The sequence below is a fragment of the Populus nigra genome, chromosome 9, assembly GCF_951802175.1.
Source record: "Populus nigra chromosome 9, ddPopNigr1.1, whole genome shotgun sequence".
NCBI lineage: Eukaryota > Viridiplantae > Streptophyta > Magnoliopsida > Malpighiales > Salicaceae > Populus > Populus nigra.
In genome coordinates this window covers 5,733,820-5,794,767 of record NC_084860.1, presented here as the reverse complement: position 1 = coordinate 5,794,767, position 60,948 = coordinate 5,733,820, and the positions used below count along the sequence as shown (strand labels likewise).

General features: G+C 31.9%; 5 protein-coding genes across 11 annotated transcripts; 1 reads left to right on the top strand and 4 right to left on the bottom strand.

Moving 5' to 3' along the window:
• Positions 1 to 226: 226 nt before the first annotated feature.
• Positions 227 to 4,672, bottom strand: LOC133703975 (probable LRR receptor-like serine/threonine-protein kinase At3g47570). Its single transcript, XM_062128727.1, has 5 exons — positions 3,676 to 4,672; positions 3,347 to 3,418; positions 3,202 to 3,273; positions 1,003 to 3,003; positions 227 to 849 (listed from the first exon to the last, which is right to left on the bottom strand). The coding sequence occupies exons 1-5, from the start codon at positions 4,580 to 4,582 to the stop codon at positions 482 to 484; spliced, it is 3,420 nt and encodes a 1,139-aa protein (XP_061984711.1). The 5' UTR covers positions 4,583 to 4,672; the 3' UTR covers positions 227 to 481.
• Positions 4,673 to 13,800: 9,128 nt separating this feature from the next.
• Positions 13,801 to 20,018, top strand: LOC133703917 (O-fucosyltransferase 8-like). 6 transcript variants are annotated; one of them, XM_062128661.1, is made up of 10 exons: positions 13,801 to 13,819; positions 15,348 to 15,437; positions 15,528 to 15,624; positions 15,771 to 15,841; positions 17,260 to 17,348; positions 17,664 to 17,784; positions 17,880 to 18,023; positions 18,606 to 18,940; positions 19,037 to 19,277; positions 19,393 to 20,018. In XM_062128661.1, exons 2-10 carry the CDS (start codon positions 15,393 to 15,395, stop codon positions 19,699 to 19,701), a joined length of 1,452 nt encoding a protein of 483 aa, XP_061984645.1. In that variant the 5' UTR covers positions 13,801 to 13,819; positions 15,348 to 15,392; the 3' UTR covers positions 19,702 to 20,018. The 6 variants fall into 6 exon arrangements, with proteins under 6 accessions (XP_061984645.1, XP_061984644.1, XP_061984643.1 ...); XM_062128660.1 differs by lacking the exon at positions 13,801 to 13,819 and adding an exon at positions 14,089 to 14,705 and having other exon boundaries at positions 19,374 to 19,591; XM_062128659.1 differs by lacking the exon at positions 13,801 to 13,819 and adding an exon at positions 14,103 to 14,705 and having other exon boundaries at positions 17,664 to 17,727.
• Positions 20,019 to 21,602: 1,584 nt separating this feature from the next.
• Positions 21,603 to 25,559, bottom strand: LOC133702971 (nucleobase-ascorbate transporter 2-like). The gene is made up of 13 exons (XM_062127343.1): positions 25,111 to 25,559; positions 24,906 to 25,003; positions 24,566 to 24,742; positions 24,055 to 24,155; positions 23,873 to 23,948; positions 23,650 to 23,709; positions 23,223 to 23,407; positions 23,040 to 23,136; positions 22,820 to 22,965; positions 22,648 to 22,739; positions 22,485 to 22,562; positions 22,229 to 22,389; positions 21,603 to 22,078 (listed from the first exon to the last, which is right to left on the bottom strand). Exons 1-13 carry the CDS (start codon positions 25,202 to 25,204, stop codon positions 21,866 to 21,868), a joined length of 1,578 nt encoding a protein of 525 aa, XP_061983327.1. The 5' UTR covers positions 25,205 to 25,559; the 3' UTR covers positions 21,603 to 21,865.
• A 9,289-nt stretch (positions 25,560 to 34,848) lies between these two features.
• LOC133702710 (uncharacterized) lies at positions 34,849 to 39,905 on the bottom strand. Of its 2 annotated transcripts, none has more exons than XM_062127038.1 (8): positions 39,388 to 39,904; positions 39,245 to 39,281; positions 38,457 to 38,695; positions 37,733 to 37,934; positions 36,156 to 36,287; positions 35,945 to 36,036; positions 35,746 to 35,855; positions 34,849 to 35,086 (listed from the first exon to the last, which is right to left on the bottom strand). In XM_062127038.1, the coding sequence occupies exons 1-8, from the start codon at positions 39,763 to 39,765 to the stop codon at positions 35,020 to 35,022; spliced, it is 1,257 nt and encodes a 418-aa protein (XP_061983022.1). In that variant the 5' UTR covers positions 39,766 to 39,904; the 3' UTR covers positions 34,849 to 35,019. The 2 variants fall into 2 exon arrangements, with proteins under 2 accessions (XP_061983022.1, XP_061983023.1); XM_062127039.1 differs by having other exon boundaries at positions 35,043 to 35,342; positions 39,388 to 39,905.
• A 13,250-nt stretch (positions 39,906 to 53,155) lies between these two features.
• On the bottom strand, positions 53,156 to 56,233 carry LOC133702947 (calmodulin-binding receptor kinase CaMRLK-like). The gene is made up of 2 exons (XM_062127291.1): positions 54,698 to 56,233; positions 53,156 to 54,006 (listed from the first exon to the last, which is right to left on the bottom strand). Exons 1-2 carry the CDS (start codon positions 56,100 to 56,102, stop codon positions 53,363 to 53,365), a joined length of 2,049 nt encoding a protein of 682 aa, XP_061983275.1. The 5' UTR covers positions 56,103 to 56,233; the 3' UTR covers positions 53,156 to 53,362.
• Positions 56,234 to 60,948: the final 4,715 nt, after the last annotated feature.

Below are 60,948 nucleotides of genomic sequence, written 5' to 3'. Positions count from 1 at the left end.
TAAGAGGGGTGCCATTGCAACTTCCTCTTCAGATAGAGAAACCATGTTCGTTGTTCTAGTGTTGACCCGTCCTAGATTTTCTATAAATCCTACATTTACCGCATCAGTATCTAAATTTGATACAACACCTTTCTCTGCAAGGCGACAAGGCAGAGTATATCTGCAAGGCTTCATCAAAGACTTAGGTTTTACCTGGAAAAGATGTATGCATGTTATTGCGAAGAGCGAATCATAAACTTTTTCCATTGATACCATTCATTTGAATCATACAGTGATTGCCATGCTATGAATATTAACCTTTCACAAATCTGATTCTGAATGGTAGAAGCTCTCGGCAATCCACTCAGACAGCATGCAGTATCGTTAATATTATTTGTAACAAAAAACTTGCAAATACCTCGACTCTTCAATGCATGCTTTCTGGACATTCCTTGTGAGGGTTGCATGATTACATCTTCTAAAAACATGATAGAAGAAAAGATCAAACATAGCTGGAATAGTACCGCTCAACATCTTTCTTGTACTTTAACTTGATCTTCTCCAGAGCAGGAAGAACATCTCGCATGCATATCCTCTCTCCTGGCAGATCTGCAGAACATTCTAGGGCCAAATTCAAAATGGATGTTATACAATCCTTTTTAGCTACAAAATGTTCTTCCTCAATCAGCAAATTGGCATCAATAACTTCAGTGATTGCTTTGGGTAAGGATTGTTTGACCCAATTCTTCAAGCTCATTTCTCCTACAAACATATCATCTGTGGGCTTCTTTCTTGTAAAAGTTTCCATCAAGAAAATACCATAGCTGTAAACATCACCTTTCACAGACACAATCCCTTCCAATCCATACTCTGCATTCCGATTTGGGGTAATTAATTCAACCATCTTAATATTGCTTGAAAATATAAGATATGCTTGAAGTTCAAAAGAAAATATAGAATCATTGAACATGTAATTGTCTATGTAAAAAAGGTAAGTTCTGAAAAACAAAATAGAAAGATCACCTGGTGCCATATAACCAATAGTGGCTAGAGTCAATGTTTGTGTCACAGCATCCCCTTCTCCTAGAAGTCTTGAAATTCCAAAATCACTCACGTGTGCAACCATGTCTTCATTTATCAGGACATTACTGGGCTTTAGGTCACAGTGGACTACAGGTCTAGTACAGCCATGATGAAGATATTCCAATGCTGATGCCACATCTATCATAATATTCAGCCTCTGTAAGATATCAAGATAATAGTTGTGAGAGTACAACCATTTCTCAAGGCTCCCATGAGGTATGAACTCCAGTATTAAGGCTTTAAAATCAAGATTACAACAGCTGCTAATGATTTTGACAAGATTTCGATGGCGAAGCATGCGCAACACTTCACACTCAGAGTCAAATCTCATGAGCTCCCCTTCAAGCTGCAAATGGAAAACCTTTACTGCAATGCACAATCCATCTGAAAGAGTCCCTTTGTATACTGATCCACAACTCCCAGTGCCTAGCAAGTTGGTTTCGTTAAATCCTTCTGTTGCTCTATAAAGCTCATGGTACGAAATTTTTCTCCATGTTGCAGGAGGTAACGGATCTTCTTGAGTACTCAGTTTCCTTTTATGGCTTCTTCTGAAGATGATAACTGCGAGGGCAAGTACCAGAATTATGAATGCAATTGCTGGTACAATGTATCTTATTACAAATTCACGAGGCCTCTTAGATTGTCGATGAGCATTGATGCTTTTGCATGGCGGGACTTGCATTCTAATCGGACCACATAATGCTTCATTGTCCATAAATGATCGGAAGGAGAAGTTTGCAAATGGTCCCCCATCAAGAATTTCTCCTTGCAATCGATTGAACGACACATTGAAAGTTTTAAGATGTACAAGTTTCTCTAAGGACTTGGGGATAGCTCCAGAGAGACTGTTTCTTGATAGGTCAAGGAATTCTAAACTTACCAAGTCACCAAATGATGAAGGAATAGGACCCTGCATTCTATTATCAGATAAGGAGAAGTGAGCTAGATTTTGAAGGTCCGCGATGCTGGTTGGGATATCGCCTGACAGTTGATTGCTTGAGAAATCGATAACTGTCACAACCTTCAAATTTCCAATCTCTAATGGGAGAGTACCAGTTAGAGAATTGAAAGATAAGTTTATCTGTAGCAAATCCTTTAGGCTCCAAAAGGTAGTAGGTATTGATGTGAATCTATTGGAGCCTAAATAGAGTTCTCTAAGAGATGTAATGTTACTCAGGCATGCAGGCAGTGATCCAGAAAACCCATTTTCTAAGAGATACAAGTAGCTCAATCTCTCCAAATGACATATCTCATTGGGAATATGTCCTTGCAATTTGTTGCTTGCCAGAGAGAAATCTTGCAGATGTTTTAGTCTTCCAATTTCGCTCGGAATTGCTCCAGTCAGTTCATTCTGTTGTAGGATTAAGCCTATCAAATTGCTTAAGTTGCCGATTCCTCTGGGAATATTGCCTATAATTCTGCAATCAAAAGCATACAATTCTTCAAGAGAAGCAGATAAATTCCCAATGGAAACCGGAAGCCTACCCCTCAATGGATTTCCATTGAACCTTAAATAAGCTAAACTCCTGCAATTTGACAAAGACGAGAGAAAGCTTAATTCTGAATGTAAAGACTTGCTGGTCAAAATGTTTTCTGCCAAATTGAGTTTCTGCAGATTTCTTAAATTTCCAAGCAAATCAGGAATTCTGCCTGAGAATGAATTGTAGGACAAGTCTAAGACTATCAGTTTTGAAGCATTGCTGATAGAATCTGGGATTGGTCCACTAAGTTCATTTTTCTCTAGGTAGAGCTCCTCAAGATTTGGAAGCCCGAGACCTGTGTTTGATGGAAGATGGCCTGAAAGGTAGTTGTAAGCCATGTTGACTCTTCTCAATATTGAGAAGTTGAAGAAAGTAGATGGAATGGAGCCAGTGATATTGTTAAAGCCCAAGTCCAGTTCTTGTAGTGTATGCAAGTTACCCATTTCATTCGGTATTACACCTGCCATAAGAACAACTCTTCCCTATCAGACCCCTATAACATCAACATAATTCATTTAGAGAGCTTCCTACCAGAAAAAAAAAAAAATTTGATGCAGTGCAGGAAAAGTATGCCTCTGGCCGCAACAAAATACACTCGTGGAGATAAAGATGAGTAACAAGAATCTAACGCTACAAGTAAAAACGCATAGTATGGTACCTGTTAAATTGTTATTGTCCACGTGTATTTCCATGAGACAAGTACAATTGCCAATCTCCCGCGGTATGTTTCCTGTACTTTCACTATCAATTAGTACAGGCACTTCTCTAGTGTTAGAATGTCAAAACAAAGATGTGGAAGATACCATTTAATCTGTTGACTTCTAAGCCCAACTTTTCCAGGCTAACAAGACGCGCAATCTCACCAGGAATTTGACCTGCAATGTCAGTGTTAGCAGCAGTGACACTTGATCTAATTATAAAACGGTCTGAGGGAAAATTACTGGCCTAAATAACATATCAAAATACCGGAAAAGATGGAAAAGTTCGTCCCTCTCTTTATTTTATACAGTCTAGAACAGGAAACTACAGTACTAGAACGCTACTAAAGTATTTGAATTCTTGTAGCAAGAGAAACACTTGTAATTTAACATGAACTGAACGCGCATAAGGAATGTAGTGGAATGGTACATACCGGTCAAGTTGTTTTTACCAAGATATAGCTCCTTGAGCTTTGTAAGAGTACAGATTTCTTTTGGAATGCTTCCTGTTAATCTGTTGCTTTCAAGGTCTAATACACGAAGTTCTGTGCATTTATGCAGATTAGATGGAATTCTTCCATGTAACTGGTTGTAACCCAGATTAAGCACTTCCAGGGCGGAAGGGATGTTGCTCATGATCATATCCACTTGAAGAATGCCAGATAAACTGTTAGCTCGGAGATTAATTAACTGTAGAGAAGGCATGTTGAAAAGTATGGGAGAAATGACACCAGAAAAGTGGTTGTGTCCCAGGTCTAAAATCTTCAGGTTAGAAAGATTCCTGATTTCCTCCGAAATATTTCCTTCAATGAAATTGCCTTCCAGGTTCAGTGTCTCCAGTGCAGTGACGTTAAAGAGAGATGATGGAATGGAACCTGCGAGAGAGTTATTGGTGAGAAACAAGTGTTGAAGTTGTGGTAGCATTGCAAACCAGCTGGAAGGAATGTCTCCACTAAAGTTGTTGTATGCCAAATTCATGTCTTTCAAGCGATGCAAGTGTGGTAGCTCACGGGGCAGGTAACCATGGAAGCTGTTGTTGCTCAGGTTCATGGAGACTAGAAATGAGAGATTTCCCACCTGAGGAGGGAGGGTGCCCTCAAGCCTCATGCTAGAAAGATTTAAGCTTGTGACTCTTTGGTGGCCAGCACTGCAAGTGACTCCAATCCAACTGCAGAAAGACGTAGCGGTGGACCAATTATTTGCCAAGATGTTACCAGGATCAAATGTGATGTGTTTTTTCAAGGACATGAGTGCTAATTCATCAGTTGTGTTGGTATGGGGAATTGCCAAACAAACAATTAAGCGACTTATCAGTAATAGAAATGCCACCGCACAACCCATGATGATGATGATGTTATGTTTAACAGTGACAGTTTGTGTGTTTCAAGCTGTAGGTAGTTGAATTTGGTGTATAAAAGTAAGAGCAAATTAATGGCGTTCGTTTATACAAGGAGATTGGGCTCCATGAAACCTCAAAATAAGCTAAAGCACAGTCTCTCCACAAAAAAAAAAAAAAAAGCAAAGAAAAAGAAAAGGAGGGCTCATGGCAATACGTCAACACAAGTGTTGTTTGAATGCGGAAAAGAAAGAGCTAATTGGGATTTTTTACCAAACCACCTACAAGAGAAACCTTGTACTCTTGTGTTTTTTTCTTGACAGTTGACGAAATGTTTCTCTCTCACGGTCGACCAAGGAAAAACTATAGAGCGATACAAGAAATGATGGCAGTCAACAATGGAGGAATGGATTGGTATTGTATGACTTTCCCAGGTAATAGCTCGTAGTTGAGGATTGTATAATGATGTGAATTGTTCCCAATTGAAATAAATATTTTCACCATTGTCAACAATGGAGGAATGGATTACTCCTCTGTTTTCCACCAAACTGCACTTATTTTTCCCTCTAACCAGTATCATGGATTAACACATGTTATTTTTAGTTGTTCTTTACTCTACAAAGTCTCTCAATGCGATTGTTCTATCCAAATTCCTTCCAATTTAATGATAAGTTCTGACAAAATGTTTCTAATACATGCAAAATTATGTGTCAAGATGGTAGATTGAGTGAGAATTGGATGGAGTAAACTTATCAAGATATTTTATCAATAAGAGGGACGAATTAATTAAGTTTTAAGAAAATAAAATGATCCTAAAAATAATAACTCATTATTTGAAGGATGACATTGCATAAAAAAAATGAGAGATGACTAAACCAGAAAGAAATTGATTGATTAGAGTCTACCAACTAAATTTGATTTTTATATAGTACGAGTGTAAAATCATTTATTTTGTAAAATATTTTTTTCTTAGAAATATATCAAAATAATATATTTTTATTTTTTTAAAATTATTTTTAGCATCAGCATATTAAATGATGATAGTGCATAAGAAAAATGATAAAGGACTAAAGCACATAGATAAATTGATTTTTTAGAGTCTACCCGCTAAATTTTATCTTATATATTTGAGAATATGATAGTGTTTTTTTTAAAGTACTTTTCATTTAAAAATACATTAAAATAATATATTTTTATTTTTAAAAATTTATTTTAAACATCAGTATATTAAAATGATATAAAAATAAAAAAATAATAATTTAAAAAAAAATTAATTCTTAAAAAATATTTTCAAAACATAAAAATAAACAAATTCTAATTTTTGTCTTTATATATAGGCCTATAGTCTTAAAAATGATTCGAAGAATATTCAGTCGTAAATGCAAATGATAGAGTGAGCCCCACAGCCACATGTAATGAGAACAAGTTTTTCATGCAAGAAGAAGCGATCGTCAAAGTATTTAGTCTCTTACTAGAGAGAGAGAGAGAGAGAGAGAGAGAGAGAGAGAGAGACAATGAAAGGATTAGGCTTCGTTCCATCCAACACGCAGATGTATACAGTTGCGTGACCGATGACTTGACTTGAGATCGAGTTTGAATTTTGTAAAAGTTATTTTTTTTAAATATATTTTTTATTTTTTAAAATGTATTTTCATATTGCCGAATCAAATTAATTTTAAAAAAATTAATTTTAAAAAAATATAATTTTTTTTTAAAAAAACATTATCATACTAAATACGCGTTTAACATTTTGATCCCCTACTGGATACGGTATGAATTGATAGCGCCGAAATCGATGAAAAAGGAAACAAGTGAGGATGACTAATTAGGTGAATGACAAGCCTACTCCACCCTCAGTCAACCATATATATATATATATATATATATATATATATGTCAATACTTAACATATTGAATTAACGACAGAAAAAATTATTGAAAGGTCAATAATTTAAGTAGATAAAATTAAAAAAAAACTAAACATTCAGATATAAAAATAATGAAATACTTTACATCAAATATAAAAATTTTCAATTTAATTATATTATAATAAGAATATATGTAATGCACATTAAACGAACAAATTTTAAATTATTATTTTATAATGTCATAAATTTCATTATTTTTATTTCTATTTTCACATAACAAATACGATATTTTTTTATCGTCTTCATCAAATCATTTAAGGAGATAAAAATGCTGGAAGATAAATCTTTTAATGAGTTTTATACAATATTAAACGATATTGTAAATCCAAGGTTTAATATTGAAGAAAATAATAAAGGACTCGTGAAGATTTTATGACCCATGCTTGAAAGATTTTGGCGAAAGGTAACGTACATAGAAGAAAGCAAGGATTTAGACATTATACATGTTGAAAAATTGGTAGGTTGCTTACAAACTTATGAATCTATATTGTCTCATCAAAAGAAAGATAAGTTCATTGCATTTAGATCTGTTAAGAAAGAACATGATTATTTTTCTGATCAGTGTTTTCCTTTTGTAATCAAATAACTTGTTTATTTAACTTTTTCACACTTATATTTATATTTTTTTAATTACTGATAAATGTTTGCATAGTATTATCAAATTATTTCTTAACAAGAACAAAACAAGATTGTCATTGATTTTTTTGTGAGCTTTAAAATTATGATAGATGTCACTGAGACCACATTAAATTAAGATAAAAGTTGCTGAATGAATAATGTGTTTAGTTCCAACCATTATTAGGAAAACAATTAGAAACTTGATGGTTGAAAAAGTAGGCTATCCTTTTCTAATTAAAAAAAAAGAAAAATACTACTATCCTTTTCTTTTGCTAACAGTGAAATTTAGTGAAATAATTATGCTGTGATTATAAGAATTTTCTAATATTACTCCTGCCAGTCATGAAAATCTTGGAGGTTTGATTCAACTGATTAATGGATATACTCCTTGTAAGTTGTATTATCATCCAAGGTTAAATCAGAAGGATGGAAATGGTGGAATAAATTTTATGAATATAGAAGAGGTGGAAAGAACTAATACGGAAATTAGATTTATTGAAGGAAAGTAAATTGAGAGTGTCAAGCATGCTTGCATATGAAAAGTAAAAAAAATAAAATCAAAAGGATAATCTTACAAGCCCTACAATATGAATGTGGGAGTGTTTTCTCGACTTAAATGCTCCTTTATTTTTCTATTAAATTGACTTACATATATACCCTTATTTCTACTTATAATGATATATATGTTTTGGGTAAGTAGTAAATGTATATTTGCCATCAATTCCTTTGACAAAATTTCTTTGAGCATTTGTATTGATAATGTTGGGTTTTCTAAAACACATAGACTCAGTAGAAATGATAAATTTAAATTTTTCTAGGAGCTCTAAGAATCTCGTTATACAATCTAGGATCGTTTATGATTTTAACGAAGATTACTTGAAGATTAGATCTTCTTTTTGAGGTTTAATCAATTTCTTTAAAGCTGAATTATCACAAACTACAAGTCATTCAAAAGTCTAGCCGTTAATAATAAATACAAGAACTACTAGTGAGAAATCTCCTAAAACCTTTTTTTATAAGAAATAGATTGTTATGCTTCTGAGTGCTAACTTTTTCTATTTTTATGTTTTAAGTGTTTCTCTATATGTATGTTCTGTAACATTTGTATAACTCTCACTTAAAACACATAAATATAACATTCTATTATTTGAATAATAGAAATTTCTCAGTGTAATGATTATCCCTTCATTAAGAAATTTTTAATTTAGACATTATGACATATAATGTGTCTACTCTGTCAAATTATGTTTGTTTTTAACACTATAGTCATTAATTATTTGAATAAAATTTGAAACTCTTTTCAAATCTTATTTCATATTGCGTAAGAATTTCACAATCAATACTATTTGAGAACATGTGAAATATTTTTTCTAATTCATATAGGGTGATGAATCATCTGTTGATAATGTAATTACCTTAATATAGTTCATACTATATCCAATATTTTTCTGTTAGTTACATTTGATTAGGACAACATCCAGTCAGCATCAAAACGTGACATTATCTATATAAGATAACCTAGTAATAGTTAAAGGATCATTTACACAACTATCATGTGAGCCTTTCCATAAATACATGTGATCTTTCCATATAAAGTACTCATATGGGTCGGTTCAGTGTACATATAATCTGACAAGCTTATAAATATTAGTTCCAAGTATTTTTCATACCTCATCTTATGAGAACAATTGCTCTTTTTCATAAAGAAAAGAACATAATATATATCAATCTCAACAACTCTAATTAATATTTAGTGTAAGTTGTATGTTCTAGAACTTCAAACTATTATTCTTTAGCATTATAAGAAAGTTTTTTGTATGGAAATTTCTACTTTCTAATAACAAAGAATCTTATTGAAATAAAAGCAAGTTTCCAAACTCTGACAATCAATTAATAAATCTATTCTTAGAAAATTTTACTTCATAGAAATAAATCTCATTGAACTAAAAAATGCATCTATTAAAAGGTTGATTGTGAGTTAAGTCTCTAATGCTTCATTTATCGTAAACACCATTGTCTATATAAACATGATGCATATATGAGTTTGTAGGAATAGATCTAGGGTTTGGTTTGCCCAGAAATAAGTCTTTGAGTACATCTCTCTTCTCATTATGATTTTTGTTTGTGCCTCCCATTAGTTGAACTAGGTGTTCCAAGCAATTCAACATCGTTGTCATTGTTTACTCTAAACAACCTACCTTTCGTGATTGGGTTTCTTGTACTGCCTTTTGTATCGTGGAATGAGTTACTGCTACTGTCTTCTTCCATCAAAAAGCCAATTTACTATGATACTAATGGCGTGGCATGCAATATGAATAAAACTAGAGTTCTCAAATCCTAAAGTTACATCCCAAAATAATAGAGAAATAGAAAGAAAACTCCAATATTTTCTGAAAAGTTTATCATTCAATGATCTTCAATGAAAAGTAGCCTATAAGATTGTTTTTATACACACACACACACAAAACATTCTAATTAGTAAATTATTAATTAAATTAAAAGTTATAATTTAAATAGCAAAAAGAATACGGATACAGTAAAAAAAATAAAAAAAAATGTAACTTCTAGCCCTCATTTAGCCATGGTCCGGGACTTGGATGAAGTTGTTTTCTTAATCTTTACGGGAACAAGGTTGATAGAATGGTTTCACAAACTTACAGCTCGATTGGATAAAATATTAAGCCATGTATTTAATTAAAAAGTTTATTTGACACTTCTAGACTTCTTCATACGCTAGGATTTTTGTTACGCACCCTGCCTCAGAAATTCCAATTTGATAAACACAGAACCTAGAAATATTGAATCCAAAGAACAATGTATATCCTCTGTCATGAGGTTGGCCCACGACTGCTGTGAAGACTCACCTGACATGACGATCAACATTCAAGATGCCCTTCAAAGAATGAAGAAGATCAAGGACAAGTTTATAGAGAGCATCTTGAGGGGCTGCTGACTGCAGCACTATCCCTAACATCAAGTTGACAGTGTGCTCGATTCGCTCTTCCATGTCAAGGACAAGCTTGTTGAAGCATAAGCTCGACCATGTTTTGCAGCATATCATCTAGATGATATATACACATTGATGATTGTTCTGCCCTATCAATCGACCTGTTGATGATCAGGAAACCAACTGGCTCTCCGGTTGATGATCAGGAACTGGCTCTCAAGCAAAACAAATGAGGTTTTGTTGAAGTAATTTCTTGTCGTAAGATTTATTATTTCTCATTGTTTCAATGTCCAGGATATCAGCTCGTAATTGCCAAGCTAACTGGCAAGAGACTGGAAAGAGAACATACACGCATCTTCCTCTGCACTGCTCGGCCAAGACGAAGAAGCTTCCAACGGCGCAGCCACCCCTGCAGATGTGTTGAATCTACTTTCTGATGTTACTTTTAAAATGCACCAGCTCTGTATTCTTGTCCATATCATGGCGCTCAAGCATTTTCATACTCCTTATTTTTTCTTCTTTTGTAGAAGTCATGGTCACAAGTGGTGTTGAGAATAAGTAAAAGATTGTTATCTTTTTCTGGTCTTGGAAGAAGAAGTCATTTTCAATCTCTCTGCATCCGTTAAGCTATATGATATTGGTTTGTACTTCTCTTCTTGCGTCTTTACTCCTTTCAGTTTGATTTATCGGACTGCGCTAAGCTATGAATGGATTAAAAAAATAAATTGAACATAAAATTATTTTATATAATAGAAAATTATTTGATTTGTTATTAAATTTGATCTAATCAGTAAATTTTAAAATTTTTCAGCGTGTTATCTTATCTAACCTAGATTTAAAATTAAACTATATTGATTTAATGTAACTTAGTCGATTTCACAGGTTCATAAACAACCGATAAAAAACATAGTTTGATTTTAAAAAAATTAAAATAATATATTGTTTAATATTAAAATAATAATATATTGGACGTATTCGAGCTTTACAACTTAACACGTCAAACTCGTAAGTCAAGTCGTGAACTTTATTAAGTTTAATAATTTTATTTTTTAGAACTATTTTTTATTTAATTATATTATAACAAAAATAAACAATTATAAATTAATTATAAATAAAATATTATGAATTTTATTTGAAACTATAATAATTTTAAAGATAATAAACTAAAGCAAATTATGTTTTCTATAAAAAGGTTTCAATGGATGTTTTCACCAAGGATGAGTGGTTTCTTTTATTGAATCTTCGTCGGGCTTATGAAGATAAAACAATGGTTTTGTCACTTTGAGTATTGAATTTCAAAATTTTATTTTTTTACAAAAACAGTTAATTTTAAAAATATCATTTTGACTTATCAAACAAACAAATAAATAAAATGAAGCTCACCTTATTCCTTCTTACAAGATGATTTAAATACAATGATGATAATGCATGTGTAATGTGTTTATTTTATGTGAGAAAGTATGTTGTTTTAAAATATATTGTACTTCAATTATTTCTTTTTCCTTGATAAGAATCCCATTATATTATTTTATTGAAAACCAATAAATGATTTTAAGATTTATTGGACAAAAGGTTATTTTTTAAATTATGACTTTATGGCATTTTTAATAGTAATATAAATATTTTGGTAATTATCTTAATCATATAGTGTTAGAAATTTGTTTTCATTAAACAAATTAAGGATAAATAAAAAATTAATCTTAAATAACCCTTAATTTTTCAACTTTTTACCTTCCAAAATTCACAATAAAAGGAGAGTAAATGGATAGTTTTGAATTTGTTTTTTTTTTTCCAAATATTTCCATGTTTTTTCTCATCTTATTTTTAGTGTATTAATTTCTTTTTATTCTTTGATTTTTCTTCCAAATCTAGAGTTTAGGTTTATTTTATTAAGAGATATTTGAGTTACATGATATTTAGTTCAAAAATCTTGTTTAAAAGTGTATCTAAACCAAAATGGTAGAGTTAAATTCTTGAAAAACACATTATAAATATTCTAATTGCACAAGTGAAAAGCAATAAAGTTTTAAGAACTGTTAAAAAACCAATTCAACTTAAAAACTTAAACTGTTATGTGAAGTTCTAATATATAATTTATATTATTTAAAAAAAAACAAATAATTTATCATTGACAACAACAAAATATTCTTTACTTTAAAGTATTTCAACAAGTACACTTCTTGTTTTAATTTATTATTATTATTATTATTATTAATATGTATGTTAGGACTTTGATCTTATATATATTGCAAGTTTGAATATATACTTATGTATGCTAGAGTTTTATTATTATTTTTGTGTTGAAAACATGTTTGTTTTTAGTTATACTTGTAGTTTTAAACATGTATAAATTCTAGCCCTTTATTGGAAATTTTTTATTTTGCAAGCTTTTGTGATGATATATATATATATATATATATATATATATATATATATATATATATATTTGCAAACTTTGAGTTTACATATAGAATCTTAGTGCTACATAGATATATTTTTTTATAATAATAATAATTGAATTATCTATTTTTGAGGAAAGAAAGAAAAATATTCCATTCCCATGTTAAATTTATCAATCTATAATGCATAGTTTCAAAGTATTAATGATAATAAAAACTCTAAATTGAATATACATTTAAAGTTAATTATTTAAAAAAAAACTTCCTTGCTACATATGATTTATAATGAACAATAATTTCTTATTTATTAATTATTTATCAATCCGATGTGCATAGTTTGAAATTAATTTTACGTGTGATAATTTAAAATAGATCATAATATTGAAGATCCAGAAATTAAACATTAATCAATATAGCGTTTGTGTTTTACAAAATATTCTTAATCATTTATTATTATTATTATAATCGTACCTTAAATGTAAATGATCAAGTTTTATTAGGCTATTAAATTAGTTGTCTATGTTAATTTAATATTCATTACTCTCAAAATTTATTGAGTATTTTTTAACACTGAAAAGACAGATAGAAAATCTTTATTCGTTTTTTTTTTTTTAGCATTTCTCTTTGCAAAAACAATTAACCCAATGGATTTATGGCATGGAATAAATAAATAAAATTATACTTTTGGAGTACTATAGTTTTAAAACCCAGCCTGACTTGATGGGTTGACTTGAAACTCGATTGATCCGAGACTAAAATCAAGTTGAATTTTAAAAAAATAGAGAAAGTTAAAACCCGGGTTGACTTGGCTGCCTCCAGCAAGATCCGATTAAAAACTCAATTATAATTTGTTAATTTTTGTTTTTACTAAAACAATACTATTTTAATTTTTTAAAAAATCAAAATTAATCCGGACAATCTAATCATATGGTCAAAACCCAGCAACCACTTGGCTGGATTTAAAAAATTTGGGTACTACACTTGACAATTTTATAAAAGTGATGATAATATAAATTAACTTAACAATTAAAGTATTTATCAAGTTAACGTAGAATCAGATTTTTCTTACAGTAGAGTCAATATTTTTTTAAAAGTTAGTTATAATTTTAATTATAAACAGTATTTCCCGACGGTTTCCTCTACCGTTAGTTATGAATTTGATATAGCATCCGCCAAATTGACCAAACCTCGCAACTTTCATTGCACCCCCACATATGATTCTATCTCTTCTTCTTCTTCTTCTTTGTATCTGCACAAAGACAGGAAAAAGCTCCAAGAGAATGTGCTGCTGCTGCTGTAGTTGGGTTTGGTGGCAAGTAGCTGTTGCAGATATGAATCTTCGTTTACAAGGTAATCAGTTTGGAAAGTGTTGCTGGGTTTTCAGCTCTTATATCTCACTCATCCATGGATACATACAACCACTGTCACCAACTCCTTGGCTTCGCTTTTAATTTATTTCTGGATGTTCTTGTTTCATCGATCACCAATTTTCTAATTCACGATTTCAATGCGTCACCGAACTTGAACTTCGTTTATTTCATATAATGCGTTGGTGGGTCATTGTTAAGAGATAGACGGATGCAGGCGTAGAGAGGGTTTCTTGTAGTTGTCGTCTTGAAAGCAATTTATATTTTGCGGTTTCTTGAAAATAGAATTTTATACTTTTCAACATTGATATTGATGTGAACGTAGGTTGCTCAGGTTTCTTGTAATGGTTGCTTGGGAAGTGATTTTCTCTTAATCGGTCAATTATCAAGAAAATTAGATTTCTTAGTCGTGTTGTGCGTGTTAGAGATTGTGGTGGCATCTTGTTATTACTCTAACTAGTTAAGCTTTATTGAGATTTGAGAGAGGTGATGCTATAATGGGGAAGCAAGGATCCCCGAGAAGTCCACGTCCCGACGTGGTGAATGTGAAAGATTATCACACAAGAAGCTCAGAATGCTTGCCTGGTAGTGATCCTATCCTTGGGAGGAGATTGTCAGGAGGGGACAATAATTGGAAAACAAAAGTTGCCTTGCTTCATGATTTGAAACATGAGTATGGAAAGCTTGGTTCTTGTAAGGCAGTTTATGTTGGGAAAAGGCATTTGTGGTTCCGTAAGCATGTTAAGTCAATTGTTTTTATGTTTGCATTGATGGGGTCTCTTTTTCTGCTTGATTCTTTCATGGTGTCACTTTTTGATTCGATAAATCTTCAAAATAGTTCACCCTCAAGGACATCAAGTGATCTTAAGGTATGATGCTGTGTTCTTATAGCACTGAGGTGACTAACACACTGCATTTTCAAGTAACATAAGGATTTGAGCCATGACGGTGTTGGAAATCTGTTCATACGAGTTGTTTTCATCATTTACAGCAGTAATTAACCAATTACTTCACTTAATGTGGTCTATACAACTCTACTCATGATCATTCACAGTTTACAGCATACAATTCATTGCATTGACATTCCAATTCTGCTATCAGCTAACATAGCTGGGGAGCCTGGGACTAGTGGTAATGTTCAAGTTCATGATTTGCAAGTGAACTTCTGTATACATTTAGTCATGCAAATATTTTTTTTTTCATGATTATATAAGTGCACCCATGGCCATGGCTTCTTCCATCACATAATGGACCATGAACCTTTTATTTTTCCTTTTTCTTTTTGGACATTCCTTAGAGGGAAAAAATCTCGTAGGCTATCATTAAATCTGAAAGATTTAATGTATTTTTAGTTAGTTCTCTGCATGTCAAGTTCTGCATGTATCGCATACGATCCGGCACAAATTTTCTTTTCTAGCTCCCAACATGAAAATTTCCGTAAGTTAAGAGGTCATGTGTTTGAGACAGTTACCTAAAGGATACTAATTAATTGGTAATTCTTGAATCTAAAGGGAGGTAGAACTGCCTACGCCAATGGAGAAGAACCACCAGTCCAGATGTATGGCCGTCTCCAAAACTTGGCTTACAGTGCCCTAGCAGAGGTTTGCTTCCAAATTTTTATATTCACCAAATTCATGTTAGATGAGTTTTTGAAATATAATGTCATAAACCTGAAACGTCCTCTGCTTTAGAAAGAGTTAAAGCAAGAGCCCTCAAATTTCTGGGAGGAACCATGGAAAGCATCTTTATGGAAACCATGTGCAGATAGAAAAGAATCAGAGAAATCAGGTATTAAAATCTTTTCTTTTTTGTGTTCATGTGTGTGTGAAAGTAATGTTTGGTGTATGATGAAAGAGAGTGACAGACTGACAGTATAAAATCTGGGAAATTAAATGACCAGAAGTACCATAATTAAGTATAATTTGTGGAGACAGGGCAACCTGACAAAAGCAATGGATACATAATGGTCAGTGCAAATGGTGGTCTCAATCAACAAAGAGTAGCTGTAAGTGTCTAAACCTTTCACACACCTAGGTTCACGTTGTTTTAATAATTTACTTCGTGAAGTGTCTTATTTCATTGTTGATGCATCTCAATTTGTTTTCAGACTTAAGATTCATGTCCATGATGATTTTTATCTCACTGTAGAGTCCTGCATGGATTACAGTTATTTATGGCAGGATTCTTAATCATTTAGCATTATGTATTTGCTTATGAAGTACTCCCTGCTTACATTCTTCATGATAAAATGACCAATAACGTTTGTACTAAGCTTCTCTGATCCTGGAGTTGTATTTTCATGTAAACATCACACGATCTACAATTCATTATTGTCTTCGTATGACAAATTGGTGAAGCAGACAAAGAAAAACAATGAACAAAATCAGAGATCAATAGGCATATATATGCTGAAACAGTTTGATTAGATTTGTAAGGCAAATAAACATTATTGCAGTTGTTAGATTCTCGCCACAATGTGCCATGTTTTAGCCACTGCTACAGAGTTAATTCGCAATTTCCCAGAAACAACTGAAACAATTTGAATACATACTGGGGAGAATGACTTCTAGAGAAAAAATAGGAAAGGAAAATAAAAATTGTTCGTATATTTTTGTATCTTTGTAGGTATGGTCTTAGAATCAATGAGAATACAGGAAAGCGTAGTAAATGTAAAAAAGTTAGCAGATATTTTCTCCTGCGTAAGCAAAGATGAAGATAGTCAATGAGAATACTTGGTTGCAACCTTTTCTTGTGGCAATTTTTTTCTAAAAAAGTATACCTCATTGGATAGGAAATCTCATCTTTCGGTGACTAGCTCACATTAGAGGTATATCCACATGAAGTTACGTTCAGTTAATGGATTTCTTACTTATCCAGTGAAAAATCTCATTTTGGTGAGCTCACACCAAGTCTAAATCCACGTGAAGTTTGGCTCAATGAATATGATTTATGAGGATAAAATAGCTTGCTTATTTTTTTTATCTGTCTCCATTTTTGAAACATATAAAAGGTCTTGTAAATTGCAACACCATGGATAGGTCTTGGATTTTAGTACTCGGAAAATGAGTTATAAGTTCCATCAGGGGATTTAACTTTTTTTCTCTTGGACTTTCACATATTAGAAGAGCGGAATTTGTGGATATCTAAAGGTTGGAAAGTGTTCAGGGAAGAACCTAAAGCATGCCTTTGAAATGATTTGGAACTTATGTGTGTATGGGTATCGTACGATGTCGGATTTACCTTCAAATTCTCCAGTAGTTAAGAGGGAACTCATGAATTATATCTAGTGTTTGAGTCATCCATGAAGAGGAAACCATAAAAAATTGTCTGGAATGAGCAATTATTAAGATGATGTTTTAAATCTTACATAGTTGTTGTTCTTAATCCTTGTAAATTGTCTGGAATGACTATTGTTACTCGCAGATATGCAATGCCGTTGCCTTGGCATCTTTACTAAATGCAACCCTAGTTCTTCCCAGATTTCTTTACAGCAATGTATGGAAGGATCCGAGGTCTGATATTATCATACAAATTGCTTCATCTAATCTGTATTACTGACTTCTTTCCATGTTATATCTGAATGTGGCCGCTGTTCATATAATCTGTTCACAAGATGAGTGTTAGTCTATTCTGTGTTTGAAATGCAGTTTGCTTCATTAACTACCTTTTCTTTCGTAAAAAGCTAGCTTATATTATTTTTAAAGGGAAGCTAAGTTGTTGTTCAATGATATTTAAACATCTATATCCCTATCTTCTTCATGAGCTTGAACATGGCAATTCAGTATTATCTGCAAAAACCTCACCTCTTTCACTTTATGGAAATGCAGCCAATTCGGTGATATCTATCAAGAGGATTATTTTGTGAATGTCATGAAGGATGAAGTGAATCTCGTAAAGGATCTTCCTTCTCATTTGAAGTCGTTGGATATTGAAGCAATCGGTAGCCTAGTGTGTGATCTTCTTGGTTTCTACATGCTTACTATGAAGGCAGCGGCTATTTATGAGCATTACCTTACATCTCTTTTTTATCTTGCTTTTGTTAGATAACTGATGCGGACATTGTGAAGGAGGCAAAGCCCATTGATTACCTTACAAAGGTACTTCCTCTCCTGCTGCAAAATGGAGTTGTCCACCTTCTTGGATTCGGAAATCGGCTTGGATTTGATCCATTACCTTCTAGACTTCAGGTAAAGGCAATTACTTGGAGATTTAAATATTACAGGAAAGATATTAGACACAAAGAGCTCAATGTCAACAAGAATCTCCTCACAATGTCTTTGATGTGTTTCAAGTATTCCGAGATACTGCTTCACCTTCTAGGCAAGGTTTTTTCACAAGTGTGACACCCGAAAACCAGAAAATAACATCGAATACAAATAGTGATTTCTCTACGAAGTTTCCAACTAATACTGAATTAACAAGATAGCTGGTCTTTTTTTCTGAAGCATGTTGGTTGGTTGTAACCTCTCTATAACGGTCGAAAATAGATTACATCAACAACTGAAGGAGGCATGAGGCATTTTAAGGCACACACATCACGAATGAAAATGATACTGGAGATCAGAGACAAATTCTGCAATCATTCAAAGAATATGACAGATAGTTGCTCGCATAGTCACTTACTACGAAAGTGTTCATTTATATGAAAGCAAACGTAATTTAGTTTATATGAAAGTAGCATTATTTATAGTTTCATTATTGCATTATATGAAAGCAGCATCATTTATAGTTTATTATATTGCCTTTGTGATAATTGAAATATTGTCCAGAAATTAAGGTGCAAATGTAACTTCCATGCATTGAAGTTTGTGCCAAAAATCCAAGAAGCTGGTTCACTGTTGATCAGAAGGATAAGGAAGTATGATACTGTACAGAGGATGTTGGATAAACAACTTGTTGGAGAGTTTCTGCCTGGCAGTCCCTCAAAAAAACATGATTCAGAAAGAGGTCCATCCAAATATCTTGCTTTACACTTGAGGTTTGAAGTGGATATGATTGCCTACTCCTTGTGTGATTTTGGAGGAGGGGAGAAGGAGAAAAGGGAACTCCAAGCCTACAGAGAGAGTCATTTCCCTCTGCTCATGGAACGCTTGAAACACTCCAAGTACGAATTTCTTCAGCTTTTTAACTCACACGTACTCCCTCTAAATAGATAATCTTAATCTGGAATCCATCTCTTTCACATCACTTATGTTTGCAGGCCCATCTCTTCATCAGAGTTGAGAAACTTAGGGAGATGCCCATTAACACCTGAAGAAGCGGCACTTGTACTTGCTGGTCTTGGATTCAAACGTGGAACTTACATTTATCTTGCTAGTTCTCGTATATATGGGGGGGAATCTAGGATGCATTCATTTACGAGCCTCTATCCCAACTTAGTCACAAAGGAAACTCTCCTGACACCTAGTGAGCTTGCACCTTTTCGGAATTTCTCTTCACAGGTATCCAACTATTCTTTGGGCATGTTCAACTTGAAAATACTTAGCAAATTTCTGCGTGATAAGTGTTTTGGAACTATTTATTCATTGAAATTTTAGAGAACTGCTTTGGTTGCAGCTAGCAGCATTGGATTTTATCGCCTGTGCAACTGCAGATGTCTTTGCCATGACTGATTCTGGGAGCCAACTCTCATCCCTAGTATCTGGATTCCGCACTTACTATGGTGGTGGCCATGCCCCCACCCTGCGGCCTAACAAGAAAAGGCTAGCAGCAATTTTGTCAGAGAATGACACCATAGGCTGGAATAGTTTTGAAGATAGAGTAAGAAAGATGATTGAGGAAGGTCAGAGTGTCTTGATACGGGGTTTTGGTCGAAGTATTTATAGACAACCGAGGTGTCCAGAGTGCATGTGTAAAACCCAGTAGCATGTTCCCAGGTGCAAGAATTTTTCAACGCTCTATTGTTTTGAAACTGATTTGCATATGCCCAGAAAAGCATTCCCTGTAGGCATCCCAATCAAGGCGTGGCTCCTCAGTTGTTGATCATGTCATCAGGAATGAAAATGACAATGCTGATAGGCTGCTGTATCATTATTCATTTGTTCAAATCTTTATACAACAGTATGTTGTAGTTGTAAATTTTCTTCCCTTTGGCTCTAATTCCTTTGATTCTTTCCATTTGTATATAACAATACACACGTTCAATTCAATAATATGCATTCCTGATATTAATATTAATATTATGATAGGGGTCTTGTGTTTTCTTTTTGCTGTATGAATTGGAAGGTTTCTATGTCATTTCTGAAACAGCACAACTTGCAGCAGCTGCTCCGCCCCTCCCTCCCCTGTTCCTCGTGAGCGCAATACTGCTGTGAAAAAACAATCAACGTAAAGTGGTTACAAATGAAATACCAGCAACTACACAATAGCGAATCCCTTAGTAAGTGTTACTTCTTGTTACGTGCTTGGTGTGATTTGGGTTGCACTAGATAATTTATTTTATTTTATATTTGATAGACATTAGATGGATTTAGTGGAAACGAGGTCTGAACTGGTTCGGGTCTTAAGAAAAAAAAAAGAAAAAATTGATCTAGTTAAAATCTAATGTCAATCTACAATCCAGTTAAACAGAGATAAAATGTGGGTAAAAAATCAATTGATTTATATATATATATATTTGCACAAAACAAGATTGCTTTGATTATTATTTTTTAATTTAGGTTAACCCGGGTTAACTCTCCTAACTCATGATTCGGGTCTTATTTCGGGTTGACTCCCGAGTTAAGTTTGAAACTATGATAACTATTTTTATTTTTATAATGTTTTGGGTCAACTCAGGTTGACTATCTTGACTATTACATGAGCCTTGCTCTGGATCGACCCTTTACTTAGATTATAAAATTATGATAATAACAATTTATATTTTTATACTAACCCACAATTTATATTTTTATATTAACCCAGGTCAATAGTCAACTCGAATCATGACTTGGACTTGATTGATAAAGCCTAGCTAGCCTCAAGTCGATCCCTGAGTCAAGTTTTAAAATTATGATAATAATCATTTTTATTCTAAGGTTAACTTGGGTAAATGATCATCCTGACTCATGACCCAGGATTGACCTCAGGTCAATCCCTGAATCAAGCTTTAAAACTATGATAATAATCATTTTTATCCTTATATTGAGCCAATAGTCAACCCGACCTATGACCCGAGTTTGGTGGATCAGGTTTAACTCTAAGTCGACCTTCGAGTCGGATTTTAAAACTATAATAATAACTATTTTTATTCTAAAGTTAACCTGGGTCAATAATCAACCCAACTTGTAACCCGAGTTTAGCCTCGGGTCAATCTCTGATGAGTCAAGTTTTAAAACTATAATAACAATTATTTTTATTTTTATGTTGACTTGAATCAATGATCAACCCGATCCGTGACCCGAGTTTGGACTTAGATCGACCTCAAGTCAGATTTTAAAAATATAATAATAATAACTTTTATTCTTATGTTGACATAAATTAACTAAATTAACCTTTATATAGAGTATTAAACAAGTTTGTCATACCTTTTTTAATACTAAAATTTCTCCACATAACAACTTTAAATAAAATAAAAATTAATTTTTATACTGTACAAAAGATATATCAAACAACCTCGTGAAAAACATTACGATACCCTATGGATCATTGCCCAGCATACCAAACACTAGCTTAGGTTTTCTAGCAACTGATAAGTGGTAGCATCAGAGGAATCCTTTCCAAACGAAATTTGGTTGAATGTTGGATTCATTAGGGTAAGTGATTCCTTTCTCTCAAAGCACACTATATGGATCATAAAATAATGAATTGAACTGATGAATGCAAGGGACAATGAATTAGTTTTATTGTAATAAACCTGACCTACCCAAGTCATACACATAAAATAAATGAAAACGAGAGAAGAGAAAGCAGAGGAGTCATTCTCTGCCAGCAAAACCATATGGATCATTTGTTTCACTCTTCTTCGCTATAGTTGTTGTAATCCCCGGTCCCCCCTTGAACTGGAAATGATGTTTTTCCTCTAACATCGTTCTTTGGAATTGAAGTTAGCTCAAGATGGAGGGAAGAAACGATCAAGGTTGAAAGGAAGGGTGTAGAATTCCTCATTCCTGCTGTCTCCTTTAAATGTCCGAAACTTAACCCACCATGGCATTCCTCTATCTCTGGCACTTTCCTTGTAATCAAGTGTGTTGTCTAAGAAGACAGCGACTATCAGTGCAACAGTTGGGGATGAGAAGAAGATAGTGTTGAGGTAATCGTTGAACTGCACATCAAAGTAGAACTTATGGTAAGTTGTTGATTGCCCTGTAACTGTTGGCTGAACGCTATAAGAACTAGCATTCATCTGCTTTAACTTGTCATGGAATATTACGAGGTCTAAGAAGTTGTTTTCATTCTGGATAATAGAACTTACCCATCCAGCTCTAGTATGAGCAGGACCATGATAGGCCTTGGTGGTATATTCTCTGAAGTATTCAGGGACAGACAAGCCGAGAAAGAAGGCAACGCCAGTGATGAAAAGGTTTCTCATTGAGTTCATGTTTGTGAATTGCAAAAATGACAGCCCCACGGAAGCTATAAGGAGAGCAGTATTGTAACAATAAGATATAAATCATGAGAACTTGATAAAATATGACAATGGTAACAAATGAGAAGCCCCATTTACTCACCAACAAGACCAAACAACACACAGTAGACAGCAGCAAATATAGGGAAGGGTATTGACGCAAATAAAGCTCCAAATTTTCCTGCCAGAAGGTGGAAAAGATTATCAGACAGGGTTGTTTTTTTACAAATAAGCGCATATACTTCATACTTGGCTGTATTTCTTACCTAATATAGAGAAGAATATCATAAAACCAGCTGAGATTTGAATAACCCTGCGGCTTCCAACACGAGTGCTTCCAAGCAGCCCAATGTTTTCTCTGTTGTTTTTGTCATACATTAGTCCAGTTGCATAGAAGTGAGAACTTTAAGAGAGTGATGATGAAACTATGCTACTTACACAGAGACCGTTGAGCCTGTCATTGTTCCAAATAATCCATCCAATAGGATCCCAATGCCCTGCCAGCCAATACCACGGCTAAGAACATGAGCTGGAGGTGGGGTGGCGCTTGCTAGACGTGATGCAGCTTTGTATGCTCCAGTTGACTGTTAGAGAAGGCATTAGTCTTGCTTTCTCCAACTAAATAGAATAAGATTGACGAACTAGTTTGTGCCCTTACCTCAATCAGTGAGACAAAAACAGCAGCCATCATTCCGAAACAATGGCCGGCATCAAAGGTGGGAGCACCCCATTGAAGAGGATATGGGATCTTTATCCTGAATAGTTTGTTCTCGTATTAAAATTGTTTTGAATCACATTTTCAAATTGACATGTATCCAAAGAAAAGAGCACAGTTACCAACCATGGAGCAGAAGATATGAGGTACGCTTGATCAGTTCGACAGTTTTTTTGGGTAATTTCTGGACGATGTTTGTACGCACCACTGGCTGTCAGGAGGTGAGCATATGCCCATATCACTGTGATCGATAAAAGGAGAGCAAACCGCTCCAGTATCGGCACTTGTTTTGTCTGAAAATTTTTCAAGTACTGCACCAGCGCAGCAAAATAAAACAAAAAACATTTAGTGTTTTTTTTTCCAAGTCGCTGAACAAGAAGGTTGGTTCCTGAGCTATGTACTAATTATTGTGTCTTTATACCATAATCTTGCATATACAGCACCAAGAGTGATTGATTTTAGTCTCTTTATACCATGTGATGTGTATTGGTCTGTGAAGCCAACAGGTTCAAACTATAACAAAAGTTTTTGCCATTAGGATTAGCTGTAACACCTGGGAGCAGATTACGAATAGGATAAGCATGGGAAAGCCAATTTCTACACACTGTCCAGCCTGAAATGGATTCACAAAGGAACAAACGAATTGCATAACAGTCAGAAAGATACTCCTGATGTTCATAATGTAGAAAGCAACTAAGAATTACTCCAGGAAAAAATGCACAAAATCCGCTGCTGAAGAAAAAATAATGTCATTGCAATTTAAGTAGTGACTGTACCACGGGGAAGCCTCTATCAAACAGGCCAAAACCTACTAATGCAATGACTGGAACCATTCCAAGTGGACTGAAGAATCTGAAAGGAAAAATAAGACCAATAAATCAAAAAAAAAAACACGTAATGCTAAAGCTTGTTTCCATGATTATGAGTCTGGGATTCCCTTTTCATAAAGCAGTAGTACCTGGAACAAATGGCCCATAACTGACTGTACCCCAGAATTATTTGTATGCTTGATGATACTATTAGAGCACCTTGGACTGCTCTCATTGTGCTAAGAAATCTCTAGACAAATACAGAATTTATGTCCATTAGTTTTTGCCATAATTACAATGATGATAAATCATTAAACAAGGAGTAATTGGAGCATCTCAATCCAACACTTCTTTTGGTTACACATAGACTTGGAGTGATCGATCATGTTAGAATTCCTTCCCTCCAAACTACTACAGGAACAAAAAAAAAAAAATAGTGCACTTATTCGCGCTACTACAGGAGTAACATTTGAATTTATATCACTGATTTGATAGACTTAGATTTGGAAAATTTGCATAGTCCACAGCCTTTAGCCTTTTAGATAAGAAAGCCAATTGCAAGGGCCTCTTGATCTTCTCAGTTCTCACAATGGACTTTCAACTTGTAAGGTAAAAAATTGAGAACTGTAAAAGAAGACTAGAAAATTAAATTAGACTAACCAAATGATCATCAGGAATTCTCATCAAAGAAGGGTCATGAATTATTGATATAATGGGGACCATGAATGCATAAGATCCTCCGATTACGGTCGGTAAGCGGGTCCCGAACAGTGTTTGAAGAAGTGTGTTGATCCCTTCAACAAAAAGTAGAGTCTGTACCACCCTCACTTTATCACCCTGAAACACATCATATTAGCCCCAAAACAAATACGAATTTACCTTCACTGGCCTTGTCTCCTTGAAGTACAAAGAATTGGCATCTTCTTTCAGGCCATATGGCCAAAGCATTATCACTGGATATAGAGAAATCAGGAGGAAGTGGTAGTGTAAATTGACTCACATGATTACCACCCATCAAAGGAACAAGAAATGAAGGGATCATAACAGCAGTTCCTAAAGCCAAAATATAATGCTGAAAACCCAAACCTATAGCCTCCCCTGCTTCCATAAACACCAAGTTAGGAAAAAGGGACTGAAACGAACTAAAAAGACTTGACGTTTCAAAAAAAAAAAAAAAACAAGAAGAAGAAGAGAAATGGACATACCCCAAGATGGGTTAGAATCAATACAATACTCTAAGCCTTGAAGTTGGTCCATTGGAGGGTGACTTATCTCTTCTGGTTTTGGATCAGCTGCCATTGCTTAATTACAACCCTCAAAACCACTCTTGTTTTACTTCTTAAACTCAAAACTCAAAAAAAGGGCATCTACTAAATGAATTAAAGAATTGATAGAAAGACGATTAGCTAGGGAGAAAGAAAGAGACTCCCAAGTGATCACAAGAGTCTTTGCACAGCAAGCTAGTGTCAGCAAAGTGAAGGAAATGCAATTTGATTGACTAAATAAGAAAGAAAAAGCAAGATGAAGCAAAAAAGGGGCAGAGAGAGAGAGAGAGATAGAAAGGTAAGAAAGAGTACAAAATCGAGAGAAAAAATGGCACTTGCCGCCCACTGATCTTGCCTTTCTTGCTTTCTTACTTTCTACAGGGTTTATGCCTTCATAATTTATAGGCTTTGCTTTGCAATTTTTTTTTGGGGGTAAAACCAATAGTTTCCGTTAACCTCTTTCATATTTCCTAAAGTGCCCTTTAAGAAGTGCCGAACTGAATATTACCGTTGCCCGTCTGCCTCCCTGTTCCTAATAAATTGAAAAGTTCAGAAAGTGTTTGTGCATGCAGATTTATTACCTTAAACAAATAGAAGTGTAGGCTCTTCTTGTCATGTGAAGTGTAACGCCATAATGTTTTTGTACTCACTCCATTTTTTTTATGATATGGTTGCTTTGTCTGCTTTATACTTTAAATGTTAAGAAGTTACATTGGTATTTATTTTTCTCCAAGTTAATTATGGTCAAATCACATGCAAGCAAATGTTGTTTGTTTCGACTTTTGGTTTCTTGTTTGTTTTTGTGTTTGAATAAAAGGTTTTAAAAAATCTTAAATTTTATTTTTAATTTTGGATCGTTTTGATATGTTGATGTTAAAAATAAATTTTGAAAAATAAAATGTATTATTTTAATGTATTTTTTAAAAAACAAATACTTTAAAGAGTAATCGCTACTATAATTACTATTTTAATCCTTTATTTACAATATTTAGTATTTAGTAGTGGATTTATTTCAAGACAGATGATATCAACTTAAAAGCAAAACCTTTTTTTTTTCTTTCCATCAAATGCCTTTTATCAACCCAAAAGCAACCCAAGATTAAGAATTATATATGGCATGTTGGTGAGTGGACCCTTCTTTACAGTAAAGTCATAGCTATATTTATTTTATTTGAATCCAAAACACAGTTTTTATAAATCACTAGCTATTTTACCCATGCTTAACCACTAATCATATATTTTATTTTTAAAAATATAGATATGCAAGATTTTTTGTTGCATTTTGTTATATATAAAAAAGTCTAAATGTAAATAAAAAAAACTTATACAAATATCTAATTAAATCAATCGATAATCATTTGTGTAAATTAATGGAAAAAAAATCATTAATAATAACTAAAAGTGAAACTGGAAAAATAAAAGATAAATACAAATCAACATATTTAATCCCATAACATGAGATATTTACTCAATTATATTTATTTAATTTATTTGTTAAAATTAATTTTTTTAAGTAAACTATAACAGAAATGAATTAGAATAGACAAAACATATTTTTGAAAATAAAGTTCAGTTATATAAAAAAATTATTGATGAATTAAAATAATATTGTTTAACAAATATATGCTAGATAGAAAATTATATGCCACAAGTTATATTTTAAATGTAAAAGAAGTTTTATTAAATAAACTATATTTTATTTAATTATATGATTATAAAATTAATCTTTATAAAAAACAACCAAATCTTATCCGAAAACAAACCAAAATCTTAATGGTATTTTAAGAAATAATACTTGAAATATATATTCAATATATATATATATATATATATATATATATATATATATATATTCTACTTTTACATCAAATAAACAAAGGTAGGTCCATCAAGCTTGACCTATAAAAAACTAGGTATGGTGCATAGGCATGGGGCCTTACTACTAGGCCTAATATTTTTTTATTTAAAAAGAATTGATTACCTACTAGTTTCACCTCTCATCATCTTTGATGGTTGAGAATCACCAGAAAATCCCCTCTCCTTTAAGACACAAAAATACTAGAAAAACATTTCATAAACATCAATGAACCAATATATAACATCAGAACAATGTTTAATTGGTAAAAAAAAATACAAAATTTATCTTTATTTTGAAAAAAAAAATCCTAAAGGCCAGTCTACTTTTCCTAGTAAGATAAGGTGCAAAAAACATCTTGTGAAATAAAACTTACTAACACCAAGAACAAGTTTTTTTATCGCTGGAACGTGGTAAATGACAACTTTCTCTATTCTTAGTTGTTATCTAGCAACTTTTTCTTTCTTCTCTCAAATTTAAGGATTGAAATGCAAATATTAAACTAAATTGTATAATTTGCATATTATAGGCAAAATCACAAGAAGCTAAGTTCAATTTTAATTTCAAGTTTACAAGGTTATAGGCAAGAAAATAGTCATTTAGATTGGTGAGACTCCAGATGTCCTTTCAATTTTCTAGAAGTATATGGTAATTTCTTTATTTATGTTTAATGTTTTCTTTTATATGGTCTATATTTCATAATAATATGTTGTTGCTTGAGTTGTTTCAATTTTTTATTTTATTTTATGAATTGAGTTATTTTGATTTCATGTGGAGTTTAACTTATTATGCTTTATTTACATTGGACTTTGGTCATAACAAAGTTACTCAATCTACTTTAGTCCATATTTTGGTTTAAGGTTCAGGTTGTAAATTTGATAGGTTAACTTCAATCAATAAAAAGTAGTGTTGTTTTACTTTTTATTTTAAAAAAAGTTAAAATGACATTGTTCAAAGAAATTTTTTTTAAGTCTAATCAAGTTTTTACCAAGTCACAGGTTGACTCATTAGATCAACTAAGTCAACTCTTAGTTGACTTTATTTTAAGATCATGTTTAGGGGCCTGATAGGTCAAGTCGTAGGTCCTAGCCTATGAATTGACTTATTGGACCAAACCAGTTTTACAGTTATGGGTCATATGATTTCTTTGATGGCTTATTAAATTTTCTAACTTAATTAATGAGATTTACTCGTAAGAAAAAATAAAGAAAGAAAATAGTCATGTTGTGTGAAGTAAATGAGAAGGTTATAAGATTTGAAATGACTTGCTAGAAAATGTCTTTATACTATATCAATTTGCTTGTTATATTTTTATAAACTTTTTTTTAGTTATTATGTCCATTTATAATAGGTTTGTGATTATTAATTATGTTATTAAGTAGTTTGTTAATCATGATAAATTATTGGTAGTTTAATAATCTTATTTAAACAATAGGCAATGATAACAGATGGACTATAAAAAAAACATCTGGCAACAATTAATCAAAATGAATGAGCTACCAATATTATACCCGGAAGAAAAATAAAAGTAAACGATTGATAGAAACTCACCGTCACTCCATTGTGAACAGCACCCATCACAAAAAAAAACTTGTTGAGACAGTTCAAACTCAGTTATACCATTTTGGATGATGACATAAGAATAAATCACATGGGTCACTAGAGTAACATCTTGGAAAAGTAAATAGAATAAAACAAAATGAAGTGAGCATCCGTTTATATTCAATAAATTAATTCTATTTAATTCAAGAATAAAATTTATTTCAAACATAAATTTAACAAATAAAACAAATAAAAGACCTAAGGTAACATAAATAAATAAATAAAATGATAAAATTAAGGTCATAGAAAGTATGGAAAAAGAAAAAAAAGTGTTTAATCTCCAATTAAATAAATATTGATGGATGAAATCAAAAAAACATCACCTTAAAAAATGAAAAAAAAAAAGAAGAAGCAATCTTAGGCAAACCTTATGAAGTCGGGTTAATTTTCAAAGCTTGTAACTCGTGAAATCTAAATTTGAAGAATTAGATGTTGAATGATGATGAAATCAAAACAAAAATCTAATTCAATGAAATATTTCAAAAAAAAAATCATAATTGAAAGAATAAAAAAGAAATAGAAGTTTAGGGGTTGACTTGAAAACTCTGGTGGTAGGGCGCAAAGACCGAGGAAGAGAAAGGAAAGAAAGAAGAAGAAAAAAGAAGAAAAGTCTGCCAGTGACAAGCTAGAGTTCTTATCGGTGCACGCGCCATATATTCATGAAAGCAATGCTGAGATAAAGCTGAATCAACCCTGGAATGATTTTTTTGCTGTTGGAATCAGTTGTACATGTTGTCTGAAGACAGTGGAGTGGCTGATGTGTTTTCAACACACGTCATCATTTTTTTAATTTCTTTTTATTTTTTAAAAGACCAGAATGCCCTTATCCCACCCCAAAAACAATAAAAAAGCCAATTACAAAATAATTAAAATACCCTTTTACCCTAAGCTTAAAAAAATAAACTCCAAGAGCAAGTTGGTTTTTTAATTGTACTTATAAACATGAAATTAAATGTTTTCCTCACTCCAAGGGTAATATGATAATTTAATTTCTTTCCATAATAAAAATTTATGTTTTATTCCTGACCAATTTTAAAATGCCAAAATCATTCAATTGCAAAGACAATCCTATTCCTTGTTATTAGCCTACTTTTTTTTTTTTTTTGGTAAGGATAGTTGGCAAATTTATTGTTCATGTCTATCATGAACTATGTCTTGGTGAACATTAAATTCACGATTCTAACTTGATAAATTCTTGATTTATTAATTTTAAGTAAAGAAAATCTAAGAAAAATGCAGTTAATGTTTATAAATCTGTCCTTGTTGTTTAAGAAAACTAATCAATTAATCTCTATGGTAACAAAATAATTAAATAATTCTTTGACCAGCTTTAATCAACTAATTCTCTTTCCTTTTACGTTAATAATAACATAGTCTTTGTAATTTATCAAATAAAATAATTAATTCATCTAATATAAAAAGTAATTAAATAGTTATTTGGCCGGGGTTAACTATACTTAATTTAGTAGTATTTTGTTTCAATTTGTTTTTTCTCATCAATCTTATCATCCTATGTACTTGTTTTTTCTTTTCCTCTTCTTCTTATTTCCTAAAATTAAAATAAAAATACATTGAAAAGGACATAAAATAATGAAAATAATTAATTTAAAAATGGATTTAAAAATAAAGAGATTAAATATGTAGTTTCTAAAATCCCGAGGACTAGTTAATTGATTTTACTAAACTATAGGGACCAAGTTATAATAATTCTTTCCATTTTTTATTTCTTAAGATGGGAGATACCAGAATAAATTAGAAAATAAAAAAAATGATGAAAATACTGAGTCATTAACATATTTAAAAATAAAGGGATTAAATAAATAGTTCTTAAGAGCATGTGGATTAATTAATTAGTTTTGTAATACTATAGGGACTGCATTGTAAATTACAATACAAGACAGCAAAATTACACTCATCTCTTTCCAATTTTACCCCGGAGCTCTTGTACCTGAAACAGTTAAACTAGTGATTTATAATAAACAGAGTCTGCAGGGTACGAATCTGTAACGTCTCTATTTCTATGCAAAGACAAATAATAATAATAATAATTCTTAGAAATGTGAGCTTCCTTCTTTCTGTTTACAGGTAAATTTTCACTTTTTTCACTGCTCCTCTTTCTTATTTACTTCTGTGTTTAAAAGTTTTGTAATGATTTTTTTTAAAAAAAATTTATTTAAAAATATATTAAAATATTTTTTATTTTTTAAAAAATTATTTTTAATATTAACAAAAAATTCAAATACTTTTAAAATACAAAAACAGCACCCCCAAACCATCAAATAATCCACCACCACCTGACCTCAGCCAACTTCCAATTCAAAGTAATGTAAATAAATTTCTTTTTAGCCTTTTTCTAGGAAGGCCCTCCACCAACAGCAGCACTGCTACTAGTTTCCAAATTTTTTGTACTATTTTTTTTTTTTTTTTTGGGTTTCAGCTATGTTACATGTTGACAAACAAGTTATGTTAGATTTTTTTTTTTTTTATCTACCTGGTCGCATCTGTAGCTGCAATTTGTTCTTTTTTATTTTTCTTTGCCACTTCCTTAATATCACATGTACATCATTAGTCTTATAAAATCCTTAATAATTTATTGTAAATTGTTATATTAAAATTATTATTTTATTCTTGAATGGAAAAATAAAAGCTTTAAGGGTAGAGATAATTTGGTCTTTTCTATAGGTTTATTGTCTATTTGTCTTTAAGAAATTGTTCGAATTTTGTTAATCTTTTTTCTAAAAATTTTTGTACAGAGAAATAATGAATTTACCCCAAGAGCAGCAAAATCTATAACCGATGACCAAGGGTTATTAGCTATTTTCAAAAAAATTTAAATAGTATAAATACTTATTTACTCTAAAATAAAATAAAAATAGAGTTGTTGATCAAGAGTTTTTTTTTGTTTTTCGCTTCTATTGTACAGTAAAAATATATTTTACCATGAGAAAAGACAAAAGAAAACAAGGCATGCTTCCAGTAGCATTTGTGCCCTTTCACACTGTTTTTATTTTTGTAACTCTTAAGATCATGAAGGGCATTATGTTATTTTTAAGTTGAAAAAATGTTTTTTTATTTGAAAAGGTTGCCGATGCGTGCTTATTACACACCAACATATAGATGGCATCCACACCATTTGGGTGGTGTATGCGACGTCATCCAGTGAACAAACCTGCCTTTCCGTCATGTTTTTAGAAGCACCATCAAGTCCTTTTCTTATGATGTGGCATGTAACGACGGATGATGGATGATTTTATTTCCTTCCTTGTTTTCTTTCTCTTCCAAAGAAATTGCACAATTATCCTTTGTTTTCTTTTGATTTCTCAATTTTAGTTTTTATGTTTTTTATTTCTTATTTTTTTCATTGTTCCTTTTATAAAAGTTTTTTATATTTTCAATTTAGTCTTTAAATTATAATTTATCATATATTTTTTTTCAATTCGGTCCTTATTCTTTTGATTTCTTGTTTTTCTCCTTGGCTCTTTTGTTAAACTTTTATTGGTTTTCAACTTCATCATTTAATCAAAGTTTATGTTGTTTTATTTTTTTCATTTGAGCCTTCATTCTTTTGATTTCTTTTTTCCTTTTGTTAGAGTTTTTTTCTTTTCAATTAACCCTCCAATTCTTCATCCTTCAGCAGTTGATTTGTTGGAGATTGGATTTCGTGGTTTTTTTATTTGTGATGCTTCTGATCTAATGACACGAACAATGAGTTTGAAAAGTTAATGTAGTCTGGAATCTTTTTTTTTATTTTTTTTTATGATTTTATCATTTTACATTATTATTTTTAAGATTGGTTTTGTGATTATCTTCAATTGTTTTCTTTACCGGTTTATCCCGGTGTTATAGCTTAGGTCATGGTTTTGCAGACCCTTTTTTTTTAATTTTTTGTTCGTATTTAACTTTTAAATAATTTTTTAATTTTATATATATAAGATTTATTTATAAAATAATATTTATTCTAAAATAATATTTCTAATATGTTCAGCTTTATATAATATTTTTTTTCTTTCATTTTAGTCAATCAGTTTCATATATGTTTCTATCTATATTATCTTTTATTGACTTTAATAAACAAATTTATTAGAAACAAACAGGTAAATGTCTCATTTAGCAAGATCAAAAATCTTGATCTACACTCATCTCTTAGTTTTTTCAATTTCTCTTTTATGTAAATGATTATCGATTTATTTGATTAGATTCTTGTATAGTTTTTTTGATTTGTACTTTGAATTTTTTATGTAAAAGAAATATCGAAATAGCCTGTATATCCAAGTTTTTTTTATATAAAAAATGCATGACTCGAGGTGAAACACTAGTTAAATAGCTACTAAAAAACACGGATCAAATATTTACACCCACCTTCTCCTTTTAATTAATAATTATTTTAAGATGATAATCATACTTCACTTCATATTTTGTCACAATATCTTTAAGGTGATAAACATTATTAAATATTTGACACTCTAAAAACTTTAACAACTTGTCAACTAAAACCTCAATCTTTTGCATTTAAATATAGACGTTGGATCTGTATTTTTGAAACTACGGTGAGAATAAAACCACGTTCAAAGCTTGAAAGCTAATGTAGAATATTCTTTCTGGACAGTCAGTGCATGCTCTTTGAATCTCTCTCCATTGTTTGGTGGAGTGTGACATTGTTATATTTCTAGCTTTTAATACATGTTCAACAGTCGGTCATACTGTGAGATGTTTTTCTGCTATAAAAGCAAAAGCACATTCTAGGAGTCGGCTAAAGAATTTCCTGTGATCAACCTACGAGCATCTGGTTACAAAATCGATGCTCAAAAACATAAGAGCTGTTCCTTGGATTCAGATTCACTGTAAATTTTAATGAAAGGCCAAGATGCTTAGAATTCTTCTTGAAAAAAAGGATCAAGATCCCATGTAAACGAGATGTGTTTCACTTTCACGCACACCTGTTTGACTTGAAAGGAATCATGGTATTGATTGACACATTCTAAAAAGAGCTTTGCTTTTCAATGTAGGAATTAAATGAACAGTGAAAAGCCACGAATTTTTTTCATTTTGGTCCTTATAGTTGATTAGGATTTTTTTCTTAATTTTCATTCTCTAATATTGAATTCACTTGGTATAAAGCTTTATAATTTGTTTTAATTTGCTTTTTATAAAGTTATCTCGGTTTTATAACTTAAGTTACGAATTTTGCAAGTTAGCTATGTTAACTTGGGTTATTTTTTGGCCATTTTTTATATTTTTTTGTTCTTTTATATTTGATTTTTTCCAATTTATAATTTTTTTATTTTTTTATGGGGTTATCAGTGTCACACAGTTAAGCTACACAGTTAAGCTGATTGAATAAATCGTATTTCAATGGAAGTAGATTTATGAAATCATGCTATAATGAGATAAAAGCTTTCATGTATCCGAGAAATGAATGGAGGCAAGAATAATTTGGTCGAGTGGCCGCCAGGGTTTTTTTTGAGAAATTTTATGGTACTGATAGAATAATTAGTGATATTTTATTAGTTATTTTATATATTTATTTAAATAAAAACCATATACTTATTATTTTTTTATAGATTATGAGTTTTATGTTCTCTTCTCTGTGTTGTATTTTTTTTCAAGATAAATTCAAAGAATAACTAATAAAACACCACGGATTATTCCGTGAAATGAGGAAGAAAAGACTGCTCCTAACGATTATGATTGTGAAAATGGCATCCGAAAAGAAGCATGTAAACGGTCATGCCATGCCTGCTTTTGAGCCATTTCACCGAGGGATTCATTTCGGCGGCTTGAACTTTGGAGTGTAAGGGTAAAGGATGATTCTGACTTGAAATAAAGGGTTTCATCATGAGCGCGTATTCCTGCTCATTCCAAAAGAATCACTTTTTAATGACCAGTTTTCTTGCTGAGTGTTTGCTTTCTGCCAATTTGGCTTTATTTTAGACTAAAGAGGAGGAAAGCTGGAGAGCAAAAACCTCCCCTTTCTACACAGCACAGCACAGCACAGCACAGCTCAATTACATCACATTCGAGACTACCCCTGTAGACAGTTTGATTTGGATTGCTAAAGAAATCAGCTAAATAGAGGACAAGCCATTCCTGCCATGGGTTAGTAACGGGGTACCATGCAACCATGCTATATACCTCCTGTTGCTCATTGCAAAAAGCAGTCAAAACTGAAATTTCAGCTGATCACATTCACGTGCGCAGCAAGCAAAAGAAATTCGAACTCATGCTATAAGCTATATTACATTTCTTCAAGCTGAAAATTACAAAAATTATCTTTAACTAAACACGGTTTTCTTTTATAAAAATTAGCATGTGAACAAGAACAAAGCTATGTTGCCTCGAGCAATTTTGTCCATCCCAAGAATGGTATGGTAGTGAATTCTCCGCGGGAGCGCTCAAGATCTTCTTTCCAACTTCCTTTCTCCAGATCTTTTTTCTTCTGCCTCTCGCCGTTTCTGCTGCCTGCCATGCAGGATGAAAATGGATCACTATGCATCATCAATATCTTTAACTTGGAAGGTGGACACATCTAAGAAAGTTCTAGTCAGTCTGTGAATTTGCACGTTATAGCCGTGCTCCTTTTTTGTATTAATGTATGCAATGTATGCAATGAGAAATCTGTGGGACCCTAGTGAGGATATTGAATGGACAAACAGCATTCTGCTCCCCAAATCACATAGCTTGAGTATTCTGTGGCTGTTTAGTAGCATATGGAATCCTGTCATGATCGCCAATAGCTATCTAAGAATACCCATATTCTTATGAGGTTTAAGGAATTAAATTTTTCTTAATTTTTTGTTTTCCTGAAAGCTTTAATTAATATATCTTGCTCAAAGTAACCAAATAGAACATTATAAATTTCTCACCATAAATCTACAGTTCATTCCAAACTTTTATTCTTGATACTAAAAACACCAGAAAACTCACTCCCCCGCAAGGGCTGGTTGTTCTTCTAATCCAATTACTATCTATGTACAATAATCAAAGCAATCCTAATCACCTCAATACTGTAATCAAATCAAAGCACTTAAAGAGAAACTCAAGGACATAGAGGAGAGGGGAAAGGTGCTGAAACAAATATGAACAGGAATAAATTGTTTAAGGGATCTAATGGAACTTACACAAAACCTGTGTATCCAGAACCAACATTAGCTGCAGATAACAGAGCTGCTGCTGCAGCTAAAGAATCATGTCCACCAGGTGGTAAAGGATTCCTTCCGTCACCATCCACCTGAAAGCAAATAGAGCAGTAAAAATGCCAGTTCCTCAACATCAGCGCAACCATAAGTTTACATATATGAGATGCGTGCAGAGATTAACCTTATCCCATTTTGACTTCTTGTTCTGTCTACCCTCGCGGGGAGCTGCATCGGCTGCATTTGCAGATGAATGTGTCCCACTAGCAGTGACAACTGAAACACCAGAAAGATAATCTCAAGTTAAGGAGACCATTACAAAATACAACAGTGAGATGCCACATCGAAACATTATCTCATAAAATCAATTTCTACAGTCAAGATCTTTTTTAAACCTGGAATAGGCAAACTGAACTTTGATGGAGGTACAACCACTCCAGGCTGAGTCCCCCCTGAAACAAATTCAACCTTTGGACTTCTCTTTAGCTCTTGGTCCTTCCTCTCCCTTTCACGCCTCATATCAGCCTCTGCTTTACAAAAATACTAAAGGTCATTGCCAGGAAATTATGTTCAACAAAGGCCCGTTTGTTTGTTGGAAAGTAGTGTCCTTTTGGAAAGTAAATTATTTTCTGATGTTTGGTAGTGTAATGAAAAATAAGTTGGAAAACACTTTCCATTGTTTGGTTATGTCATGGAAAATAAGTTAGAAAATAACTTATTAATATTTTATTTTTCTCAAGTTTATTAAAATAATGAGGAAGAAATCTTACAAATTAAAAAGTTGAATGAGAATGAAATTGAAAAAAAATATAATTTCATAAATTATCTCAAATAAAATAAATAATAATAAAAATAATAGAGATCAAATCTAAAAAATAAAAAAAATAAAAGATGAGGAAATTAAAATAATAATAATTAACATTTCATAAATTATTTCAAATAAAATAAGTAACAATAAAAAAAATGAGAAACAAATTTGATTCATAAAAAATTTCAATAAAAAAATGATAAAAGAAAAGCAAATAACAATTATAAAAATGAGGACCAAAGTTAATATAAAAATTAAATTTTAAGAGATGAAATTGAAAAATAAATATTCAAAACAAAATATATATAGCAATCAAAAGTTTGAGGACCAAATTTAATATAATCAGCAAATAAAATGACATTTCTAAATTTTTCACAACTTCCAGAAAGTGTTTTCCGTCCAAATTTTCCAGGAAAACACTTTCCTGAAAACCAAGTCAAATTTTTCTTTGACTGGAAAATGTTCTCTGTTAACTAACTTTTCTAATGGCAAATAAACACCGGAAAGTTTGGAAAGTGGTTTCCCGGAAAGTGAATTCCGAGAAACAAACATAGCCAAAAAGGCAACCTTAATTGCAAAAAAATTAGGGCTTCAAAAGATAGCTTTGAAAAACAACTGGCCACTAGAAAAATTGATTCAGCAAAGAAAGCTTTTCAATTACAAATAAAGGCATACCCACAGGCCCTTATAAGAGTAATTTTTCTACCAAGCCAGAAATGCAAGTTTATTAGGGAAACGAAACAAACTTAAACATCCAATGAATGTAAGCAGCCCTAATATCAAAATGTTATGATATTATATGATATGAATTCCATGAAAAGTTACGTTTCATGATATGACTTGTGGTTGATGTATGAAATGTTAAGGCAAGCATGGAACCTATTAAAATGCGATCTCATGTACATGAAAAAATTTACGTAGGATGTGATGAACATCAAGAAAAGAAGCCACTAGTTCATTCCCATTACCAAGAAATGACAGCCCTAATATCAAAATATTGCAGATTTGCAGGTTTAGAACATAAGCTTCAGTAGTTTTCCTCAGTTAAAACATACAGTTTTCGTAATTAGCCAAACTACAAGCACAGTTAAAGGAACCCCAAACCCATTTTAGAAAATACAAGTCAAAGACAGCAATGCAACTGTAGCAAGAACTGGTAATAACCTATCTCAAGATAGTAGTCGCTTTGGTCGTATCCATGAGGGTCAAATACATCTTTACTGAAGCAAGACCCTATCTGATCAATATCTTGATACCTCACAGCATGCAGTAAGAAGTCCGGGTTCCTATAATCCTTCCTATTGCGGACTTCTGCATTGAAGCTTCTCCCAATTTTTTTCAAAGCAAGAAATTTATCAATTTTTTTCTGCAAATTACAAGCATGAAGAGGGGAAAATATGTCAGAGCATGTAAAATGTGCCATATTGTGATCATAAATCAATCATATTAAGCTACATCATCTGAATATAAGAAACACACAGTTCATTTTATATGTTCCGAAAGGTATTATGCATTCTTAACCATAATTCAAACAACATAGGAGGGATCAACCAAGGCATTTTTTAACATAATTCACAGTAGCAAACCAACAAAGAGATCAACTAAGGATCATCTAAGATTACACATACTAGCCAAACTGTAAAATGAGATCCAAATTACTTAAAACAAACAAGATAGGCAGGAGCAACAAGTAATAATAGAACCCTAATCAGGATGTCCCCAACTCACACTTGCTAAAAATAAAAAAACAAAAACAAAAGATCTCTTGAAACACAGAAAGTAGTGTATTTTATAAGAACAGGGGTACTTTGTAAAAAAAGTTGACAGAAGCACCAGACATAGCAAATTTATAAAGCACTTATTGACAACAGATATAAAAGAAACTCACTTGCAGGTCCTCTGGGCACTTCTCTTTAGGTTGTGGGGGAAGAAATTTATCCAACAGATCAACACCCTCTGCAGGAACCTCATTAGCACCTTCAGCACTGACAGCTTCTGATTCCTTAGTGGTATCATTTATTTCACCAGGTTGCGATGGTTCTAGATGTTCAGATGATTGTGGAGTTGCTCGAACACTAGGAGATAAAATCTGAGCAGTTGCTGGAGAAGATTTTTCTTGGATAGCACCTGTTACATGGATATTTGAGCATTCTAATTATGAAACAATAAGAACTTTGAATTTGCCATTTTTCATTGTAATGGCACGCAAATTACAAAACAGTAGTCCAAAAAAAAATGCAATATGAGCAGGAGCTTTATATTGCCTGTACATGCACTCATTCCTCTTTACATCAATTCCTGAGAACACTCAACAACACTTGTTTCCAAAGTAAAATGCCATCAAATCATATGCAACAGAAGAGGAAAATCACTAACTTAAAGACATAAGCCACGACATTAATTGTCATATCAAGTCTTTATACAATAATAACAGGCCTAACTTCCTCCTTCAGAACAATCACAACCATATTTCAACAACATTGATCTCAATCCCACTTTAGCATCACAATTGTTGAACACAGATAATACAAATTCACATTAGCAACAAGCAAAATCACACTTAAAACAAACTGCATAACTGCACGCATTCAACAGGGGAATAAATTATAATGGCTTATTACGAACAAAAAGGTTAAAGATTGATCCATAAATAGCCAAAATACGAGCAATGCATACCATTGGCACTTTGAAGCTCCTCTTCGAACTCCCCTTCCTGCAAAAGCAAGAACCCAATCAATCCCAAATCAGAAACAGGATAGCAAGAAAAGTAGCAGAAAACCAGTACAAGGACAGACAATCTTAAAAGCCAAAGGAATTACCTCAGGTTCAGGGGACATGGCAACTTCATCGTGACCATAATCAACAATAGCAAGTCTCCCTCTCCTACTACTACTACTCTTCGTCTCTAAATTAATAGTCCCTCCTTGTTGCAGCTGCTGCTGCAGCGGCGTCAAAGGCCTTAAAAGACTTCCTTCGGGAGTTGAATTCCGACTAGCGGTAGCTGCTTCTGCTTCTTCTGTATTCTGGAATTCTTCGGTAAGCATAGCGTTATCTTCCTGCAGAGTATCTTGCTCCATGTCGTTAGATTGGTTTGGTTGGAGTTCGAGATCTTCCATTTCTTCATCATCGTCTTCTTCGTCGTCGTTGTACATTGAGAGTAATTGGATTCCTTCTAAATGTTTCTTTCTTGACGCCATGATTGAACTTTTAGGGTTAGGGTTTTCTTCAAATTGGTTGAAAGAGGAAGACGATGTTAGGCAATTTTTCTTCTTATTTTTTTACTCTGAGACGGTGACCGTGAATAATGAAGGAGTAACAGAGCATTTGATTAACCGGACCGGCGGGCTTGGGGTTTTTAACTTTGGAGGTTAGATTTTGGGTCTCAAGTGTAGCTAAAGCCCAATCGATTAAATGTTTATTTCTTTGAGACCCATAAGACGATTGGATCTTCCGGATATTCTTTTTATTGGACCTGGTGTATCTGATACCAAGCTAGAGTGTTTTTCCAGTTCTACTCCAATGCACATCTACATGCTTGATTGGATTTTAGGCCAACGAGGGGAGAAGGAGGCGTTGAAAGATAGAAACACTATCAATATTTTATGAATTGCTTGGATGGAAATCCATTCCAAAGGGAAACAGATTAGTTTTTTTTTTTTTTTTTGAGTATCGGAGCACTCCAAAATTAAACAAAAGATTCACCAGCAGAATCTAAAATTAAAGAACTCGTATAATAAGTAATCACACGAGAGGGTCAGTGCTATTTGCATCTTATAAACATCAAATAATATGCTTAAAAATAAAAATACCTTAAATTTTAATTATTTGTTTTACATTTCTCTTCCTAATTATTATAGGAAAAGGAAGCTGGTAAGATCGCATCGGTCAATTTCTTCAAATCTTTTGACATTTCTCACTAATGATGACTTGGAGGTAGTTTGACCTATGTCAACAACAAGTTGAAGAAAGTTGTGATCATATCTCTTTTTCTTGGAATAGAATTGATGAAGTCATTTAAAAACTTTACAGAAATAATGGGAAATTTTCCCTAACTGGTGAGTTTTAGACCTATGTTGTACCTACAAAACATGATCCTAGTGAAACAAAGGACACAATGATGCTATAATGTTTAAGTTAATATTTGAGTTTTTTCTCAAGTAACAAATATGTATAAAATTCAAGAAGATAAAGATATTGTTTTTTATGTAAAGAAGATGTTTGTGTATTTTAAGTCTTGTCGAGTGTGTTTTTTATGTGGTGGAAATGCGTTGTATTGTTGTTAAAATCCATCATTTCTCTCCCCCTCTTAAAACCTGAAAATATATAACATTGAAAAATATCTAAAAAACATTTGAAAAATATCTAGAAAACTTTCTAAAGCTACTCAAGGTGGTAGTTCTATTTTGTGATAATTTCCACTAGCAACTCTAGTTGAAAAGTATGATGGAATATTAAACTGTGTTATATTTGTAGCTCAGCCAAACAGAGTCACTAGAGCTCAGTTGGGTTGAAAACTTATTATTCATGAAAGTAATGAATAGTACCGTGTAGAAATAGTACTATTCATAAATAGTAAACCTAATTGAACCAGAGTAGCTCGGTTAGACCGATCCAATAGAAAAGAGAGAAAGAGAGGAGAGGGGGAAAGAGGGTGAGAAAGGAGAGAGTGTGCTCAGTTGGGCCAAGCTATTTTCTATATTATCATTTGCCCCCTAAAGTCTTGTAAATATACATGGAGAAATACATACAGTGTAAAAGTTATCTATATGGTCATATTTGCACAAAAGTGTTACTTGTGTAGGCATACCTTTGAGTGTTTGTCCATTTTTTGAATCCATGAGAGATTTTTGTCAATATTTTATTAAGAAAGATTTATGACCTTTTAGAGATAATTGGCCGCGAGATTGACCCGGAGAAAGTTGGTCATAGGGACCTAAAGATGGTAGTCACTAGGACCTGGAGACAAGTGGTCATAGAGACCTAGAGAAAATTAATCACAAGGACCTAGAGACAGTGGTTATGGGACCTAGAGATAAGTGGTTACAAAGACCTAAAGATATTGGTCACTAGGACCTGAAGATAGTGGTTACGGGACCTAGAGATAGGTCATTATGACCTGGAAAAAATTGATATACTATTTCATTGAAAAACTTAAAAGATGGAAATTCAAATCTTTGGAGAAAATTAATGAATTATTTGATCATAGGCAGCGTGATAAAGTGCATCAATGCTTCAACTGCTTTTCTTTTGTCATAAACTAGTAAAGGTGACCTCTAACTATTAATCATTCTATCTATTTTTTTAGTGTGTAGCCCTCATCAGTGTCTTACCTTTTATCATGGTGAAAGAGACAAAACTTGTTAAGACTGCCTGTGGTTGAACCATTTTTTATTGGAGATGAGTATTATAAAAAGTCTTTTCCTTTTATGGTGGCCAACGCCTCAGAACATGTCATTATAAGAGGAATGGTCATGAGTTCGGGAATGTCAGACCATCATAAATATTCTCTTTGGTTTTTTTTTTTGGATGCTCTTATTATAGATTAATAACATGGTAGATATTCTTGGAAATGTAGGTGACCTTATTTGGTCACTCTAGCTCTTTCCATCTTGATGTAGTTCTCCATTACATGTTTCACACCGAGGAGATTTTTATTAAGAAAGGTGTATAACTTTATCCAGATGGAATATTTGTAGACTCCATTGATCAAGGTTTTGGTGATAATAAGTTCAATCATATTATCCACACTTAGCATTTTATAATTTAATTTTTAGAGATATGCCCTCATGCTTTTATCATCTTGTTGTGTGACTACAAAAAGCTTTCTGGTACTTTTTTTTTTTGCTAGGATTTTTATGCTAAAATGAAAGATTATTTTGGAGTTGAGATCATGAAAGTGGAGAATAGAGTCAGGCTTTAGACTATGATACTATACACATGTATATCCATGAAGTTTTATGGGAAGAACTTTGTACATAAAATCGGTGTCTTGTGTGTCAAGTTCTAGGATACTTCTTACATTTTGTATGTTCTCCTGAGGGTCTTTAAGTCCCTCATAGTCACCTACACTGGCTTGAGTAGAGACACAGTCTTTGAAGTGTTGAGTATGTAACTCGTGGAGTCATGAAGGTTGTCTTTTACCTAGGTTTTTTTTCTAGTGTATAAGTGAGGTCATAGAGATAAATGGTGATTGAATTATTTAAAGTGTATCATGTTAGAATGAGGTATGTAGCTCCTTTTAAGTGTAGTAGTGTAAGCGTTACTCGTTTATATGTCATTCTTTCTTGTTTTTTCAAGGAACTGAAGTTGTTTATGCGTATTTAATGCATTTACGAGAGCTTGTTGTTAAGTAGAAAAAAAAGTGCTAAAATGTAGTAGCATCTCTGTAGCAACATCGTTGAGTAATTAAACCTAGTTACAGATCTATTAGAGCTATAGAAGAGTTGGAGTCCCGGTAAGGAGATCAACCAGTCCTTCCTATATTTGACCTTCGTCAACCATGAAAAGTTTTTTGGAAAAAGTGAAAAGGAATGATTTGACTTTTTGTTTAGTTTTCCACAAACAACGTTATTGATAAAATCATGAAAAAACTTCACAGAAATAATGGACTTTCCTTGCCTAATAAGTTTTGGGCTTGTGTTCTACTTGTAAAATAAGTACCTGGTGAACCAAAGAACATTTTGATACTTAAGTCAATATTTGAGGGTTTTTTTTAAGTGATAAACATGTATAAATTCAAGAAGATGAAAATGATTTTTTTTTTGTGGAGGAGAGATTTGTGTGTTCTCTATTTCATTGAGTGTGTTCTTTATGTAATGGAGATGTGTTATATTATTGTTAAGATCTATTCTCTCTCTCTCTCTCTCTCAACCTGAGAATATATAACACTGGAAAATATTTAGAAAAATATTTGGAGCTGCTTAAGATGGTAATTCTATTTTTTTGGTAACTTTCACTGGTAGCTTTGGCTGAAACGTATGATGGAATAGTAAACCAAGTTACATTTATAGCTAGGCCAAACCAAGCCCAACCGGAGCTCGGTTGGGTTGAAAAAGTAATATTCATTAACAATAATGAATAATACCATGTAGAAATGTTATTATTCTAGAATACTAAATTGAGGTGATCCAAAATAGCTCAATTAGATCGAGCTTGTGTGTGTGTGTGTGTGTGTGAGAGAGAGAGAGAGAGAGAGAGCTTGATCTTTTTTTTTTTCATTTTCTTTTGTAATGTTATCAAGAATTTTTAGTGATAAGTTTATCAATGTGTTATTTTTATTGATATTGATTAATAATTATTTATTTGAAGAAAAAATATTTTGACATGATGGCATTAAAGTATGAGACCAATTCAAAAAATTATCTAAACTTTGATGGCATGATTGGAATTGTTGTTGCTACCGGCGCTGGAGAAGAAAGAAATTGAAATGGTGGCAATTATCAATCTACTAGAGTTGTTGCCACTGTTGTCGATTAGTAAAGGTCAAAGGTGCAGGGGTCGTTGTTGGTCTGGGAGGAAGAAAAAGAATATTGCAGAAAAGAGGGAGAGAAGCCCGTGGTGGCTACTCCTTTTGCTGACATGAAAATCGGGTAGTAAGGGTGCTGGGCCACCGATGATCACATTATTAGTGAGGTGGTGGTGGCTAAAGAAACCCAAGTCATAGTGGTGAAGAAGAAGAAAAATGATAATGATAGAAAAGGAGTAAAACTGAGGGTGAAGGTTGGTTTTTTTTTTTTTTTCCAACTTTGGCCTCTGATTTCCCCTACCTCAGACCATGGAATCCACCCCTATTTATAGAGGTGGAACAAGGATATTTTTTCAATAATGGTGTTTAAGTAGATGGAAAAAGGATATTTTTTCTATAATGGTGTCTAATTTTGGCCCTTGATTCAATTCAGAAGGATCTCAACCATTGGCTTAAAGTTGCTATTATGGCCTGGAAAAGTTACTGCAGAAGGGACTGATCGAGCTGACCATTTTGAGGTGGTGCCACAACTATTGTGGCATCAATTGACCAGGAAAGACCACATTGGAGTGTAGTCAGATGTTAGGCCATCGTTTACGTGTAAGTTTTGTCAAATTTGGTGAAGAGATGAAGCGTTAAATGTCTTGGGAAAGAAGCCACTCGAGTAGCTTTTTCTAGCAAAATGAAGAAGAAGATGAACATTCACTAGATGACGCATCATCTGGTCTTCTTTTTAATATATAATATCAAAACGACGTCATTTTAGGGATTTAGGGTTTTGAAAAAAGTTCAATTTGGTCCTCCATCTTTTAATTTGTTTCAATTGTACCCCTAATTAACCCTAAATTTTCAATTTTATACAATTTTGCCTTTGTCAAACTTCATTATCAGCCTTGAATTTCAATGCCTTTTTCATTTTGATCATTGGTTTTAGATTTATGCAATTTGACCCTCAATTGAGCATTAAACTTTTGATTCTTTTCAATTTCACCCCTGATTTCATTCAATTTTATCCATAGAGTTCGACGCCTTTTTCAAAATGATCCTTGGCTGCAAATTTCTTCAACGTAGCCCTTAATTGTGATTTTACCCCTGATTTGAATCAATTGACTTTGAAAAAATTAAAATTGATCTCTTAAAATACCAATCTTCTTAAGTAAGCCCAAATTAGGCTCTCAAACTTAATTTTTCACCAATTAAGCACCCTAATAATATTAATTTTAAATAATTAAAGTATAATTAAGTCCTTGCACCTAATTAAATCATTCAATTGGACCCAATTAATTCTTAAATATAATTATACTTTAATTTGGCCCATGATTAAATCAAATTGGTCTATTAAAAATCTAATTATGTCCCTAGGTTTAATTTTTATTCTGATTCGTCCAATAATTATATAATTTGACATTGAGTTTATATTGTTTCTCTAGTTTTGGGTAAAACGGGGATACAATTAGGCTTCTAATTCTATCTAAAATTACAGCTTGATTTTTTTCAACATGTGAAATCCTCTCGACTTGCTTTTGCTAAAATTCTAGTCTTTATTTTATTTATTTATTTTTGAAAAAAAAAAAGATGAATATAAGGAATAACTCAGAAATAAGTTATGACAATGTCTATCAATTAAGTTAGATGAGATATTTGTGGTTATTTATAATGAATATACTTGGTAAAATAATTAACTTATGGTAGGTTAATAAAAATTGGGTAATTAACGGAAACAATTCGAAACTCGACTCTTAATTAATTATTATTTTGAATAATAATAATAAAATAAAAGTGAGGATTAGATTTCATTATTAGCCAAAGCCCCAAATCACTTTTCTGAGGAATTTTTACCTCTAATAAATGTATTTAGTTTAGAAGAAGTATAAGCATGTATGCATTATACGTATTTTCATTATAAAATCAATCAACATTTTATGGTGGTTTTCTTCTTTTCTTCCTTATATCTAGCTTTTTACTAAAAAAATCTCTATGTGGTAATTTTTTTCTTTTTATTCCTTTCACATAATAAGATCGCCAAGATGTTCCCATAACATCTCTACACATATTTAAAAACTTTCCTTCTTATATATTCATCTCAAGTTTTACTACACTTCTTTTTTATACTTTATTAACTCAAGTAAGTGAAAATGATAATTAAAAGGTTTGAAATTCTTTTGCTGCGTCTGACAAATTGTTGTGTTTTGGAAAAGAAATCATATTATATTTAAATTTGTCTTTGTGTAAAGAGAGTTTTTTTTTTCTTTTATAGATAGTGCTATCATATATTACAATTTTATGTTTTTTCTAAACCCATATTCTTTTTCATGTATTTTTTAGTTCTAATTATTTATATTATTATTATTAGTTGCTGATTGTTTTTTTTTTTTTAAATCTTGGTTAGATTTGTTCACCTAATTCTTTCCGTTCAATTTTCTATCACCACCTAACTACAGTCAACATCCACCAATGATATCATTAGGAATGTTCCGGCCACTTTACCGGCCTTTTCTTTCTTATGTATCACTTTGAGTTTGTACTCCATCTTAATTTATTTATTTTTTATTAATGCGTCTCAATTTAATTTTTCATTTGCTCAATGTAAGTAATGAAAAATAATCTATTGTTGTTTCGAAGATGTAATTTGCAAGATATATAATGCATGTTTAATATTATAAAATAATTATTTTTTTAAGTTTTTATTTGAAAATATATCAAAATAATATTTTTTTTATTTTTTAAAATAAATTCTTAATATCTGCACATTAAGAACAATTCAAAACCATTAAAAAAATTAATTCTTTATCGAACAATTTAAACACAATAACAATTACATATTAAATCAATTAACATTATTTTGCTTACCTCTATATAAAAATCGTTACTTTTCTATGTTGTTTACTATTTGTACTGATACAATTAATTAATTATCTTAGATACATCAAAATAAAACAAAAACTTCAGTTGAAAAAATTTAGAGCCACTTAAAATTAAAATAGTTTTCCTAAAAAACTAATATTCCAAGAAATTTGCAACCAAATACATGGTTAAAAATATGCTTGCACATTTTAAATGGTATAGTTCAACTGGTCAGGTTTTAAGTTTGGTTTCTAAAAATCACTAGTTCGAGTCCTATAAATTTTAGGGTTACTGAAGGCTTACATAATCGTTAGTTTCAGAATCCATAAAATTAATCGAAGTACGCGTAAACTGATCTGAATATCCACATTAATAATAAAAAAAAATTATACATGCAAGTTCATGTGCATCTGGAATTATTACCAACTGTTTCCGCTATGGTTGATGATATTGTCATTTTCTTGGAGGCTATTGCTAAATATTAACAATACTCTGAAAATACACGGAAGATTCATTATACAAAATTATATTGTGAATTCTCTTACAAAACATTGTAGACTCACTATTTATAATGTTTTTTTTCTTTCAATTCTTTTTAATTTTACTCTTTCGAGACTTAATTAAGAATCATTTTAAGTCAAATTGTCAAAGGAAAACAAAATCGAAAGATAAAAAACCAAAATAAAAATGGATAGTGGTTAGAAAGTTTGTGAAAAAGTTAACATAAGTCCTTTTACTTTCTCAGTGTTATATTTTTTATCCCTATATATTTTTTAAATTCTCTTTCGATATAAAATTTTATTTTCTTGTTTTCATTTCATATGCTAGAAAGAGAAAAGAGAGAGCCACTGGATTTTAATAAAATAATATATATATATATATATATATATATATATATATATATATATATATATATATATGATTGACACTATTTGAGACTATGAAAAATATCAAGCATAGTGTTAATAAATTTCATTTAATCAAAGAAGTTTGATGATGATTGTTTTGAGTCTCAATGTTGCCTAAAAACACAAATATAAATTAAAAAAGAGAATTCTTACCCAACTTTATTTGATGTTTTGAGCCATTTTTTGTTCTTTTAGGATAATATATGAGATTTTTTTTTCATGTTCTAGGAATGTTTATTATGTGTTTTTATGTGAATGGGTTGAACTATGGGTTATTAGAGGAAATAATTTTATGGGCTAATTTTTTATTTTTAGGCTGATAAATAACATGTTGTTTACCTAACTTTTCTTTTTGAAAAAAGTAGCGGACAACAGGATATTCATTCCTTATAAATTAAAAAAAAAAGTAAACAAGCCCAAACACACAAGATAGGTTTTTAAAAGCCTGAGTGTGCTGAGCTTGCTCTTTTTATTTTTCTTTAATTTCTCTTTTTTTTTTATTTTTTTAAATTATTGTTATATATTTAGCAAAAAAACAAATAACATTCTTATTAAACTCAATGAAGTTCATAACTCGAGTTACATATTTGACGGGTTGAATTGTAAAGCCCATGTCAATCAATATATTATTGTTTTCATATTATTTTTTTAAAAAGGTGTCATATGTAATTTAAAAAAAACATTTGATTTATTTTGAATTGATCTTTATTATATATTTTATATTTTTTTATATGATTAATTTGTTTGAATTTATTTTTTACAAGATTATTACGATCTCATAACTTAGATTGCAAGGGAGTATGAGCATGTGATTCTCATTATATTTTACTATGTGTAAACACCGATTTTTTTTATTTATAGTTATATTTTTTTCTTGGTGTTAAAAAATATGTTTACAACACTTGCATGCTCATTCTTTTACATTAGAAACAAATTATTCGATCTGAGTTGAATAGATATATTAAAACTATTTTTTGTATTTATTGACACAAATAATTTTTAATTTATCTAAATAAATTTATGTATAAATTTTTCAATTTATGCTTAGGATTGTTTTTTTGGTTAAAAAAACACGACGGAGAAACCAATATAATTATTTTATCTGTTTTACTAAAAAACACATTCAAACTGCAATGAAACAGGGGTAAAATAGCTCTGTAGCAAAGTAAAATAACTATATAGCGACTAACCGCGGTGATTGGTAAATTTCTACCAACCGTTTTTTTAACTGGTAAAATTTTACATGGCCCATCGACCGTTGAAAATCGGTTGGAAAGTAAGAACGTTACCAACCGATCTTGCTACAGATATTGAGTATTTTTTTATTTTTTTTTTACAATTCGGTGATGGACCCATATATCACTTTCTTCTCCTTTTACTTTTCTGGGAATATAGAGGTGGCTTGCAGATGGGTCTCAGACTCTCAGAGTGAGGTTGCTTTTGCTTTAGCTTTCCATATCTTTGATGACGATGACATGTCGCTTACCATATGCATTTCCAACCCACCTTTTGAAATGTCCATCTTTGGAAGATTCAGTGCTGGTCTCATCGATGTGTCTGTGCAAAAAGCTGTTAGCACTGGATTATCTTCATTTTCTTTGAGAACGACCACGTCATGGATCTCTCCATCTCTTTTGACCCTGGGTTAATGATCCCCTTGTTTCACGTTTCAAAAAGTATTTTTAAAAAATTTTAAATTTTATTTATTTTTTTTTCATTTCAAATTTATATATATTTTTTGGATTATTTTAATATACTGATGTAAAAAATAATTTTTTAAAAATATAAAAAATATTATTTTTATACATTTCCAAGTAAAAAACACTTTAAAAAACAATCGCAACCACACTCTTAAACACGCTAATCAAAACTACCAAGTCACAATTTTTTTCTTGTTTTTAATAAAAAAATCATCTCTACCCAATAATTTAAGCGGCTAAGTAAGATCTTAATTATATTATTTTTCAATACATCCTTTCAAATGAAAATCCTTTAGTCTTGAAACTTGCATAAATCCACGTTACCTTATACTTAATTTTTATTAAATAAATAAGAATGGTGAAATTTGAATTCGTGACCGTTTGATAATCAAAACTTTGATATTATGTTAAAGAATCATTTCGATTCGAATTCGTGATTGTTTAGTCATTAAAATTCTAAAACTATATCAAAAAAATCATCTTAATATAATAATTTAAATTATTAAATTGAGAGATTTTTAAAGTTCCTATGGACACCTCTGAAGTTCATGAATCCTTGTATTGCTCTGATAATTCTCACATATTATTCCTAAATTATGTGAGGGCGGTATCTCGTGATCACATTGGATTCTTTGATCCTACAAGCATTAAAAAAACACTAAAAAACAAAGAAAATTGTACCAACCGCGCTCTCTTACTTTGTTTGCATCTTCTCTATCTTGCGACATTGTCACTTTAGCCTTGGAAGCATCCCTGCGGATGCTTTATTCTTACCTAAAATAAATTAAGCATCGTTTTTAATCTCGAAGTTATATGGAATCCTTTTAGTTCTAGCCAGGAAGTACAAGAGAATGCTGGATAGTGTGATAGTGATTGTTTTTTAAATAATTTTTCGTACTGAAATATATGTTAATGATTTTTTTTATCTTTAAAAATTATTTTTGACATAAACACATCAAAACAATTTAAAATATACAAATCATATTAAATTTTAATAAAAAATATTTTTTTGAATTTTTTAGAAACACGGTTCCACGTTCCCAAACGCATTCTAAATCACCTTATCTTATCTAACCCCATGCAAACTCAAATTTGCCATCCTTCCTCCGAAGCGTTCATAGTGATTGAAACAATCTAGGGATTGAAAGCTTGAACTACTCCGCTCAGGCGCACTGAATACTTCATCAAGAAAATATCGGCAGTTCAATATTATGACTGTGATCGGAAAAATCAATGGTATTTTGGCTTCTATCAAGTGGGCGTTGACTGAAAAGTGCCATAGACAAAATTGATAATTTCCAGCGTGTTAACTAGGCAATTTTATTATGCGCCATCCGCCCATAAGATGGTCCCTCCTTCATCTGCTCATTCTAGGCTGGTGGGCAGCCTAAGCACGTAACTTGAAAAAGGGACGTGCATGGGGCGGGCATCCCTTTTGTTTTTTCCTTTGCAAAAAACAAAAAGGAAAATCCAATATCAAAAGAAGCAAAAGAAAAATATAAAACAATTAAAGATCGAATAAAAGGGGCTAAGAATATATATATATATATATATATATATATATATATATATATATATATATATATATATATATATAAGACCAACAAGACCTGAACAAAGAGATCAAAAACTTATGGTTTATTAAGGATTGATGATTGTAACCCTCCAAGAACAGGCAATCGATTAATGTTCAACTCAACAAGATCAACATCTTCAACCAAAAAGAAATAATAATAATAAATCTCTCCCACCATTACCTTTCCTTTACCTTAACCCCATATCCCTTTTTTTACCCTTCTTTTTCTCTTTAAAAACTTTATTTTTTCTTTAAATTAATTCTTGTCTATACATGACAAAAATTAACAAAAATAAAAATAAAAATAAAGGTGTTTTTATTGCTCATCACCTCACAAAACACTATTTATTTTAATAGTGTTTTTTTTTTCTTTTGAATTTTTTTCCTTTCAAAATTTATGTTTTTTTCTCTAATTTTATCTTTTAATATTTGGTTTATTGGATATTGAATCTCATTATTTATTATAGTTTGCTTTTTATATGATTAGCTCGGTCTCATAACCAGTGTCATGAGTTAACCTGATTGACTCAAGTTTTTTTTTATCTTTTTTTAATTGATATTTTTCTTCAATTTTATTCTTCAATATTGAGTTGATTAGAAATTAGGTTTCATGATTTATTTTGGATTTCTTTCTATGAAGTTATCTCAGTCTCATGACTCGGATCGCAGGTTTGGCGGGTTAACCCAATTAACTTGATTTTTTTTGTCTTTTTTAATTGAATTTTTTTTAATTTCATCCTTCAACATCTTGTTGATTATGAATTTGACTTTATGATTTGTTTCAGTTTATTTTCTATAAGGTTATCCCGATTTAATGAATTGAGTCACGTATTTTGTAGGTTAACCTAGGTAAACTCAAGTCAGTTTATCATATACTATTTGTAGATTGATTTTTTTATTTCATCATTCAACAATGAGTTTATTGAAAATTAGGCTTTATAATTTATTTTGATTTGCTTTCTATGAGATTCTCACAGTCTCATGACCTAAGTCGCAGTTTTTGCAGGTTAACCCGAGTTAAATCAAATTATTTTTTTGTTTACTTTCTATGAATTTATCCTGGTCTCATGACTCGAGTCACGAGTTTAACAAGTTAACTCATGTATTTGTTTTCTATTTTTAATTACATTCTTCAACATTGGATTGATTAAGAATTGAACTTTATAATTTATTTTAATTTGTTTTATTTGGGGTTATCATAGTCTCATGACCCAAGTCATGAATTTGACAGGTTAACCTAGATCGATCTAATATATTACATGTTGTTACCTATTTTTTACCTCATAAAAAATCAAGAAAAATAAATAAAAAATAAAATTAAAAAATACAGGGGGATATACATGGAAAAAGCCTAGAAGAATGTCCAAATTGGTGGTGAAGGACCAAAATGACAAGTGAAAAAGTTAGAGGACCATAATTTACAAAATTAACAAATTTAGCTACCCAATTTTGATTGATAAAAGATCTATTTGGTGAAAGTATTTTTATTTGGAGTAAAAATATTACAAATTTGAATGAGTAAGAACCCAATGAGGATTTTGGAAGGCTTAATTAATTTTATTGATGACTTACTTGCAAGAAAAATCATTTTTTTGGAGTCAATTTAGATGTTAATTGGAAGAAATCAAAGTTTAGGAACTGAAATTGAACTTTGAAAAATTTAATTAGTCAAATCAGAAATTTAATTGTAAAAAAATTAAAATTTAGTAGTCAATTAGAAATTTAATTGAAAAAAATTCAAAACTAAAGATCAAATCATAAAAAAACAAGAGACTTTAAGATGTTAATACCTCCATAGCCATATCTAGTCCATTATACTTAGAATTTCTAATAAAACTAGTATACTTAAAAGACTTTGATCTCAACATTTTACCATGTCGTGCTCCCACAACACCACATTACCAATTAAATATATGTTTTTTTTTAAATATTTTTTTAATTTTTTTAAGTTATTATATTTTTATCAATTATTCAAATTATTTTTGAACTTGTTAAATTAATTAAGTCGAATTTAAAAATAATATTTTTAATAGAAAAACATTATCAATACTTGGAATATTTTTTTTTCATGTTCAGAAAAATTAATTCAACGTGTAAAAGAATTAGTAATAAAACATAAAAAAGCTATAATTCTTGAGAGAGATAGCAACAAGCAAGAAGGTCTGTCCAAATTCGCTTAAATTCCAACCCCATTTCACTTCATAGCGCGTGAACATCACTTGATTTTTCAATCAACAAAACGATATGATCGCCAAAGTTTCGTGTGGCCTCAGAGGTAACACTTCAACCAGAGTCGGTGCTTCAACTCAACACGGGATGTATGTCTTTGAGCAAACCCAAGACTTGCTGCATGGTGGGTCTCTTCTCAGGCAGCTCAGCCGTACAAAGGTATCCAACTCGCAGACACTCGACCATCTCGCTAACTGAGTCGCCACCGAGTCTCAGTCTCGAGTCAAGCGCATCACCACCACGCCCCTCTCTCACCAGCCGCCTAACCCACTCCACATTCCCTTCACTCCCTTGCTTACCCGTCATTAACTCTATCAACACAACACCAAAACAATACACATCAAGCTCAAACCCACAATCTTGTTTTTCCAAACCGACACTCTTGTTACTTGAGCCGACATTTCTAAGTCCAAAATCGGCAACTCGAGGTTCGAGAGAATCGGAGAGGAGGATGTTGGACGCGACGAGTTGGCCATGAGTAGATCCCGCATGGTGGAGATAGGCAACTCCACGAGCCACTCCGACGGCGATTTGGTGGCGCGTGAGCCAGTTAGTTTTTTCTTCGGGGGAAGCAACGTGGAACCTATGGACGTTTTGATTCTCCCACGTGTCAGTGCTCCAGTCCTCTACGTTGGTTTTGAGTGTGGGAAGCTCGTGGAGCCAACGGTGGAGATCCCCGTTGAACATGAACTCGTACAGGACGAGCTTCTCTTTACCTGGTATTAAAATTACGAATCGAAAAGTTAATAAATAAATAAATAAATAAAGTACAACGTTAAGAAAAAACACTGGACACAAGAAAATGGTGACGACTGAAGCGTGTTTCCATCAAGAATATACTATTCCATTGACGAAAAATGATCTTAGTAGGAATCCTCACATTATTCAAACTGCAAATTATTAATTAATGTATTTAAATAATAATAAACCATTGGTTTACAGTTTTAGTGTCTCTTTTCTTTAAAATTTATTTTTTATATATTTTAGATTATTTTAATATTTCATATTAAAAATAAATTTTAAAAATTAAAAAAATATATTATTTTTACATAATTCCAAAAATAAAACAAAAACAATTTTTACCGTAATCTAGTACACAATCTCAGCAGCAGGAAAAGACTCCCCAATGGTCATAATCACTCCATCCTTCACAGAGATAGAGAAAATGGTATGCCTACCTCTACGCCTCTGTTGGGGTAGATGGGCTAAAATTCGATTTTTTTATTTTAATTTTTTTCTATGTTTTTAGATTTGAAGTGACAGGGGCAGGGGCCTACAATAGAAACGACACAGTACGACACCAAAAACTCAGAACCCTAGAACTTAATGACAACCCGTGAGAACAATAAATAGCCACTGCTAAATCAAAGATAAAAAAACATTAAAAAAAAAAAGAGCAGTTACTACCTGCAATGCAGTACCCACATAGCGGCAGGAGGTTGGGGTGTTTAAGTCTGGAAATATCTTCAAAAAGAGCCACAGCATCATCATGATCAAGGTCTCTTGCATTCTCCAAAACCTTGATTGCCACGTCGAGATCTCCAGGTAGGACAGCTCTGTAGAGGGGTCCACACCTGCCCTCTGCTAGGAGAGAGTCTGTGCCAAAGTGGGAGGTGGAAACAATCAAGTCCTTAAAAGTCAAATTCATCAATGGCTTAGATGGCATGATCACGGGTGCTGATGTTGGCTCTTTAATGTCTGCCACCCATGATGAACCTGACTCGGTTTCAAAGCTGAACGGCCCTGATTTTTCCATCTTGAAAGTGAGGTGGACAGGTTTGGAGATTGCCCATTTGTTTCTCGTTGCAATCTTTCGTCTTCTGTGCATGCAAAAGACGCAAATGGCAATTGAAACGACAACAAGTGATGATGTTGCTAAGACAAAAATAACCAGGGTTTTGGTTTTTGATTTGGGCTTGGTCTTTTTGGCGTGTAAGTAAATTGGTGGGTATTTTTTTATGGTTTTCTTGTGAAGTTGGGTTTGATTTAAACGTGGCTTCTTGATGGGATTAGTTGGGATTTTTGAGGTATTGAAAATCAAACTACCACCATGACTAAAAGCAGATTTTCCAAATTTCCTGTACTTGTCTAAGCCAACGAGTCCAGAGAAGTTGTTTAGTGAAACATTCAGGAACATGAGGCCATCTAGAAGAGGGAAATCAGAGGGGAATTTACCACTCATGTTGTTATTCGAGACATCTAGATACTTCAATGATCGGAGACCTGAAATGACTCTTATGTTGCCTAAAATTTTGCAGCTTGAAATGTTAAGCGACTCTAGCTTGGTCAAGTTAGGAAACTCAGAAGGCAAAGAACCTATATCATTATGAGAGATATCAAGAACCTCTAAATTTGCAAAACCAGAGAGTTTAACCAAGTTGGTGAACCTGTTGGTTGAGAGATTGAGAACTTTAATCATTGACGAAGATGAACTATTAATTCCAAACCCAATCCTCCCTCCAAGCCTATTCTTGGACAGATTGACATCACTCAAGCTCTTTATAGACCAAAACCAGGCTGGCACCTGACCTCGAAGAGAATTGCTGGAGAGATCGATTATGTGCAGTTGAGACATGTTCTTGAGATAATGCCAAGAAATGCTGCCACTCAAGTTTCTCGAAGGAAGCCTTATTTCTGTTACAGAAGGATGAGAACAGTTTGAAGTCGAGCCAGCATGTTGAAACCAAGAAAGATTGAAGCCAGAGACAGAGCCAAAAGCCTTTGAGACCAGTTCTTGGTCTGTACTGTTGCATGTAGATTCTACAAACACAAACAGCGAAACAACAAGCAAAAACCTGCAAAACACTTCCATTTTCTGGCTTCAAAGTATCAAGCACCAACCCCTATCACTCCTATTTCCCATACATGGAGAGGGCAGAAAAGATCTGGAGAGAATGATAAGTAAAGAAAGAAGGCTCTGCTAAGGCCCTTCTGTCTTGGTTTTTACTGATTTTATTAATGGAGTAAGAGAAAAGGTAGAGAGTTTTTTTTGTTAGTGAAGTAGGAAGTAACGGCGTCGAGTTGGTAACGGGACAGTTAACAGCGTGTTGAAACTTGAGAAGAAGAATGGGTTTATTGTTTTTCCTTATAAAAATATTTTTTTAAGAAAATTATTTATTATTTTTTTTTATATTGGTTTGATACTATGATATTAAAATTAATTTTTTTAAAATAAAAAATATTATTTTAATATATTTTTTTTAAAAAAATATTTTTTAATTTTTTTTATTATATTCTTAAATATCTGAAAATAAATTGGATTTTGTCCTTCAATTTTGATGAATGTTTGATATGTCAATAATGAATTTATTTTTTTATTAATACAAGTATTCAAACCTGTTTATATATATCTTGATTAATTTTATAAATTTTAAAATTAATAATAATATAAATCTTCATAATTCTTAAACAAATTCAAATTTATTATTGAAAAACATATTCAAGCATATCCAGTTACCCTACATTTTAAAATTGTCAAAGGTGATTCTAGACTAAAAAAGAAGTCTAAAAATTACCCGATTAGTGCTGCGGTGATTGCTGAAGAAATGTATTTTCACAGTCATACTGAGATTTACGAGGTTGAAAGTTTTGATCTTTGACTGTTTTTTCTCTGCTATTATTTGTTATTACCTCAGACATCAGCTGGGATAGCTATAAAAAAAGAAAGTAGATTTGTGGTAGGCAGCAAGGTTGTGGTATGGTTGACTCTTCTCTCTAACTTCTTCAGCACCATAAATGTCCTTCACCTCCTTCATGAATTATAAAAATACGGTGCCCTTCAAATTACTCCTGCTTAGGGGCACTGATTGATAGCATGGCATGCAGCTATATGAGAGATTTTATGGGCTCGGTTCTACCCCTGTGTGATCTTGAGTCATCACATCAGATGGATCCCGGCAATTGATATTTGTTCATATATTATTCTGATCTAAAGGCGCACTATGAATTAAATAAAATTATGAAGGTGGAAATATTAAGACTCAACTGACTCTAACATTCAGCTTTTTGCAGAGAGAGGGAGAGGGAGAGGGAGAGAGAGAGAGAGATTGAAGTTGCATTTGCAGTTGCTAGAAGTTGAAATTACAACTTCGAAAGTATATTTTATTATAAACTCATCGCATTTCACTGACGAAAAATCTCAGTTCCACTTCTGTTTGTCCTCAAAATAATGCTGGTGGCAAAAAGGTGCCTGTACCTTCAAAAGCTACGGCTCTTTCCACAATAAATCCCCACACCACCGCACGAAATTACCCAGTTTTTATTAAAGGGAGAGATATATAATATACCCTCCTCGAGTCCATGGATTAAATCAAACCGTGAGGAAATTGATTATATTTCTGTTCAGGGCTGCCACAGTCAAGTTTTTGTGCTTTTTTTTTTTACACGAAACCGGCCATGTGAACAAATATTGGTAGTGGATGGTTTTTTTTATTTTAATTATGGGTATTTGGATAGTTTACGTGTATTTTAATTAATTTTTCAAGATTCTAAAATTAATAACCATATAAACTTTTAATAATCTTAAAATTTATAATGTTTAAACGGATGATATTTAAAAAACAAACTAGAAATTCACTCTTTCAACTATATCTATAAGCAGTGGACGTTCTTTCTTGGATGATTCAAGTACAATTTGGCACTAATGTCATGTCTAGGTTCAACAAGCTTGACTAAGCATCAAACCTTTCACCTTGGTCAACAAGGCCTCTCTCGCAGGGCAATGCTGCTTCCCATTGCAGCTCCAAAAACATTCCCTCGTGGGGTTGGAAGGTGGCTGGCAAACTTGCTCCACAGCTTGTTAGTGGGCAAGTAATTCACCTGCTCCATCACGTGACTTTTAGTTCTTCCTCGTTTTGAGAGTAAAATATTTCTGAAAAGTTTGGAGGCTCAAGTTAAGTGGATATGGCATCACCTAATCCGCATAAATCCAAACCAAGATTCCCACGGAATGACAACTAAGATTTAAGATTGTATATAATTCTCTACCTAAAAGTTTCTAAGAAGTGCGGTTAACTTCCCTACTTGTAAAAGAAAAACAAAAGTTTCTGTTGAACACTAGGGGAGTTCAGGAAAAGAGAGAGCATTTTGAGAGTTTTGTAACTAAGAACAAAAGGGTCGATAGAGTTTTTCTTAAGGAATTTAGTATTCAAGAGGAGGGAAAACAAAAAAAAAACTCCTTTATGCTCTCAAAAAGATTGAACGATGCAATCTGAGCACATTTAGGTTGTGAATACAAGTTTTATAGTACATTATTTTGATCCATATATTAGTTTTTATGCATTGATATCGGAGCCATGTTCAACATTAAAGGCGGATATTGATGCCTTGTAAGATTTTTTATCAAGGAATACACTACAAATCTCTCACATGGTCTATCTATCCGATCGACACAGAAAATGGAAAACATTAAAAGGATTTTTACTACCCAAGATGGATTATGAGCTTCCAAATTAACTTAACAAAATAATTTTTAATTCGTTGTCAATAACTAGATTATATTTGCCCATTTTAGTCTAATGTATTCAAGTATATCTTTAACTTATGTTATTTACTTTTCATTTCTTGGGATATGTTGCTGATATACGTGCACACACACATATATACTATGATTGAAATTTGTTTTATGAATGCACATGTGTCAATATTATTAAATTTTTATTTTTTAATTATTTAGTAATTAAAATTATTGGTATGGAAATTGCAAATTTAGTTCAGAGTAAATTTGTCAATGTTTTAAAATATATGTTACCTAAGAGTATGATCCTTACATAATTACTTATGAAAATAATAATTATATATTAGGATATTAGATAATGATTGTAAACATGGTGATCCCTTTTGATTCTAAACCTAAGGTAGATCTTTTAATGATGTTAGAATAATGTGTGTGTGTATCATACATTAAATTAATATGTATACATGTCTACAAATTCAATAATCTTGAATTAGAAATGGTGATATTAAGTATGTTTTAACTATTATCTATACAATATTATTAATGATGAAAATGTATGCTTCATAGGAAATGAGATAGTGTTGTAACATATTATTCATACCATATATATAAAAGTTGACAAATAAGAATAATAAAAATTAAAATTTGATATGGTCCAGATTTGACTAACAAGGATAATACAAATTAAAATCCACTACGGTTCAATTAAAGCACTATTATTCAGCCCAATAAAATTGATATTGTTCTTAGCCCAATCAAATTAATAGAGATTTAGTTTGGTTCAAAGCTTATTAGGGTTGCATAGTAACAACATGGAAGGTATGTTAAGGCCTTATTTTAGATCGCTTAGGAGGCTTAATTTTTTGTATGAGTTTTATAAACAAAGATTCCTAGTTTTGTAAAGAGTAATTAATGTTTTAATATCCTTTTATTGGCATGATTTCTTAAGTATCCTAGTTACACTAGAAAAGGGGGTTGGTGACAATATTTGTGTGCTTAATTTTTGGAAGTTTCCATGTGGTAAAAAAGAGCTATAAAAGCATCATAAAAAAGAAATATTCTTTGTTATTATCTTTTTATGTTTTGAAAGAATTTTATGGTATTTAAAGAAACTAAATGGATGACAACTAAGTGATTTAATTCATCAATTAAAACACAAGTTTTCCTGTCATTTACAGGATATAAAGGGTGGCTACAACAATCCTAGACTCTCTAGGATACTAATTTTTGCTACAAGGTATTTTTTTTAGCAATGAAGGCACTTGTTTCATGCTACTTAAATTGTTTCATGCTTAACTAAGTTATTATTTGGGTTTTATGTTATTTTTATTATTTTTCATTAATTTTAAACTTGTTTAGTTTTAGTTTGGGTTTTATTTTTAAATTGAGTTCATAACAGCGTATTATTCATTGTTTAAAACTTATTAAGTATTTTAAGTTTTAGTTTTAGTTGGGTTTTGCTTTGAGTATTTGGTATATGATCCAAATGGGATTTATTGAGGTTATTTGATGAGATTATATAAGTTTTTGGATGCTGTAAGCCTTGTTATTTTGAATAAAATTAGTGTGTTTGCTTGAAAGCAACATCTATCTTTTTATTCAATAAAGAAAAATCAAACTTAATAAAGTATAATCGACTGCAATATTTTTTTATACTAGAAGTTTTTGGTTCATATATTCAACGATCCAAATTAATTACAATACTTTTGGTTCCATCATTCAGTAATTTTTTGGTCAATGTTCTTTTTACAATCTGATTTTTAGTTTTTCAAGTTTATTATCTATCTTGTTATGAGTTCAAGAGTCTTTATTTTATGGGTTTACATCAAGATCTCAATTTGATATTGTAGGTCCTAAAAATTATTAAAAATCTATACTTGTACTCCTATGAATCTCATTTATTTATCAAGACATGGATTAAATGTTTGTTATCGCAGTATATTACCAAAAAAAAATTATGGATGATTAGACACTACTAGAAAAACGAGTTAAAAAGTAAAAGGAATCAAGAAAAGAGGAAAATCATATTTAGCATTATCACATTAACTTGTATTTATTGGTCAATCAATTATATATATCCATGTAATAAGAAATAATTACAAATACAAAAGTGTAATGAATGAGATCGTGAAAGAGACAAATGTGAAAAATGATCTAGGATGTCGCGTACATCATCTATTTTAAATCCCATTAAGCTATATAA

Excerpts from the sequence above, each read along its gene's own strand:
- LOC133703975 (XM_062128727.1), bottom strand. The coding sequence starts at position 4,582 with ATGGGTTGTGCGGTGGCATTTCTATTACTGATAAGTCGCTTAATTGTT. Across the intron at positions 3,419-3,675 it reads TGGTAAAAACAACTTGACCG|GTCAAATTCCTGGTGAGATT; the intron begins GTATGTACCATT and ends CTGACATTGCAG. Across the intron at positions 3,004-3,201 it reads GGACAATAACAATTTAACAG|GTGTAATACCGAATGAAATG; the intron begins GTACCATACTAT and ends TTCTTATGGCAG.
- LOC133703917 (XM_062128658.1), top strand. The coding sequence starts at position 14,334 with ATGGGGAAGCAAGGATCCCCGAGAAGTCCACGTCCCGACGTGGTGAAT. Across the intron at positions 15,438-15,527 it reads CTTACAGTGCCCTAGCAGAG|AAAGAGTTAAAGCAAGAGCC; the intron begins GTTTGCTTCCAA and ends CCTCTGCTTTAG. Across the intron at positions 19,278-19,392 it reads TTCGGAATTTCTCTTCACAG|CTAGCAGCATTGGATTTTAT; the intron begins GTATCCAACTAT and ends CTTTGGTTGCAG.
- LOC133702971 (XM_062127343.1), bottom strand. The coding sequence starts at position 25,204 with ATGGCAGCTGATCCAAAACCAGAAGAGATAAGTCACCCTCCAATGGAC. Across the intron at positions 23,949-24,054 it reads TTATGGGCCATTTGTTCCAG|ATTCTTCAGTCCACTTGGAA; the intron begins GTACTACTGCTT and ends TTTTCCTTTCAG. Across the intron at positions 22,740-22,819 it reads ACAGGCTCAACGGTCTCTGT|AGAAAACATTGGGCTGCTTG; the intron begins GTAAGTAGCATA and ends CAAAAACAACAG.
- LOC133702710 (XM_062127038.1), bottom strand. The coding sequence starts at position 39,765 with ATGGCGTCAAGAAAGAAACATTTAGAAGGAATCCAATTACTCTCAATG. Across the intron at positions 37,935-38,456 it reads AGTGCCCAGAGGACCTGCAA|AAAAAAATTGATAAATTTCT; the intron begins GTGAGTTTCTTT and ends TGTAATTTGCAG. Across the intron at positions 36,037-36,155 it reads GTTCAGTTTGCCTATTCCAG|TTGTCACTGCTAGTGGGACA; the intron begins GTTTAAAAAAGA and ends CTGGTGTTTCAG.
- LOC133702947 (XM_062127291.1), bottom strand. The coding sequence starts at position 56,102 with ATGGAAGTGTTTTGCAGGTTTTTGCTTGTTGTTTCGCTGTTTGTGTTT. Across the intron at positions 54,007-54,697 it reads ATGTGGGTACTGCATTGCAG|GTAAAGAGAAGCTCGTCCTG; the intron begins GTAGTAACTGCT and ends TTTTAATACCAG.